A 57,646-nucleotide genomic window follows, 5' to 3' on the forward strand; every position below is an offset into this window, starting at 1 on the left:
GGGGCAGGGCAGAGCTCAGATGCACGATTCCCAGAGGGTGAAGGAACAGATTCTGCCCAAACCCGAGACACTGCTTCAGAAAGAACTGTTAAAAGAAAAAACATGTTGTGTGCCCAGGAAGTTTCTCTTCTGCAGAGACACATTTGCTAGTGAAAAAACCCCAAGGTGTTTTCTTTAAACATGTCTATACTTTCCTGGCTTCTTGTGGCATGTGAGTGTTTGGATTTAGACGGAGGCAGCTTAAGATAAAAGGTGAAGAGGTCCAGCCCAATGGCCAAAATTTGAGAAGGGCTCAAACAAAGGATGCAGGAACAGCAAGGTACACTTTACATTAGGAGTGCCTGCCCTTTCCTTCCAGCTCCTAAAGGCATGGAGGAATGGAGAAAATACAAGCTGGAGCTCTGAATTTCCACATCACCTAGGAGACAGCACTTGAGGCAGGAAATCCTCACAACAGCCCAGAAAAAAGAGGGGGGGGGGGGGGGGAGGATCTTTCAAGGATCCTTCAAAACAATCTGCCTTCCCTTACCTATTTGCTCCCCTGGCAGAAGAGCCAAAGGACTAGTTAAGACAGTCCTGACAGAAAATATCCAAGCAACAAATAGTATCTCAAGAAGATACTATATTGTTGTTCAATCCTGTAATGTGATTATTTCTGGTCTGGAGCAAAAGGTTTTGCAGAGAAAATTGCTCCAAGACAGCCAGATTAACAGCTTAAGAGAAAGACACCCCCTCTGTGTAAAAGAGTACAATTTGCTATGAGCTTTCATCCCCTCTTGTTTACCAAGACCTTGCTGTTTACCTTTCATTGGATATCTGTTTTCCCAACCAATTTAAGATTAGGGTTTGTTTTTTTTTTTAATATTTTAACTTTGCAACAAAACCAAGAATTTACTAAGTTTTAAGGCTTGTGGATTTTATGACCGGAAGTTTTCTATAACAGTGGGTAGATTGGAAATGAACATCAAAGATTCCAGATATCTTTCTGATCAAGAGCAGCTGCTCTTTCAGGATTAAAAAAAAAAAGAAAGAAGCCTTGTTGCCTATTACACAGAAAGATTGGGTTGTTTGCAAACCATTTCTTCCAATGCTTGAAAGCAAGCTAGTCAGAAAACAATGGAACATAGCCCTCCTTTTGCAATTAAGGTGAGGCCACTCATCAGCTCTAGAACCACACAATATTCAATTGAGCTGATCAAGTTCAGTTGGGGCCTGGTTTTTAATCAAAGATATTAAGCTCTGCTGATTTGATCTGGCTTCTCCCTCTGCCCCCCAAGCACTCCTGCAGCATGCATCATGCACAGAGGTGGTTGTTTCTGTTACACTTTCATCTGGGTACCCCAGGGCTGGGACGAAATAAAAGGACTGAGCATCCCTAGCATCTTGGGTTCATACCTACACCATCTGCTGCTCTTTCGTCTCCTTTTTTCCAAGTTCTTTATCTTCCCATTACCTTTAGTCTCTGAACACTGTATTAAGACATATAAATATTCCACAGAAATAAGCTTACGGCATGAGCAACCTGGCTTTGGGACATAAGTCTAGTGTCCTCGTGCTCTCTTGCTTACTTGAGAGAAAGAAATGTGACACTTGGATAGAGGGTAGCTGAACACAGGATTAGAAGAGAATGGCTCAGTCATCAGTCTACCCATCTCCACTCCTACTCCAAGTAGCTACAACACTGAGCCCTTCAAAAATTTTTTTAAGAGACAGTTTTATGAAGAAAGATTTTTTTTTTCCCCCTCCTGCTATCCTTAGTGAAAGGTTAATTCAGCAGTTACAAATTCAGCATTTAGGAAAACCTAGTTTCAACTCAGTGTTCCACCCCACATCTTCCGCACAACCATGAGCTGTTACAGCCCCAGAACCTCTACAGAACAAGGGCCTTAGTACCTCCTACTTCACCAAGGTGTTGCAAGTGTCAGATATATTTAAGAGCATGAAGCCTTCAGATACTATGGAAACCAGGGCAAGAGAAAAACCAAAAATAGACAGAAGACACAAGCTGTTGAAAACTCTTGCTGAGGAAGGCTGTGCTTGCTGCAGCTGATCCCAGAGTGGGATCCATTTAGAGCTCAAGCATAAAATATCCTCTCTCCACTCTTTCCATAGCTTGTCATTTTTCTCTGCCACAGGGAAAGGAATATTCTTTCTCCTCCTTAGGCCTTTAATTTCCCCTCTATTTAATAGGCCTCCTAATTACCACTTCTTTTGAATGATGCACATTCTAGCTTGCCCTTCCCATGACCTGGAGCAGACCGGTGTCTGACTGCTTCTGTATAGCAGGGTTATTGGGAACGTATCATGAGAGTAAACACTACAGAGCACTCGCCTTCCGAAAGGGAAATCCAACAGCAACCTACAAAGAAGGGTGCCTGAAACAAAGAGTTGAGGTGGCAGCCTGTGAAACACTACGCCTCTCCTTTTATAATGCAAACAGATTTATTGTGCATATTCACCCTCTACAGACAAACCAGTTGCTGAAGTATAATAATCTCTTTCTTCACTCAAAAAAAACCCCAAAAACCAAACCCCAAACCAAAACCACCAAACAACCCTCCCCAACACAGAAAGTACTTGAAATAGCCAGAATGACATGTGGAAGAAACACAGGATGCCAACATGAGGTATACAAACCATCCTATTCAACAGTCAACCAGGTGGAAGGCAGCGACGGATGCAGAGCAGCTGAAGCACTGCACAAGGTAGACTGAAGCCGTCCACCCCGGAAAGCCAGGCTGGGGTCACATCCCTCACCAGCACAGACCTCAAGCCTGCTTGAGACCAGAGGTGCTGAAGTCTCACCTCGCAGCGCTGGCTCTAGTTCCAGGTGCTCATTACAAGCTCCTTCTTGAAAACAGAAGAGTCTCTGGTCTGTTCAGCATGACCACCACCTCAGTGAGGGAACCCCAGCAACGGGAGGGGAAGGTTCCAGATGAGAATCCTTGGCTTTACACTTGTCAGTGCACTTAAGGGAAAGGAAACAGATTGAAGGCATCCAAGATTCTTCATCTTATAACTTCTTGACTGCAGCATCTATCTCAGGAACTATCTCCTTCAGCTGGTTCCACTGTTCTGCAGACAGGGCAATCCCTGGAAACAGCAGAAGGAGAGGTTTCAGAGGAGGCAAGGGGTAAGCATCAAGTGGCACACCAGACTGGCTCCCTCAGACTAGCTACAGAAGGGAAAGTTGGAATCCGAGGCAGAGGCACAGACCAGAAACAGAAGCAGCCTTCTAAGCACAGCAGTTGTGCCAGCACTTCAGCATGTATATCAAGTAGTACTCAGTGCTATCACAGAGGCACCATATGAAAATACAAGCTCAGATTGCCTTTCAGGAGTCCCACAGCCCCTCGTAGCCTATCCCCTAGCACCAATTCCCACCCAGACAAGCTGGGAAGACGTTCTAAGGGAACCTTACTCCACATAGCAGTTAGGACACCATCCTTTCAACTGCCCAAAGGAAATAATGCCAACTCTAGCTCTATTTAAAAAAAAAAAAAGTGCTGCTAACAAGAAATCACTAGTGTGGCTTAAACACTAGAGAAGAACTGGCTTCTTTTTAGATCCAGCAGAGATAAGGTCTTGATGTCCTGTCCCTCTCCTTTACAAAACAAACATGGTAGTGGAATTGCTGCGTGGGTTCCAGCCAGATGTTGTCAACTTGTTCCTTTTGGCTTTGTTAAGAGTCACATTAAAGAACTAGGGCCCAAGCTTTATTAAATTCTCTAGATAAAGATCAGGGGCCAAGAACTCTTGAGGAAAACAGCAGAAGCAGTATTTAAATGAAAAAACATTTCTTTATGATCTCTGTTATGATCTCCGTTTTAACTGACAGATCTTCTGCCTTACATCATGGATGTATTTTTTCCAGCCTGGAAGGAGTCCACAATGCTCCTTTCCCTCTCTGCCCCTGACAGCACAGAAAAGCTTGAAGGCTTTGCTTCCTATTTTCATTACAGGATACGCAGTTCCCTCTGAGTAATTTAGACTTGTAACTTCTCTGAAGGGAATTAATTTCTGGAAGAAAAACCATGCTTAGTGGTTATGAAGCAAACCAAGCTGAAACAAATTCATCTGCCCTGACACAAAAATCTATGGCAAGGACCAAAAGGTTCCTCAAGAAACGCCACATTAACTGAATCTCTGCTGGGCATGACACACAGGATAGGTGAAAAGAGTCCAGGGCCCGTGAAATAGGAGGCAAGCTGGCACGTCACTGTTGAAGTCCCAAAGCAAAAGGCCTAAGTTGAGAGTGTTGACTCATCCATTGAAGAGCTCTGGAGAAAAATGTGTCTTCCCTTCTCCAGCTGCTTTTGCTTGCATCACCTACTCCGGTAGTGCTGCTGTGATGGGCCACCCAAGTCATGTCACTATATCACATCGTCAGACGCCTTGCCGAAAGAACAAGCAACACCTAACACAGCAGCATCGAGTGTCTCGGTAGGGATCTAGAAGGGTCTTAACCTTCCCGTCCCCAACCTAGACAGGGAAGGATGGATTTACTTCTGGGAGGCTCTCCCTACCAAGCACAGCTCCGCCATTACAGATTAGGGGCAAACATGCAAAGTGCCACCTTTTTGCCCTAGACATCACCAGTACCAAAACACAAGTTCGTCAGCTAGCAGTAGGACACAAGGAAGCAACATCAGAGCCAATGTTTTCAGCCTCCCCTCCTCCACCTTGCAGCTCCGCCCCTGCCAACAGCCAGAGAAAGGCCTGGGGATCAGAGGTGGAACCAGAGTCCTGCACAGCAGCTTCCCGCACTGCTTCTCAGAGCAGTCCTGCCAAGCTCCAGCTCTCGCTGGAGGCTCGCGCTCACTCATTCTTTGTGCTTTTCTTCAGTTGTTACCACCCAGGCTGAGAAAGTGCTAAACTCTCCCCTGTGGTTTGCTCAGCTCCCCAGCCCCTCAGCGTGGCACGCACGGGTCTCCCTGCCACCGAGGGAGACGGGCTGAGCCGGAGCTGGAGAGCCGGCAGCCGAGGCAGAGGCGGCACAGGCACCGGCTGCCACCGAGGAAACGCGGTTATACCTTTCCTCCCCGGTTTCATGCTGCCCTCCTTGTCAGCGTAGAACTCCCTGATGTCCACGAGGGCCTTTCCCTTGAAGCAGGACACTCTGACGTAACGCATCTTCCCAATCTGCAGACACAGAGCCCGTGTTAAACCCAGCCCTGCAACGAGCTGCTCCCCAGCTCCTAGGGCCCGTCGGGTCGCTCGATGTGCCAGGGGGCTAGCGAAGGAGCAGCAGGCACCCCAGGCAGCCAGCTCGGCTACAAGAATGCTCTGTGACAAGTAGAGGAGGTAGAGGGGAGACCCGTGGAAAGAGGAAGGTGCGTTCCTAGAGCAGATCCCTGCCCTCCATACCTGGAACATGCCTTCCTCTTCACTGGCGTGTCCCAGAGGTTTTTCTGTCACCTTTGAAGGTTTGGCCTCTGTTTTCAGCCTTTTCTCTGACTTAGAAGACGTTTCTTTCCTTCTTTTCTAGAAGGAGACATCAGCAGTTTGAACAGCCCGGCCTGAGGAGCCGCAGGCCTTCTCCCAGGCCCAGCCCGAGCCCCTGCAGCTCCCCCCTCCCACGGGCCACGGGGGCAGCACCCGCTACCGGGCGCACTGCGGCTGCCTCTGCTGCCGGGAGCGGGGAGGGGGGGGCCCTGCCCCACGGGAAAGGCGTGCCACCAGCCCTCGGCACCCAGGCCCGACCGGGGAGCTCTGCCAGCGGCGCTCCCTTCCCCGGGGTGGGGGTGGTAGCGGTAGCGGTACCGGTAACTTCCCCTCCTCCTCCTCCTCAGGGCCGCTCTCCGAGCTGCTCGCCCCCGCCAACTCCTTGGCCTTAGGCATCCTACGGGAAGAGCCGCGCGTCGCTGCCGGCCGGCCCAGGAGCAGAGGGGAAGCGGGGGAAATGGCGGGGCGGGGGCCGGGCTCCGCTCTCGGCGCCGCTCGTACCGGCTGCAGCAGCAGCAGCCAGCCCGCCGCCTTCTCAAAGAGCCAGGCCCCGCCCCCCCCCGCGCCGCTCCCCCAATCCCGCGGCTCCCTGCGCTGCCCCCCCGTGCCAGCGCCCCCCACATCCAGCCAATCGCTGCGCCGCACGCTGGCGTGCCCCGCCTCCTCCGCCGGGGCCGCGCGGACCGCGCCGAGCCCTGAGGGCGCCGGGCCCTGAGGGCGCCGGGCCGGGCCCCGGGGGGCGGCCGGGATGGCGGCCCCGGCCTGGGCCGCGTTTATCAGAGCCCTGAAGCGCGCAGGGAGCCCGGAGGGCCCGCAGCCGCCGGCCGCCCGGCCCGGGGCGGGCAGCAGGAGGTGCTCCGGCCGCCTCGGAAGCAGCCCGGCGGCGGGCTGGGCTGCCCCGGCCGGGCCCCCGTCAGGGGACGCAGCAGCCAGGCGGTCCCGGGGCTTGGCGGGTTCCCCCGCGGCTCCCGGGCCGCCGCAGCAGCAGGCCCGGCCTCCTCCAGGCAGCCCAGCGCCCCGGGCGGGCAGGGCCTGCGCCCAGGCTCACTGTGCCCATCCTGAGAGCAGCTGAGGGGCAGCTGAAGCTCGAAAGGTCTCAAGGAGAACCCCTCGGTACCCGCCATGACGGGGCGGCGGAATGAGCTACGGGCTCCATCCTTCCCCACCCTACAGCTGCGACCGCTGTGGTTTGTAAGACTGGGACTGACTCATGCTCAGGGAACAGACCTCTTGCAACGTTTATAATTCGAATAAATAGTTTATAAGTGTTCAAAAAGTCATTTGGTAATGAGAGAGGCACAACAAAGTACCACCAGCATTCGCTGGTGTTGGCTTCTCAGGCAGCCAGCTTTTCACAGTATTGAAGCTGGCTTGCGTAGAAACTTGAATTGCTTCACATCAGCACAAACCCTTCAAATAAATGGGAATTTGCTCACCTCAAGGTGCTGGAATCTTGCTCAGGGTCTGTATTTTGTGTCACACTATTTTACTTTTGACTATATAGAAGGGATGACATAAGCTCTTAACACATGCATTTTCTCCCTGTTTGCGGGGGGGTCTATTCCTTCACAAATAATGCAAGGAGATTCTGGCTTTTTGAGCTTCCAGCAGCAAATAGTTCTCCAACAAATCTGTTCATTAAACCTGCTCACTCGGTTTATTTTTCCAAGGGAAAAAGGGACAAACAAATAAGGAAATGAAAAATGTTAAAATACTTAAATATTATTACATTTATAGTCAGAAAAATATGTAAATCAACTGCATTGAATTTTCTATTAGCTTTTAAATATTCACCTCGATATACATTTGTTCTTTAGGACACACAAGAGATAAATAATTGAGTTAACATTGCTAGATAAATCAACTCTTTTTCCTGAGCTGCAAATATTCCAGGTTATAACCTTGAAGTTGCTATCCAATAACTACAAATGGAAACGAAACAGATCAAAGTGAGCAAGCAGGAGCCCACTCTTGAGTACCCAGAGGCCCAATTTACCGAGACATACAGTAGCACCCCCATCATTTCAGGTCAGTAAGTCAAGACTGAATGGCTCTTAAATTTAAAACCCAGCTTGCCCACAAGCTGCAGGAGACACTCGGTATTTTGGCTTGTGCTATGAACAACATGACAGCGCGTGATTTAAAACAAAGAAACCAACCCCCTCTCCCCAAAACCAAGCCCCCACAACAATTTTGGGTATCGGTGGTTTTAAACGTCTAAATAGCTTGTGGTGACTCCTCCAGCCGCAGAGCGGGGTACCTAGTTCCATTTTGGCTTCAGGGTCTTTCCTCTTAGCACTGAGTACAAGGGTGGAGTTCACATTGCACAGTAGTACTTATTTTATAGCAATGCACCAACCTCTCTTATTTGGGAGATCAACTACAATAGTCCAAACTACTCGCATACAATCCCCATTAGTGCCTGTGGGGATGGGCGTGGACAGAAGGAATGAACAGCTTCAGTGCTTAAATCCTGTTGGAAAACCAGATTTTTGTGAGCTGCAGACTTTGACAACACCACGACAACAGGTAAAGTCAAACAGATAGCAAAGAAAATTGTTTTATGGCTAGAAGCATCAACTGCTAGCCACTTGTGTCTATGTGGACAATGCTTTCCATGCTTCTTCCTTCCAGGCCAGGCGAACGCCTGATAAAAAGGATAGGTAAACAGAGGGGCAACAAGAATCAGCTACACAGAGCTCTTCTGCAATGTTGTGGAGAACTTTTATTTTACCAGAACAGCTGTTGGATTTTTGCCTTTGTGTGTCGTCTTGGTGACAGAATTGATCAGATATGCTGCGGTACAGATCAGCACCATTTTTCTTGGTTTTTTTTCAAAACCTAGCAGAATAGCAGGGTCTATTTACAAGCTTCTCTGTCAACTTCCCAAAGGAAACAGCAATGCGGGAACTAACTTCACTCCCAGGCTGGGCGCTCTGTTCCAGCTATGAGAAAGTTGGAATTTGACTCTCTCAGATTTGAGTATCTAATGTTTCAGTGCACACATGCTTTGATCAAAAGCATAAACCCTTCTCTGCAGTAGAAACTACTTTCTATGGCAGCCAGCTAGAGATACACAAAATGCATCCAAACAGATGAGAGGACGAATTACCCTTGTGTGGGAGAGCGCGATGCCCTATCCCAACTGCCCTTCACGTTATGAGCTCTCCTCATTTCCCTCTATCCACCTTTCTTTTAGACAGCTGCCACTGGCTTCCGGCACGGCATCAGGAGGGTTAGCAGTTTATTGTTGAGACCACAAGGAGCTAAAGCATTTGCTTTAATTCTACAACCTTGACAGGGACGTGGAAGTTTTTGACTCTGAACTTTGAGCTTCTCATCTGGAAGACGGAAGGCTGACAGTCTCCACTGCAAGGGAGAATGCTCCAGGCCTGTTCTGTTCCCTCTTGCCCACTACTTACAAATTTTATATGCATCAAGTCAAGCTGCAGCAGGACTGCTAATAATTTTGGTTTTCCTATTTTTCTCAGTGAAGTAATGGAGTTTCGTTATTAAGTAATCTGCTGGATTGGAGGGAACACCCCCCTCCAAGCGTAACACACTAGAAACGTATCATGCAGCTGGAGGCCTCTGAACTACTTCCCGATATTCAGAACCTACAGAGAAGTTCTTCAGATAGCCACTGTACCAGGCATATTCTGAACCTACGCAGTCCAGAGCATGCACCTTCCCATGGCACAACATATACAGTCTCTAAGGACAGAGCATAAAAGCCAGTGGAAAACAATCAAGGTTCCTCTTCCAGCCACTCCAGCAATTTCTGAAGTCGTCATAAGTTCATTTGGCAGAGGAGTGTCACAAACACTTCATGCATGCGGAGAGACGTATTTTAAATAAGCACTCCAAAAGATCAGAAAAAGGCAAGTTTCCCTGTAGGGCTGATATTTCAGGAGTGCTTGGTACCATGCCCACCTGCTGATATTACAGTGAACCACTGACATCAGCACGCTCTGCTGGAAAAGAAAAGGCCCTTTAAAGAGCAAGTTGCTACACGTTTAAAGTAGCGGAAAGCACACATCACAGGGTAAGGGCGCTCCAAGAATGCGACTACAGCGAAACACACAAAGATGGATGGAAATCTGTGCTTTGGTCCCCATCCAAAGGACAAGGACAGTGACTGGCCACAACCACCCCTTTTCTAACAAGTGCGCGCACAGCAGCGGGCAGACAAGGATGCACAGCTTGAATTTTCCTTGCATACAAAAAAAGCGTACACCTTCACTCAAACCCACAAGAGCTTTTCAGCCTCTGTAAAAGATGCTGTTTTAAATACAAGTAGTCATTTAAAAAAAAAAAAAAGGTAGTCACTGTGGCCTGTGAAGAGACCTCGTGCATAGAACAAATTACAGAAAGGACTCAAACATTGCTGAGTGGCAGGACAGTAGTATTCAATCAGGACATCTTCCAGAACTACAACTAGCCTAGGACTTGTAGTCAGTATCTTGATATATTTTCCAGAACTTGAGGGTAAACAAAGTGCAACACTGCCCAGAAAGGGCATTCATCTCTCACCAGAAAGTGGTGACAAGTATCCTGCTTACCTTGGATGGTGTGGAATTCAGGAAAGATTTAAACTTAAGATGATGACAATGCTTGAGCAACTGGTTACCTGGCCCTCCTGGTCTTTGCATAGCACGGGCAACTACATAGCGCTCTCCATCCAGAAGCATCAGCAAACTAAAGATAAGGCTTGCTCAAGGATAAAAAGTAACAGAGAGCGTGTGTTCCAAGATACACTCTCTTAGGTACAGTTCTAGAAACAGCCATGTTTAAAATGACATTCATAAAACTCTTTTTTTTGTTTGTTTGTTTTTGTTTTGCTTTTTAATGGCTAAGTGACCTGCCTCCCTTCACACTGGGGGCAGCACGTGAAAGGACAGCAACAAGCACTTTGGGAACTTGCTCATGCGTGCAGGCCAGGAACAGTGTTTCCAGAAATAATAGAGCTGAAAAATGTCAAATGAGACCCTGAGATGCAGGTGAACATGGGTAAACACCCCAAAATCCAGAACCCGTCTGGAAATGAAAACTGAGGAATGAAGATTGAAGGGGTTACAGACCAGAGCTCAGCAGGGAGCTGGGCTGCTCTTGCTATTAATATAACCAGCTCGTTTAAGGACATGGAGCGGCACGGAACACAATCCTGCAGCAGCTGGAACTGTAGAACACCCCTTAAAAACCAAGCAAGAGTTTAGCACAGAGCAGTGGCAGCTGTGAACTGTTCAAGGACCATAAACTTCAAGAGAAATCAAGTACACAGCAAAATGCATCCTCCAATAGAGACGGGAGAGAACCTGTCCTGGTAAGAACCCTAACGCAAGGAACCCGTTTTAACAATCTTTCCTCATTCTGTCAATAACAGTCAAGACCGTTTACAGTGCACCTCCTAAAAGGGAATGAGTTATTGCACAGTCTAAACAAAATGCAAGAAGATGCTTGCTGCAGACACCGCTTGCTCAGCACACCTTCCTAAAGCCAGGCAGTGAACTTAAGGAAGAGGTGCCATAAGAAAACATGCTAATAGTATTCTCTTTAATTTGCATGTGCACTTTTTTTTCCTTTTAAACAACTGCTCTGAGTCCTTGTTTGCTGGGCAGAGATAACATGTCACTCTACTCCGTAGTTTCAGTTTCCAAGTTGGCTGTATGGCACATGTGTCCGTGAAGGTGCTGGACTTGGTTTTACTCTCAGAGAAGCTGCTCAGAATCAGCCGTTCAGTGTTTAAACAACCCGCAGGAACCACTGAAGTCTCTGAGCCTCTCCCTCACCAAAAAGCAAAGGAAAACAGACATGGTGCAAGTCAGGGGAAGAAAGTGAAGAAAAGCACTTAAAAGGTGCACAAGAGTTAAAATTTCGTTTTCTTTCTGCCTTCCTCCTCTCTCTAGAGTAGCAAAGAGGAGACAGAGAAAGAGAAACAGCAGGATTCAATGGAAGGCAGAAGGTTCCTGATGGGCTCACCGATGGCTCAGTACTGCTGTATGGGTGATGACTCGTTGCTTCACTGCTGCTTGGTTTTAAGGGACAATCTCTGTATCATCTTGTAAAGGAGACCAAAGTGCTGGAAGCAGAAGGGAAAATAAGTAACTATGAGTCCTTATAAATTCTAATAAAATGACTGTGTTCTACACAGAGAGAAAACTTACTAGAAGGCTTAAAACAATACTAATGTGCAAATGCAATACCTTATTTGGATCGTCCACTAGCACTCTCATCCTGAAGATGGAGTGGGACTTGGTGAATTAGGAGGAATTATTACAATGAATCCAGTTACTTGTAGTAGTACAGAAAGTGATGGCTTACAGAAGTGCTTGTGCAGGCCTGTGTCACCCCCATTGTGAAGATGCAAACATTTGTTCAAGATTTTACAGTTTTTTGATGCCATGCTGTTCCTTCCAAAGGGGAGGAGAAAGCTTCAGATTTCAACACATGCATAATACTGGTCACTACAGAAACACTGCTGCTAGCAGTTTCAGGAATGTAAAAATGAACCAGGGAAGCACAGAGATTCGCAGTAGTTCACAATCCTTTAACTGGATCTTCTCTTTCACCATTTCACCAGTAACTTAGAAATTTCCTTAATTCTTCTATTGATTCAGCTTTGATTAACTGCCTTTTTATTCGATAACAACTACTTCAGATATTTGACAGATATAACAAGATCCAGGCTTCAAATAACTTGTAATAAGAAACATAACGAAGATAGCTGACAGAAATCAAAGTATATGTTTTTCCTCCTGTTTACATTGTTACATCAGATTTTTAAATGCTTGTTGTTTCCCCAAACACACACACACAAATAACATTAAGAGATCAAAATTTAGATTGACCTAAAATGCTTCCCTTTCGTTCATGTTCTTCGGAGAACCCAGCCAGGATCAAAGTCTAGCTCACAGTGGCTTTGTTAACGCTTACACAAAAACACTAGCTGGCCAAGGCATGGAGTATCACGTTTCCAGGAGCATGGTCACAGGATGTATTTATGGTTTCATTGAGGGAAAAAAACCAACCAACCAAAAAAACAACCAAACCCTGAAGATGCATTTCTAAGCTGCATCCCAAGTTCAGATAGTGGAAGGATCTCCTAACACTCCTAACTTACTACAAGCTGCAAATCTTTAACATTACAGCAGATTTTAGTTACCTTGAGAAGTTTCAGTCTGAAGTTGTTACATAGCCAAAATAACTTAACAAGCGAGTTGTGCATGTTCTTGACCAAGAGAAGGAGCTCTCTAAACCAGTTTTGCACTAGAATGGCTAGAGATTGCCTTCAGCACAGCCAACTGAGATACTCAAAAACATACACAAAACCAGCCAGCCATTTTGGATTACTACTTTTAGAGTGGGGTGGCATTATTGTTCCAACTTTGGTGCTAGGACTGTGTGAGCACTGATTACTGTAGCTAACGTGATTTATGAGGAAAATAATACATCTGTCTCCTGCTTCTCTTCTCTTACCTGCACTGCAACGTAGGCAACACCAAGGTAGGCCGCGATACAGACAGCAAGAAGCAGGTCAAAGATCGCTGGCTTGACCCTGAAATAAAGAAAGAACACATGAAATTGCTACAGCAGCTACCACCACAGAGTGAGACGATAGCCCAACGTGCCCAAGGAAATTCCTTACCTGTACGCATTCATCACCTGTTTCAGCTGGTCATAGAAAACAAACTCAGGGTCCCTGTGAAAAGAAGAAATTCTTCAGGTTCTACTACGCTTCTTGACACTGCAGTAAGGACAGCCCAAACCTCCATTCCTAAGGAGTTCATCCAACCAGAGACAGGTAAGCATGAGCACATTGCATACCAGTTTTGAACCGATTCTAGTTGTCAAGTCTTTCTTTTCCTACACTCAGAAGCCTAAGGATACAGTTCAGAACACATGCTGTTCAGCTGTCTCAGAAGAGGCACATGGAAGACACCTCACCGGGTTCATTAAACTGCTTCAACCCAGGCAGGTTGGACAGGATGGAAGCTGCCTTTTTGCAATTAAAGAAAGCTTTCTAGGGGACCTTAGTCTTTTCCTGCATTCAGGGAGCAGCAGCACTCAAGAGTGGGAAGGGTGGAACCAAAACAGTGAGAAAATGAGCTCTTCAGACAGAGGGAGCTGCTGGGACTCGTTACTGTGCTGTGAGGAATGATAAAGAGCTTTCTCTGGGAGAACAGAGAGCATGAACCAAAACTGACAGGAGAGCAGAAGAGAGCAATCACTTCCAGCTACATGCCAAGACGGCAGAAAAGCTGCAGCTCAGAGACAAAATTCATTGGAGGGGGAAGCCAGTTTGCATGCTCTAGCTTGTTCTTTCATCTCTTTTCTTACCGTTTGTCTGCCTTCACATGATGCTGTTTGACATCCTTCAGGTAGCGACCCATATAATATTCTAAGGTGTTGAGGAAGGTGCTGTCTTTATCAATCAGCTGGGCAGCCCTGGGCTGACTGCTCAGCCAGTCCATCACTGATTCTATTTGCTCCTGCTGGATCTGCTGCAGAAAAATACCAAAGAAAGGGAGTCAACCACACATATGCCAAGACCAGACCTCTCTCCCAGACTCTTGATTCCTTCTTCCCACAGGTCACAAAAATGCACTGTGCTCACCATCTGATCCGTGAAGATCTGCAGATCTGCAGGTGCTCCCTGCAAGGGAAAAAAAATAACCCAGGCTATTGGTGAGAGCAAGCTTGGTCGGGCAGGACAAATCTGGCTAGCACTGCACAATGGGCAGCTCTTACCTTGTCTGTTAGGTTGTAGATGACCCTTGTCAAAGCCTCAGCAATGATCCTAGTATTCCTGGTTAGTGCCTTAGTGTCTATTCGTGCCCTAAAGCAAAAGAGGGGATTATGAATCCGTCAATGGGATCACCTTCCCCTCGAAACCACCCTTTTTCACTGCATCAAGCATGAGCCTGAATCCAGAGCCCAACTCCCAGGGGTTTTGCACCCATCCTCTGACCATCAGAACAGCACAAGCAGTCGCAAGGCCAATTTGCGTTTACAGGCTAGATTTCAGCTGCAGCCTTCCCTAAGGCCTCTAACCTCCTATCCATGATGCTGTTGCGCAGGCTGTCCCGGTGGCTCTCCAGATGGGAGATGGTGAATGCTGGCAAGCGTCGGATCGCAAAACGCTCATGCTCCCATGCCAGCATGTCCTCAGCCAAGTTTATCTTCTTGTGCACCATGGAAAACTTCACCTCTGGGAACTGGCTGGCAACAACCTGAGAGAAAGGACAAACCATCCAGGGTGTCATGCTGCCCACTGCATAGTCCCATCTTACACTGCCCAGACCACCTAGATGCATTTTTTTTGTGTGTGTGTTCCAGAAGGTAAATACATTTCCATCTGTAAGGTGCAGTTACTGCCATTAAAAAACTGTTTTAATGTCAAGAAAACCTGTTTTAATGTCACTACAGGGTAGCTTTTGCAAGCAGCAAGCCATAAGGAAGTGCAGTGGAAAATGCAGCAGATCTAGTCTGCTTCATTTGGGACTGTGGCATGAGGATTTATCTGCACTTCAAATCAAGTGACTGTACAAAATACATGAAATATTTCAATGGCACACCCTTTCTTCACGTCTTCCTTCCTTCCTCTCTTGGAGAGCTGCAGCTCCCCACAGTAAGTCCCAAGTTCCCATCTACCTAAAATGCTTTTCATTACCATCTCCAGTTCCCTCAGAAACGCGTGCTGCAAGGTCCCCTCCTTGGGAGGCTTTGAGACATGGAGATGAAGGCTATTGCCTCGGCCCAGAGTATCAAGACAGAGAACAAATGCTACGTTGTCCTGCAGCAGGCTGGAATCTGGAACAGAAAAATCCAAACCTTTATTGCTATGTTTTGTGCTGGGATTTCCATCCCCAAAAAGCAAGGCCCACACAAGGAGATTCTCACAGGAGGGCTGACATACGAGACACTTGACACAATCCTATTAACAGAGGCCTTGCCACAGAACATGCTGGAATGCCAGCCCCTTACTCACCAGTGTGGTCCAAATTGTCTTCCAGCCACCGCTTGGTTCCTTGATAATTAAACTTGCCACCTCCGGATGCAAAGAACAGCAAGTTATACCTGCCCATCAAAGAAGACAGAAAAGTGTTAGCCTGCTGCACTCCGTGGCTACAGAACTCCTTTACTCAGCCTTGGAGGTGTGGTGGCATCACAACAGCTAGCACCCGACATTCAAGGCAAACTGTCCATCAACAAACGCTTCCTACATGCCACATACTAAGGTAATGGCAGGACAGGAGTAAAGGGGGGGAGTTTCCAGTGCTTGAGTATGGAATCTACTTCCCACACCATTCCCTCCACTTGTCCCTGAGCTTGAGCAGAGCTACAGCAAGGAAACCAAAGGAAGGAGCTTGGCCATTAACAGCAGCTGTACTCGGAGGGAAGCAAAACAGAGCAAAGTAGAAGACTGCTTGTAACACTCTACAGGTCCGGAGCAAAAGGCCTTCTTATCTGATCTCAGCTACACACATTCAACCAAGAATAGGGCAGTTTCTTACGCAGCATGGGTACGTCTGTAGGTGTAGAGCCGGGAAAACAGCCTGGCTAGTTCCAGTAGCACTGAGATACCGCTGCCATTGGAGTCAGCACCGTGTGACAGCCACTGCGGGATGAAGCGGGACAGAGACAAGGTGACAACCCTACACTTACTCTCATGTACCAGAACAGCCTTCAAGATAGCACACCACCACGCTCCACTTATAACTGCCCCATGTCTTTAAGGCCAAGAAAAAAACATAGGGGCAGAGGCCACATGGGAAAAAAGACAGGAACACACAAACAGGAACAGAGAGTTGCAGGAAGAAAGAATACTCACCGGAGCCACTCCAAAAGAATCATAGTGGGCAACTATCACAACAGTGGGCAGGTCTTCTCCACCCAGCCCCGTAAGCCTTCCCTGCAGAGGAAAGAGGTCGGTGTCGCTTGGCATCACCCTTTGTGCGCCTGTACAAAGACAGCCTGACTTCTACACACCTACTGAGTCTGCAGTGGCCTCAGTCCTGAGGACTTCAGATACCTGGCTGAGACTCCCCTGACTTCCCCTGTCAGCACAAATATCTGATGAAGTCCCACTAAAAGGCGGCATCCCATCAGTGTTACCAGTTTGAATCCAAATACACAACTCACCTCCACGCTGGGTATGAGCCAGTCATTGATGGCTTTGCTTTGAGCCCCGCTGGTCACCATCTGGAAGCCATTGGCAGTTGCCGTGTGCAGCAGAACTAGAACAAAAAAAAAAAAATTACACCTGGGAAAGTTTCGTCCCTTTTTTTCCCTTGCTAACTGAGCTCTGGAGAGACCAGCTTTAAACCATTTAAGCCCTTTCACTTGTCCCTTTTGTCTATGCATTGACACAGAATCCTGGTGACCGTGCATTTCCATTCTGTCCTGAAATCCCAATATTTTGAGCTGGCTAGAACAAAACCTTTTCTCCAGCAGTCTTAAAGTTAATCACAAGCAGCAGGTCAGTAAGAGAGTAAAGCTATTTACAGAGCAATACATGGAAGCACTGAACTGACTGGTGGTCAGAAAAAAAGCTTCAGCTTCCACCAACACACTGTAGTCACTTAACATCTTCAATGTCGTTTTTAACTTGAGTTTTGCTTTCTATCTTACTTGCAACAGTGTAAAGCTGAAAACTGACTCCGTGAAACTGTATTTCCAAATATAGTCAAGTAATACTCTCTCTTATACTATGTTTTTCTTCCATTAAATCTCAAAGCACCTTAAAGACAGAATAAACACGAAGGCAACAGAACACCGGTTCGTGGTGCATATGACGCAGCAGACTGCTCCCAGAGGTGGGATCAGGACTGTCTTCCTCTAAGCCTTTCCCCCCCTTGTCAGAACTCACCTTCTGCAGCCGAGGCAGAACCCTGGGACGCAGAAGCAGCCCGCGTTTGTTCATAGATAGACAGCAGCTCTTCATCTTCCACTGCAAAGTAGACTGGCACAATAGTTTCCATAGCAAGCATTTCCGGCTCTATCTCCATGAATTGCTGAGGATTTAAGTGAGACACAAACTTAGCATCTCCTAAACATGCAAGAGGGCAGAAAAAAAGTAACAACCAAAGCAGAGACAGAAAGGCAAGTTTTAAAATTAGAATATGATTTGTTGTGCATTACAACAGGAGCTTTTAGTCCTACAGCAACCCAAGCCTGTCTGTCTCTCTCAAATACATCTCCCATCGGAAGAGAAAGGGAACGTTGGGTTTTTTTACCCTTACAACATCCTGTGGGACAGAAGAGATAGATCGCGGCAAGATGATCACCACAGCACCAGCTGACTGGCGGAGAGCCTTCTGGTACTGCTCATAGGAGAAATCCGCCAGCCGCATCATGACACAGCGGCGGCTCAGGACGTCTGCTTCTACAGTGCGGGCTTCTGTGTTAAGCACTGCACTCCTGGTGCCTGTGAGGAGAGAACAGCAAGAGGTTTTGTAAGCGATTTCATCGCATCCCCTTTGCTTGAGCCTAGCTCCTTCTCAGAACAGTCTTGGTGACAGTCTGCTGAACTTCAGAGCAGCCACAACCTGCAGAAAGCTACGTTCATCCCTTCCCCCTTGTCCAAGAAGGAACAGAGATCTGTTTTGTGCCTGCATCCATCAGACCAACATCTGTGCAGCCATGTCCTGCCAGGCTCCCCTTACTCCAGCACTACCCAGCCTCAACCACCTTCCAGTCTACCTCCCACCACGACCATGCTGGCTACCCGTTTGCTCGCCTGCACCTTACACCTGGCAATACACGCGGAGAAAGCCTGGCCTCCTGCTACGCAGCCTACTGCAGCCTCCAGCTGTAGGCTCGTGTCTGCAAGCAGAGGATGCAAGCTGTGCAGAACCACTTTGTGAAAGGACGCAGGGGGTACCATGCCCATCCAAGGGCTCTTCTAGCTCGCCCACTGGGATGTTTCTGCGGCTGAGAAAATTATAAATGAGCAGGCTGCTTCCTCTTACTGCTCGCTCTCTCCTACTCTTAGTTTCAGCGTATCAAATTCCCCACATGAAAATGCAATCCTTTGGGAGAACAGCAGTCTGGAGGCTTGCCAGCAGCTCCAGCATTTTCCAAGAGAAGACCACAAGGACATCTTGTATAAATAGAGACATTCAAATCTACCTTACAATTTGTAATGCTCCAAATCCAATTTCTTCTTCTATAACAACTCTGGTACCTATATCAAAGACTTCATCACCCTGAGTGCCCAAGCAGCCAGGGAAGGAGGAAGGTGCTCCAGAAGGCATCTCAGCCTATGCCAAACAGGAGTGTCGCTAAAGGTTAAATTTAAACCTTGCTTAACTTAACTCTAACATTAGTTTGCTCTCGTCAAAGATCAAATCACCTAAACAAGAAAAACCTATACTTCCACGGCATAGTATCAGTGAGGGCTGTACACCAAGAAACAGAGTTAAGGCACGATCTAAATTCTCCACATAGAGCTCTCACACTGTATAACAAACAAATATTAACAGCAGCCCCTGATCAGAGAAAACCCATCCATGATGGGGATAACTCTTCCACCATTCCCAAAACAACGATGCGTAAACATAGCAAAGCATGGATCCAGAGTTCTGCTCCCAGCACAACCCTTGACACCTAAGCAGAGCAGACCCAACAGTATAAATAGAGACATTCAAATCTACCTTACAATTTGTAATGCTCCAAATCCAATTTCTTCTTCTATAATAACTCTGGTACCTATATCAAAGACTTCATCACCCTGAGTCAGCACCCTGACAGCACAGCACAAGAAGTTGCTTTTTTGTAGTTTCTCTACAGACAACTGTTTAATAATCATTCATTTACAATCTAAATAACTCTATTCTAACAGCATTAGAGGAAGTCCAAGTTTGTTCTTCAATTGCTCTATGACCTATGTTGACAATAACTCTTCTCCCCCCTGCAAGAAAAGGCTCAGCAGCAATCTCTATTTGGTCTTTTGGGGGAAAGAATATGAGAATCTGGAACAAATAGCTTTTATCCTGAAGGACATCTGGCCTCAGCACACACATAGAAGAGGAACATCAGCTACCCAAAGGGGCTGGCAAGGAAGAAAGGAAATACACAATCCACCGAGCTAAAAGGCTCCAGAAAAAGAAACAGCATTAAAAGTTAATTGCAAGCATCTTAAAAAACAATGTATGGCTTTTCAAGAGTTCACAAAATATTCCAAAATACGTTGTGAGTACTTGGCTAGAGAGAACATTCTGGCAACCAAAGTCAAAGCCAGCTGAAACACGTGCCTGCTGCCCCATTAAGCCTGCCAACAAAGATTTACCACCACAGGAGAAGAGAGATAGCTTGATACTCCCATGAGAGAGCCTGCCTCGGATCTAGTGAGGTTCTCAACCAGAGAGGTCTCAAGACGTGGACACCTTTTGAGAAACTGTGATGCAAGACCCCAGAAATAATTTCAGAAAATCAGAAGCCCCAGTAGCATCTGTAGTGTTTACAAAGCATGCAGGCATAGCTGGCATTTCATAACTTCTACTGATGTTTGATCTTATGAAGATCTGAAAGATCTAGAGACCAAGCCTCATGGACAGTACAGTATAAGTGTGGGGCTGTAGTGCTGGACTGTTAACAGAAGTCTGAAACTCAGGCCACAAAACAGACAGCAGGAAGAGTCACTCATGGACAGAACACATGCCCTGATCTGGAATAAAATATCTATAGAAGACTCAGAAACAACACTTGATTCCGGGTTAGTGAGTACAGGGGGGTGGAGGCTAAGGGTTACAACACTTCAATGCTTCACAGAACAGGTTGCGTTTCTGACTCAAAGAAAGGTGTTGCACAATCGGCGGCCTAGAAGCAACAGAACAGAGGAACTGGAGGTCAATCGTAATGTGAAAGAAGAACTGCAAAAGAAAGGACTCTCAAATGAGGAGACGCTGGAGCTATAGACACTGCTAATTGAGACTGAAGAGCGAAGAACCAACCTGTCAATAGAGAAGTCAAAGGCAAGAGAACAAAACTGAGCTCACATCCAAGTTCCCCAGGATGCGAGAGGGCTGCAGCTGGACTGCTCAAAACACAGGGGGTTTGGCCCGCAGACAGGAGCCTGCGAGGACACAGCAGGGTCCCTGGGCACCTCCAGGTCACCATGCGGGAGCTCTCGGCACCCTCCTGCTCCTGCTGAGACTGGGCAGTAAAGCTCGGCCAGACGGGACCCACCTACAGCCTCCCTGGGGCCGGGGCCCGGCCGCAGCCTCACAGGGCCCTCCGAGCTCTCCTGCAGCCTCCCCAGGGCCTGGGCCCGGTTGCAGCCTCGCAGGGCCCTCCGAGCTCTCCTGCAGCCTCCGAGCTCTCCTGCAGCCTCCCCGGGCCGGGTCGCCCTCCCCGGGCCGCCTGCAGCTTCGCGGCCTACCCTGGGCCCCTCCCCGGGGTCGGGGCTCTTCCCAGGGCCCCATCGGCCCCGAAGGGAGCCGCTCTCGGGACTCGCCCTCCCGGAGGACCGAGGCCTGGCGCAGGCCGGTGGCCCAACCGCGCCCGGCCGGGCCGTGCCGTCTCTCACCGTAGGGCTGCCCGCCCAGCTCGTACTGCTGCATGCGGTAGACCGTGAACTCATGGGCGGCCTCGGCGGCGGGCGGCGGGCCCAGGAGCAGCAGCACGGCGGGCACGAAGAGCAGGAAGCTGAGCGGCAGGCACGAAGCCTTCAGCACCGACTCCAGCACCTCGCCCGCCTCCTCCAGCATCGCCGCGGCCCCGGCCCCGCCGCTACGGCCTGGCTCCACCGGCACGCACGGCACGCACGGCGCGGCACGCGCGGCACGCACCGCCCGCGGGCTGCCGGGAGCTGTAGTTCGGCCGCCGCCGCAAGGCACGCTGGGAGTTGTAGTCGCGGCAGCCCCGGGCGGCGGCGCTACCCCTCTGCCTGGCCGGCAGGGGGCGCTCCGCCCCGCAGCGGCCGTGTAAGCGGCTGCGGCCCGGCCGGGCCTGCGGCTCCCGCACCGGCGGCCCGCCCGGTGCCGGCCCCTGCCCCGCGGCGCTGGCGGCCTTCCCCAGCGCTCCCTGCCGCCGCTCTCCGCGCCGGGCGGGCAGGCAGGGCTCTCCGCACCGACCGCAAGGCGCTGACCGCCACGGCAGTAGGAACTGGGAACCGAACCCGCGGAGTCATGGCACGCCTCGCCGGAGAGCGCCGGCGAGAGCGCCCGGGGCCGGGGCCGGCGCAGCCCCTGCGGCCTCCGGCTGCGCCGCCCCGGGAAAGGGACCGGGGCCGGGGGCTCCGGCTGTCCCGGGCCTACCGGGGATGTCGGCATGCTCCCGCACGCCCGGGCACAGAGGGGCTGGCGGCGAGGCCCTGGGCCCAGCAGCGAGCGGGGTCCCAGCCCAGGGGCGCGCTGAGCTGGCAGCCCTGTCCCGTACCGGCTGCCCTGTCCCGTACCGGCCGCCCTGTCCCGTACCGGCAGCCCTGTCCCGTACCGGCCGCCCTGTCCCATACGGGCCGCCCTGTCCCGTACCGGCAGCCCTGTCCCGTACCGGCCGCCCTGTCCTGTACCGGCCGCCCTGTCCCGTACCGGCTGCCCTGTCCCGTACCGGCAGCCCTGTCCCGTACCGGCAGCCCTGTCCTGCCCCGGCCGCCCCATCCCGTACCAGCAGCCCTGTCCCGTACCGGCAGCCCTGTCCCGTACCGGCTGCCCTGTCCCGTACCGGCAGCCCTGTCCCGTACCGGCTGCCCTGTCCCGTACCTGCAGCCCTGTCCTGTACCGGCTGCCCTGTCCCATACCGGCCGCCCTGTCCTGTACCGGCCGCCCTGTCCCGTACCAGCAGCCCTGTCCCATACGGGCCGCTCTGTCCCGTACCGGCTGCCCTGTCCCGTACCGGCCGCCCTGTCCCGTACCGGCAGCCCTGTCCTGCCCCGGCCGCCCCATCCCGTACCAGCAGCCCTGTCCCGTACCAGCAGCCCTGTCCCGTACCGGCTGCCCTGTCCCGTACCGGCTGCTTGTCCTGTACCAGCTGCCCTGCCCCGTACCGGCAGCCCTGTCCCGTACGGGCTGCCCTGTCCCGTACCGGCCGCCTCGGTGCCTCCCTTGGCGGTATCAGACCTCCCGCTCTGCCCTGAGCAGGCCCCTTGCCAATGGGACCAGCCAGCGGGTACCTGACCTGCAGGCAGATAAAATCATAGCAAATCAAGCAGGGTCTTTCTTATCACCTAGATTTATTGCCATGGGCTGGAAGCTCAGCCCCTCCTGCTGAGGGGCGCGGCCAGTGGGTTTTAAGTCGCCAGGAGCTTCTCCTCCGCAGGGCTTGGGTGGCTTTGGCCTCCTTGTATGGTGAGAGGAGGCGTTTGGGTGCTGCTGTGATTTTTCACGTGGTTAGGGAATAGAAGAGCAGGAGTCTGAGGTGCAAGCTGGCAGTGCCTTCTGGGCCCCACTGCATCTCGATCATACCCAGGCAGGAATTGGGGCTATTTTGGAGCCAGCCACTTTCCCTAGCACAGAACAATCCTCTTGGTACCAGGGATGAAGCCTGGCCCCAGTGAATTCCTGCACCCTGCAGGCCTGGCAGGTGGGCGGTGGCGTGCCCCCAGCCCTGCGCAAGCAGGCGTTCTGCGCATGCTGTTGGTTCCTTGGGTGCTGCTTGACCCGTCACGGCCCCAGCCCTGCTGCAAAGCTCTCCAAGCCCTGCAAAAGCCTCTGCTGGCCCCAGCCAGCCGTGCCCCGGGAGCAGTCCCCCCCACCAACCTCACGCAGCACAGCTCTGCCTGCCCGCGGAAATGTTTCTGCTGCCAGCTGGGCTGCGTCCATGCACAACTTTGCAGCCTCTTAAGCTTCCTGCCCGTGACGTTGCAGCAGCTTGGGATCTCTCCTGCCACTTCAGAGACACCAGCCAGCAAACTGACAGGGCCGGAGGCCACAGCCACCGGACTGCCAGCTCAGGGGAGAGATGGCATGGCATTCAGAGGGGCCAGGGCAGCAGTGCTCAGCCCTGGGGCAGCAGGGAAAATCCCTATGCGACTCCTGTGAGCCCAGGCTCCTGGGGGCCTCCTCTGCTGTTGACGCTGCCCAGTTCATGGGAGGTCGGAGACCCTCAGAACATTGCCCTGGCAGAGCACAGGTGACCCTCTTCTAAGCGCTACTATATTTGGAGAACAAACATCCTAGGATCAGAGCCCTCCATTCCTTTCGCCAGCTGTGCTGAACTTCAGAAGGGCTTGGGGCAGGCTCCACCCCACTCTTGCCGGGTGATGACTCTGTTCCAGGCTGTTGAAATTATTCTCGCAAATCTGTTCTTTTGCAAACACTGTTTTCAAAAAGGTTTCTGGAAGGATGCAGCCTTTTTGGCCCAAAAAGGAAGAAGAAACAATTCCTGCTGCTTCTATTCAGGTGTGAGCCAAACCCCAGCAGAGACAACAGAATGCAAAGCCAGCTAGAAGCTGCTGCTCAACCTTCCAGTGCCCACCACAGTGGGCACCTTCCCCTGTGTGAGGACCTTAGGACTTGGCAGATTTGCCGGAGCATGACCCACCTCTCTGGGAGGCCACAGTGCTGCGAACCCTCTGCCGTACAGGCATATGTTACCCGAGAGGTTCAGCCAGATGGGAGCAGGCAGCTCTGCCGTGCAGGACGGCACCAGACTCCCCGGTCACCGTGGGTACCTCCTGCTGCCCGTGGAGGTGCCAGGGCTGTCGCTGGAGGTGCAGCCCCATGCCCAGAGGCATAGCAGGGCTCTTTCTTACTTCTTGCTGCCAGGCCGTAAGCACTGTCACAGCGTTTGCCCAGGCACAATGCCCAGCCTCTGCGCTCCGGTGAGGGACTGGGCTGTTGCTGCAGCCCCCTGCCATCCCCTGGCTGGTTTGTGCTGCGCTACAGGTGAGCACTTGGTTCCTGGCCAGGGGCCTCTGAGCTGCCCCACAGCTGCATACACTTCCACTTGCAAACCCAGTTGTTCTTGACTCTGCGGCAAGACATCAAGCCTGCATGCTGTCCAGCAGCCATGCCCATCACAGCAGTTCCAGAAGGCTGTAAACTGCAGGAGAAGACTCAGGTATCGCCTCCAGCCCTGCGTGGCATGCAGGGGCAGCACTGCCAGCCCAGGCTGATCCCAAGGGGTTGGGGGTGGTCCGGTTGGGGATACCCACCCTATTCCTCATTGTGCCCCGGGGCAAAATGCCCTCATCAGGGCAGGTATGGCATCTATATACATGCACTCACAGAGCAGGGTCCACTTATAACCGAGGCACAGCCGTTGTTTCAGCAGAGCATCTGTCCCAAAATGTGCCCGTATCTTTCACTCCCATCCTAGGAGCAATGCCTGTCCCTGTGCTGCACCCACACGGAAGCAACATCCCAGTCTGAAGGGGCTGGAAAGCCTGGCCACGGTCAACAGCAGGGGTGGGGCTGCACCCGGTCAGCCTGAGCTGCGTGTAGGCTACAGTTCTGCCAGGCCAGGACCACAGCATGAGGTCCCGGTGGGCTGTCTGGCATCTCTTGCTCTCCCCGTGGCCTCTCAGAAGCTGGGGAGATTGCTCATCATGCTGGAGTTGCTGGAGAGAGGTGCTCTGGGCCGGGCATTCAGGGCTACAGAGCTGTGGAAGCTCTCCCGGTAGCGCAGGGAGCTCTCCGTGGATGAGCCAGAGTTGATGTCTGTGATGACCAAGCAGTTTCCAGGCTTGCAAAGCCCAACCCTGACACAGCAGCAGCACAGCAGGCTTCCCACAGCACGGCGCACCTCCACGCTCCGGAGGGAGTAAATGACGGGGTTAACACCTGAGTTAAGCATGGCCAGAGCCAAGGTCCAGTCCATGCTGTGGAGGTGTGTGCAGGCCTGGGTCTCACAGAAGACATCAAAGAGCAACAGGACGAAGAGGGGGCTCCAGCAGATAATGAAGGCGCCCAGGATCATCAGCACAGTCTTGAGCAAGCGCAGGGACCGTTTGCGGCTGTGCCGGGAACTGGTTTGCTTAGAACTGGCCTGGACCAGCTGGAAGATGGAGATGTAGAGGCCGATGATCCCCAGGAGGATGATGCTGAACATGACTACGGAGAAAAGGATGTAGTTCTTGGAGTAGAGAGGCAGGAGGACAGAGCAGGCATTGAAGTCGCAGAGGCAGTTCCAGCCCAGCAGTGGAAGCAGTCCGATGACGAAGGCCAGCAGCCAGCAGGAAACGATCAGGCTGCGTAAGCGCAGGGTCTTGCTGGCTTCATTCTCAGCAATCGGCCTTACCATGGCACTGTAGCGCTCAATGGCAGTCACAAGCAAGCTGAAGGTGGAGGCAGCCAGCGCGATGAAGAGGATGCCTTCCCGCAGGAACCAGAGCTGAGGTGAAAGCTGGAAGGTCTTCTTGCCCGAGAGGCAGAGATTAGAAAGGTAGGCAATCCCTGCAAGCAGGTCACTCACGGTGATGCTGGCAATGCAGGAGTACACCCAGCGGCGGGCTCGCAGACACCGCAGGATGGCCAGCAGCACGAGCAGGTTCTCCACAATGATGATGCAGCTGATGATGGCAAAGGTTGTGCGGATGAGACCCATGCCCTCATCCCCAGACTGCCGGTTGGTCAGCTTGCCCGTGAAGTTGTAGTGCTGCAGGATGATGTTCACATTCCTCATGGCAGCCAGCTGCAGGCAGGAACCTTTCCTGTCGAGCAGGTCAAGTCTGAGCTCAGGGTATTGAGTAGAGCCCAGTGTAAGGGGAAGGGAGCGATTCACCAGCCAGCTCAGCTCTGGACCATCCATCTTCTGAGCCTAGGTCAGCAGCCACGGGATGCACGATGGAACAAGGGTTAAGGTAGGGTTTGGAGCAGAGCAGACCCTCTGTTTCAGGGCTGGAGACAGCTCTGAGGCTCTGCCACGCAGGACTGGCTCTGAGCCCAGCAGCCCTACCCAGCGTGGAGATGAGAGTTAGAGCCCTGTCTGCCAGCCCGGTGCCACTGAAAGAGCAAGGGGAGAGGAAGGTGAGATGTTTTGTAAGTCCACCCATGAGCATGGGCTTCCTGTTGTTTAACAAAATTTCCTGTTGTGAGCTAGAGTATTGACATCGTTTCTAACAGCTATCATCATTTCTCAGTAAGTGCCTGGCTTTGTTGTGGTTGTGAAGGTGGGACATGAATGAAATAATGTGCCAGACCCCTCTTGGAGTCAGGGCAGGCTGGGTCGAATGGGATAACACCTCCCACCTTGATGGGTAGGGTCTGTTGGGCTGAACAAAGCCAAGTGCTAGTAGGAGCACCCAGACGGCCTGAGACACTAAGTGCTTTGCCTTTCGTGGTGTTAAATTCACCCCCGAGCCTGGCAGAGAGCAACTGCCTCTTCGTCGACTGCCCTGTGCACCACTCATGCCCAGATACAGCCTCCTCCAGGAGCAAGCTCCATGCTCGCACCCCTTTGGGCTCCTCCGTGGGCCCAGCTCCCGCCAGTCTCTCGGGACACATCCACCCAAGTCCTGCCCTGCCAGCGCAGCGAGTCCGGGCACCTGTGTGTCTGAAGCTCCGCTCCACCCCGTTCAAAGGAAACCAGCTGGTCAAAGCCCTGCGTGTGCCCTGCCACTGCACCCTGCGCCTTCAGCTCTCCAAGCACCTGCTAGAGATGGGTCAGGATCTTCGCCTTGTCCGGGTCACAGACAGGGAAACAGAAGCACAAAGCTGCTGCCTCTTGCCTGGGATTGCAGAAGGCGCAAGGGGCTGCACTGAGACCACAACCTGGCAGTGCGGACGTGATCGTAATGTTAATGTCTATCATTGACCTATTCCCTGCACCTGCAAAACTTGACTGGAGACAAAGTCTTGCAACGTGCTATTCCCAACCACTGCTGTTGAATTTGCCTTATGACTCACCTGTCATGACTGGCCCGAGGCTCTCGCTGCTGGAGGGAGGTTCAGCAGCTAGCAGTGCTCTCCAGCTGCTTGTCTGAGGCCCAGCGCAGAGTAGGTAGTGGGGAGGGCTCCTTGTGTGAAATAAGTGAGACTTCTACCTACCAGAGTGGAAAAAGGGAAGTTACAACATCAACCACATTTCTGTGCAGGATGGACCCCACCCAACCAGCTGCAAAGAGGCACAGAGAAAAGAAAGACAGAGCACCTTTTAACTCAGGATCACAGCAGAAGCTGTGCCCTGCTTTCTGCTTTTACCTGTGTTCTCACTCCAGGCTGGCACAAAGCCATGGTTGAGAGCAAAGAGCGGTGATTTCTTCCATCAGCACAGCAAGCAGGGAGTTAGTTGTCCTGGGAGTCCATCCATTACTTCGTGAATGGAGGGATCCCAGCCTGGATCACAGCATAGACAACTGGAAAAGGCAAAGGAGGTTCCTGCTGCAGGAAGTCGTGTGCAAGCAGGACTCATGGTTCTCATGAAAAGCTGAGGGCTCCATCCTCCACGTTCACCCTTTTGACTGGTGTTTTGGGCTTTTCTATCAGCAGCATGGAAAGAAAGTCATGCTGATAAAGTCAGCAGATGACCCCAAGATTGAAGGAGCGGAAATCAGCAGGAAGGCTGGGCGGTGAGCGCAGCGCAATCCAGAGGAGAGGAGTGCAAGGTTGCGCATTCAGCACAAAGCGCGCGCTCCCAAACGGCCTGGGCGGATGCTCCCGGCAGAGCGCTGGAACCAAAAGGGTCAGCGTGATCCTTGCACATCGTCTCTGCTTTATTCTCGCTTCAGGCTGAGCCTCCAGCTAATGTGTCTGCTCAGGACAGAACTGGTGGGACATCCTTAAAGATCAGAGGATGGAGAAATTTGCCTTGTCAGGGGCCCTAAGTAGCTGCTTAAATAGCTGGCAGCACGCGAGCAGTCTCAGGAAAGAGATACCTGGCAGGAACGAGCTCTTTGTCGGGAGATCTGCGGAGAATGTGGGGCAAGGGGGAGGCAAATGCTTTTGATAACGGGAGGGCTTGAGGCAGATGAGCAGCTGGGACAGCTCAGCTCACTCACCCATGGGGTGCCAGGTCCTCTGGACCAGCAAGACACCACAGGCTCTTCCTAACGCCCCTTCCACAAGCACATCAGGCGCTGCCTAAAAGGCAGGGCTGGTTATTTTGTCAAGAGCTCTTCCAGTGAGACAAAACCTTGTTCCCTGCTCAGTCCTAGCACCCGGCTTGTTTGGCCTTTCCACAGCGGAGGAGACTGGAGGCACGCTGCGGTTCCACAGCACGTCGTGAGGGACACCAGCTCCGGGAAGCCGCCCGAGCTGCGTCCCAGCCCTTGCTGCTGCCCTTCCAGCGCTTTCTCACTTCTGCCCCCCGACAGCCTGCCGAGCCCCTTGCCTCACGGCAAGCCACCACGCACCCCGAACACCGCTCCCATCCCACGGCAAGTCGGGGCACAGTCCCACAGCCCGGGGGATTTGGGGAGATTTGGGTCCCCTCCACTCCGTGCAATCAGCTCAGCGGAGTGGGGCCTCGCTGGCTGGCACAAATCCGGCCCCGCATCCCCCTGGGAGCTGCTGCCGCCAGACCCAAGGCAGGGAGTCCCCAGCTCCATGGCTGGGGGCAAACAAGGCTCCCCGTCGGCCGGGCACCCGCACGAGGGAGAGTTCCTGTTGTTCTGCAGCGGCTCCCCATTGCTATCTGCACAGACGCAGGCTGAGCTTTATCTTGGTACTTCTCCTTTGCTGCTGTTTCAGTTCAGATGTTCTTTCTCTGAAATGAAGGGGGGTGGGGGAGCGACACCCCATCCTGCAATGTTTCTCAGCTCTTTCCTTCAGATCAAGACCACAATCTACTTGAAACTGCCTGATAGCTGCTGAGTGCTGGGCTTGGAAGGAGCAGGGGAGGTGTGGGGGCCAGCTCCAGCCCCCTGACCCCTCTGCCAGAACTGTGACCGTCGCACATCTTCACGGACGCCGAGCTGGGGCACCTCAGCAGCAGAAGCCCTGGAGCCCTGCACAGCCTGCTCCTGCCAAGGCCGACGGGAAGGCAAAAGCACCTCGGCCCCGGCGGGAAGAGTTTGTCTGCAGGCAGGGACGCCCAGAGAGCAGCAGGGCAGGAGCAGCCTGGAGCCCGGCTCCCCAGGTTGTGCCCGGTCACTCCTGCCCTGAGACTGCCTGCTCCCAGGAGGGCGTCCAGCTCCGGATTGTGCGGAGACAATAACAGCCGTGGGGGAAAGACAGCAAGCTACAAATGCAAGATAAAATATCGATAATTTCTGTTGAGGTTTTCCTGCTGTGCTGCTGCACAGTCCTGATTAAAACATGTATTTTCAGACATTCTAATTCAAAAAAAAAAAAAAAAAAAAATCCCTGGGTGAAGCTCTGTGGAGAACTCTGCCTGGTGGGCCAAGCCAGGCAAGCCTGAGGCTGGCTCAGGGCCAGCTGGCATCCCCACCTCTGTCCCACGCGGCTCCCTCCCCACCTCCCTACCCACCCATCCTGTCCCCGCCGCGTGGCCCCAGCACAGCCCAGCATCAGCCGCGGCATCCATTCGCCCGCAGGTGTTTTTCTGCCCAGGAAGGGTGGAGTGGTGCTGGTTTAAAAATGACTGATCGCTCCCGGCAGTTGGTTGGTTGCATTTCCTAGCTTTGGTCTCTTCTACTGTGCAGCAGCAGGCGGTCGTCTTTCCAGCGGCACGTCCCAGTCCCCAGCGTGGCAGCATGCTTCTGGCCCCAGAGGAGCTGGGAAGAGCCAGCAAGGCCCCTCTGACTTGGGCTGACACCAAACCCTGGACCTGGCCCTTCACAGCGCTCGGAGAATTGTCCCAGGCACAGCTGTTGCGCCTGGGCATCCGTTCATTGAAATTGGGTGGTGGCGATGGTGGGGCTCTGTAGGAAAAGGGCCTCTGCAGTGCATCTCTGGATTTGAAGGAAAACAAGAACATGAAAGAGAAAGTTTCGGGATCATCTCCTTTAGACCACACTAATGACCTTAAATGGCAAAGTTTTGTTGTTTTTTTTTTCCTTTAAGTGGCTTTTCTTTAGAAATTTGCATTTCCTCAGTGCAAAAACATTAAACAGAAAGCAAACATCTACATAAGATAACCCTCCCCACCCCCCAAACCAAAGATAATTACTTGGAAATCATCCCACTAAAACACATCATCTGTGGGCCAGCCCAGACCCTGTCTCCCACGGTGTCACACCTTTCCCTCCTTTGCGACAGGGTTGAGATTTTGACCTTTTGGCTGATCTGCAGTGAAAGGCACCGAGCGTTTCCAGTGCTCGGTGCCTGTAGGATGGGAGCTCATCCCTCAGCATCCCTCCAGAGCGAGCATGCCACAAATGCAAACTCCTGAGTCTTGCTGCTTCTTTAGAGTGTGGCATTTCATGCAGCTCCTGACAGCCACTGGCAATTGCCAGAGAAGCAATCCCTCCCCTCCCTGGGGCTGGATTTTGGCCTGGGTAGCTCAGAGGGGTTGGAGAAGCTGGACCAGTGCCTGGTCTCCAAACGCCGTGCCCAGCGTCGTCTCCTGCTGTGCCTGGGGCAAGCTCAGCTTTGCTCTAGCATCTTCTGCCCCGTAACCACGGCTCCAGTGAGCAGGCACGTCCCCAGGAGGGAGGGAGCTGCACAGTGCTCCCACCACCCCCACTCAGCGTGGCATGGCCAGCCGCGGTCGGCATGGCGTGACCGAGGCCATGAGGCTGCTCCGGAGACCTGGCCGGAGCCTCTGACCCAGGGTCCCCTGTGCAGGACCCACAAAATCCCTCGTGTGAGCTCATCAATCCTGCTTTGCACCCTCTGGGACAGGGCCTAGCCCACCGCCAGACCGGTCGCCGAGGGCTCAGAGCTGAGAGCCATTTCGTCCGGGCAAGGAGGGGCTGGCAGGGGTGTGGTGCCAAGCTCCACGCAGAGGAAATCGGGCTGGTTTGAAATCTAATCTGAGCGCTGTAGAGGAAGGACAAGCAACGCACCTCCCTGCAGTTAGCGCTGCCTGGCTGGGGCAGGGACAACGTGTCTGCTGGCAGCAGGGCCGGTGCTGCTGCGCGGTGTCTGGAGAGCGTAAATTTATTCCAAGCCTTGCTGCTTGCCATCCTGTGCATCATTTCCTCCACCTGCCGTTTCTCCTCCCTGCTTATTATACATAAGAATAATAAGCGGTTTGGGGCGGAGAACGGCTGTCTGGTTGCTGCTGTCTGCAGCGTAGCCTGGCCCCGGCGCTGCTGGCCCACCGGCTCTTACAGAGCAATGAGTGAACTCAAAGGGCCCCGGGCATCTGCGCTCGGAGCTTTCACTGGGATCAAGGAGAAAGCCAGACCTTTGCACAAGGTTACTGCAGGATGCAGACTCACGGAGAGGGCTGCTGCTCACAGAGAGAAACGAGGGAGCGGCGTGCAGTGGGAGCCCTGTATTTGGGAGTGAGGTTTTAATCGAACAAAAGCCCCGGTGCCCAAGGGCTAGCATGAAGGACAGCCTGTGCTCCCAGAGCTCCCTGCCCGAGTTAGTACAGCCCTACCACGAGCCCGGTGGCTCTTCTGATGTGCTAGAGCCTGCTCTGGGCAGAAAGGGAGGGATATAGCGATCTGTCGGTTTGGTTATACCTACACACGTACTCTGATTTTATTTCCAGGAACTGTTTCAGGGGTTTTCCGTTCTCATACCGCAGCTTTCCCTCAGATGCCCTCCTCCCAGCAATGCAGACTGATGGTAGATCAGCCCCACTGCCTCCCAGGTGCCCTCCTGGGACACTTGCCCCATCAGCTTGCCCATGTGCCCCCAGCACGGGCACCCTGCTGTCAGCTTGCCCAGAGTCCCCAGCTTTGAGCCCTGGCTGCCAACAAGGGCTGGCCCAAGCAGATAGGGGATGAAGGGCTGGGAAAGACGAGCGTTGGGCCTCTCTGACCCCTGAGCAGGGCGCCGGAGGGCATCTTATCTGAGATGGCAAAATCAACACAGCAGCGGCTCGCAGGGCATGCTGCGGACAGAGCGACGACAGCACCCAAGCACGGTGGTTGTGCCCGGCCTGGCAGCGCTGCCCACGCAGGGCACGACTGCCACGAAGCAGCACGCTTACTGCGTGCCAAAGCGGGTTTAGGACAGGTCTTCCTCCTGACCCACTCTCCTCTGCTGGAAGCCTTGGAGCTGTATGTGCTTTTTTAACCTGAAATCACAGGCAGCAGGAAGCAAAGCTGGTATCATGTTTTGGGCGGGCACAGCCGAGTTGAAATCACTTGTCACAGACCGACGTTAGGACTGGTAACCAGAGACTGCTCCAGAGATGGTGATTTAGGATTAAAGCAAGCCTCATGCGACATGCCGGCCCCGGAGGAGCGTTGGCAGAAAGTGGCCCAGGGAATGGGCACACAAACAGGGTTCTCTGGGTAGAAAAAAATCTCCCATAGCAGGACCAAGGATTTGGGGGGAAAGGGGGTGGGTGGCATTGAAGTCTCGGAGTGCTAATTGTTCTATCGCCTTTGTCTGTTGTGTTTTTTCGTCGGTTCCTGGCTGCAGTCACAAGCCCAAATTAGCTTATTTAAACCAGATGCCTGCAGAGAATCTGTAGTGACCGCAGCCAGAGCTTCTGGGAGGATTCCTGCCTAGCTGAACAGGGTTGAAAGTACTCCAGGGATTAAAAGGAGGTATTACCCCCTACCTCCCCAGCTCTCCCCATCCTTTCAGTAGCAAATTGTTCATCTGCATGGTAGAGGAAGGTGTTTTGGAGTTGCTGCTTTGCTAGCAGCTGCCCACAGCTTCACTGGGCGGGAGAGGAGAGGAGAGCGCTGCTCCAGCTTTGGCAACCAGCACGCTGCCCAGAGACCTGGCTGCCCTACCTTGCAAGTGCTCACACGAGGCAGCGGCACTGCCACGCTCCTGGGCTCTGTCCCTCGTCACATAACCATGGCCTCTGGGGATAAGCAGTGGCCGTGGCCGGGCAATCGCCTGCTGGTTTGCCCCTAAGCCGGACTTTGGTGCCGGTGGGGCAAAGCAAGGAAAAGGGCTGGGCTTCAGGGCTCAGAGAACATTTCTGGAGAGCATCTGAGGGAAGGTTTAATCCTGACCAACAGTCAAAAGAGGAGGGATGAGGCTGGGTGCAGGAGGAGTGCAGAATCTGGCTGTGCTCTCATGACAGCTTCTGTCCTTATGGCAGCAGAGAAGCCGCACGGCTCCAGTTCGGCACCAACACGGCTCCAGTTCAGCTGTCCCCAGCCCCTCGGGTGCTCTTGTGCTGGAGCAGAGTCAAGAGTTGTTGAAAGTCTGTGAGCACGGAAAAGATGTCCTTCCAGTGTGCAACGTGCAATCCCTCCCTGAGCGGAGCAGACGCGTCACACAGCATTAACCCTAACAGATTTACGCTTTGCTGCGGGCACACAACTGCCCGCAAGCCCCAGGGAGCGAGAAACAACGCAGCAAACTGGGACAAGCCGGCAGTGGGGAAAATTAAGGTAGATAAGGGCTAGGAAGCGCAGACAGGAAGGACAACTTTGAACACCACAGGACTGTATGGCACAGCTCCCTCGAGGCTGCAGCCTGAGACCGGCAGCTCTTCACGCAAAGGACAAGCTCAGCTCCCGTCACAGGACACGCTGAGGCAATTGGAGGCCCAAAGATCGGGAGGAAAGTGTGGACAGCCACCAGCTAAGGCAGTGTGAGAGCCAGGAATGGGAAGAAGAGAGGTGTCCTGAGCCTCAGGTCCGTGCCCTTGACGCAAAGATTTGGTCACCTCTTTGAAACAGGTTCACCTGGGGCAGCCCAATGGTGATTTCTGGTCAGGACCACAAGGCCAGGAAGGGACGAGTACAGCAGGAGTGGTGCTCAGTTTAGCATTTAACCAAATCTCACTTTGCTAGGGACAAGCTGAAGACAGCAATAGCAGCCTGGTTTGCAGGCAACTTCAGGGCAGGGAAGGAAGAGAGCAGAGAATCCAGAGTAGGGTAGATGACGGTTTCCCCTGGTCCTGTTTGAACAGATGTGCCAGCGGCCAGACCAGCTTCAGAGGGGAAACCATAGAGGGGAAAGAACATCTGCAGTCATTATGCTTGCCAACAAAGCATGAAGTGACCTGACCACCCCCAGGAGCAAGTGGCGTAAGCTACTGAAGGTACAGTACGAGACAGCCTGATTTCCAGAGCTCAAAGACACCATGCTTCGAAGCAGATGGACATGATTTGTCCCGCAGCCAAACTGTGGGAGAAATGCTAAATCACACCTCGAAAATACCCTAGGACACCTCTCCTCAGCACCCCTGAGGCTCTGGGGCTGTGGCGTATGACGCTCTCTCTGCCCTGGCCTTTCTGTCCTGCTCTATCACATCAATCACAGCCTCGGGGCACGTGGGCCATGTGAACAGGCCGGGCAGCGGAGATGCAGATAGACCTGCAGGGATGCTGCACGACTCCGATTAGCGCAATCAGGCCATCACACATGGTTTCCTGGCTGCTGGGTACAGCTGGCCCCAAGGGTATAAAACCAGCCCTGGGACACACGGAGACTCAGACTTCCACGCATCTTGGAAGGAGCGTCCAGCTGTGGGAAGAGATGTGCCAGCCCCAGCCACTGCTGGCCCTGCTGCTGCTGCTTTCCTGCCCGTGGGCCAGCGCCAGTAAGCTGGGGTGCCGCGAGCTGCCGCGAGGGAGGCTGCTGGTCTGGGCTCCGGCCTCAGCGGCCGCCGGCTCATCCTGCGGTGGGGTGTCTTGCAGGTGCTCTACAGGCTCAGATTGTGGGGGGCCATGAGGCTCAGCCCCACTCCCACCCTTACATGGCATACCTGCAGGTTGGGAATTTTGCCTGCGGAGGCTTCCTGGTGGCCCCTGACTGGGTGATGACAGCTGCACACTGCATGGGGTGAGTACTTCGTACAGGGGCTTTATCCCTTTCTTCCTCCCCTAACCTGTGAGGTCCATCACTGGAGTAATATTGGAGTAGGTTCCTCTTCCTCCTGTGCCGAGCCGCGCTCCCCACCTGCCTGCAAAAGGGGAGGGATGTGGGTGAGACCCAACCTGTTTTCCTTCTTCTCCCCTCTGCTGCCATGGCCAGGAATGTCACAGTCATCCTGGGGGCTCACAACGTCTACCAACGAGAAAGGACCCAGCAGAAACGGGAAGTTCTCCAATACCACCAGCACCCTGAATACAACCACGACACCTTCTCTAACGACATCATGCTGCTCAAGGCAAGGCAGGCCTGCAGTGGGTTGGCGGGCAGAGTGGGGCTGTGGGTCTACCAGAGCACGTTCTTGCTGTTAGCTCCTTCTGCAAACCATCAGCTGCTTCTGCCCATGAGTGCTGGAGGCAGGCAGGAACGGGAGGGACCTGGGATGGAACCGTGGGCAGGGCTTGGAGCTGCATGCCCTATTCACAGCAGCTCACCAGAGCTTGCAGTGCTGTGTGTCCTGCTAGACCTCCCCTGCCTCTCCGCACAAAGTGTCCTTCAGCTGTTCTGCTTATAGCCTGCTCCAAAAACCTTGCTTTCTCCCAGCTGACAGAAAAGGCCACTCTCAATGCCTACGTCAAGACCATTCCACTGCCCAAGACCAGCAGCGGCCTCTCCGCGGGCACCAGGTGCAGCATAGCCGGGTGGGGCCTGACCGATGAAGGCTGGTTGACCGGCAAGCTCTTTGAAACCAAAGTCTCCACCTACAGCCACAGGAAATGCATCCAATTCTATCCACATCTCAACAAGGGCATGGTCTGTGCCGGCAGCTTCCACAAGCTCAGGGACTCCAGCAAGGTATGGGCTGCCGACGGGCTGGGGGCTTGGCCGCAGGGCAGGCGGGTTTTCTGGGAGCAGGGGTTTCTGCTGGCACAGACTTAGCTGGTTCCCAGGAGAGGTGACAAGCATTGGATTTATAGCTTCCACGTGGACTAGCTCTTTGCGTGCCCTGACACCACCATCCATGCGCAGTCCCGGGGTAGAGCCCCAACTCACCTGCTCCGGACAGCTCCTCCAGCACGGTGGGCATGCGGGGCAGGAGCAGAGACACGGCGCTGCTGGCAGTGCCTGGGCAGGGAGGGACGAAGGTGAAGCCTGTTCCCACAGGGAAGAGGCCTCTAAAACTAGTCTCATCTGTCCTCAGGGAGATTCTGGTGGGCCCCTGGTATGCAATAAGGTGGCACAAGGCATCGTTTCCTTCGGGCGCAGCAACGCGCCCGGGGTCTACACCCGCATCTTCAACTACCTGCCCTGGATCAAAAAAATTCTGGAGAAGTAGCAGCAGCGGCACTCGCTCCAGCATTGGTGCAGCCCTGGAGACTGCACTGGTTTCCTTCCTGCCCCTGCTGAAGGTTTGGCTCCCTCCTCTCTCCTTGGGAACCCAAGTGACCTGATCAGTGCTCACAAGGGTCCCCTTCTTTCTGCTCTGAGGCTGCTGGCTGTCCCATTCCCTGCCCATGGCGGGCAGCCAGTTCAGGGCCATCTTAAATCACCCTGGCAGAAGCAGGCATCGTCCCAGATGGCACCAGAAAAAGGCTGTGCTACAACAGACCCCATTTCCTTCAGCGAGAACCCCCTCCCTGCTTGAATCTTGTTGCACTTAAAGCACCCACAGTAAACGCAGAGCTGCATGTCCCCGGTGTACGTCTTCTTTCTTGTACCTTGCCCCAGGGAGAAGCGAGGGAGGGTCTAGCTGGTCGAAGCGAGAGGTCAGCCTGTTGGGACAGAGGCAGCTGTGGCTCTGCAGCCACTGAATTGCTGGCAGACTTGGAGGACAAGAGCTGCAGTTGCCCTTCCTGGGGTGATGGGGATGAGCGCGTTGCAGGAATAGAAACTGCCCAGGTAGAAACGGGCTGGGAAAAGTGATGTGCACGCGCTCCGTTCACCAACTTCAGCAATGTCACCACCCTGGGAGCAGCTGGCAGCCAGGATGTGGTGTGTCAGCAGGTAGCAGGGGTCAAAAGCTGCCATTCCCTGCGAAGTAATGACTGTCCCCTCTGCAGGGACCTCGTGCCTGGGTGATGTTGCACCTAGGACATAGGGCAGCCAAGACAGCAGGCTGGGTCACAGGGGAAAGCAGGCTAATCTTTTCAGCTGTCTTAGCTGTAGAAGGCTCCGGCAGGCGAAGGGAGCTGGACTTTTTGTGGATTGGGCTGTTTCTGTTCCCCCTTAGGCGTAGGGCAGGTGGCGGCCGAGATCCCAGGGATGGGGCTTTGGGATCCCAGAGACGTACTCACAGTCCCAGCTGTTGCACACCAGTGCTTTCGGTCTGTGCCTCTGCCGTTCCCCAGCAGCCACAGTCCTCCATCTCCTCCTGAACAGCAACATGATGTCGTGGGTAGAGACATGGGTGCAGTCTCTGAAAGGATTGTACTGAAAGGGTTGGTAACGGAGCTGGGTTCACAAAAGCACCTGACTCCATGTCCCTTCCTCCTTTCCTCCCATGCCAACTACAGTGGGAGAGCCCAACTCTGTCCCTGGAGAAGGCAAGGGTGAGTCCTAGCTGGGAGCTGTCTGCCTTGGAGCTTGCTGGCACGTTTCTGTCCCTCTCAGGAAGGCAAGCCCAGCCCAAGCAGTACAGCACGAGCAGAGACTATCCTAGCAGTAGCACAAAACCAAAAGGGCTTATGACTCTCCCCTCAGCTGGGTGATGCTCAGAGGTAACTTCTCCTCCCCACAAAGGATGCTCTAGCACCGTTTTCAGACAGCCCCTGCACCAGGGTCTGAATACCTGGCACCAGCCCCTCCTTTCATGGCCCAGACTGGGCGTAAAGCAACCTGCCTAAACTCTGAGCCCTGGTCTCCTTCGTCCCAGCCAGTTTCTGATGGTGTCTCTCGTAAAGACAGGAGAGTGCTAGACGCTTTCCTGGAGGAGATGACAAGGGGCAGAGACAGTGCATTGGTAAATAACTGAGCTGCAGAACTCCCTGGTGCAGGATGATGGATGTCTGTGCGAGTTCAAGAGGAGACCAGACTGGTTTGCTGTGGGGAAACCCAGCCGGGGAATTTTAAACATACAGAAACTGTGTGCAATTCAAGAGAACGGGATGCCCTGTTCTCAGTCTTTCCTAGGCTCCCAGTAGCCAGTTCTTCCGAGGGAGGAGATGGCCTGCAGTCCGGCCCTGGACGTCTGCTCTTACGTTCTCCCTTTTCTTGCCTGGAACAAGGGGAAATGACATCGCCTTTGCCTTCAGCACCCATGCCACCGTGGGGAGACTGAGAAGGGTCCATGGTTTGGGCTTCTGCTAACAGCTGCTATCAGCTAGGAAATCTGCGAGTGAAAAGGCTGCAACTGCTTATCTGTGTAGTACAAATCTTTGTCACGTCAGGGTTTTCCTTGAAGCTCCAGCTGCTGCAGTCTTTGCACGAGAATGGCAGCTTTAACTTAAAAATGGGGTTTGCCCTGTGGCCCTGGGGGTAGACAGGAAAGCAAATTTACTGGCAGGCAGTGAGGGCGGTAAGGATGTATCAGCCCCGTTTCGTCACAGCCAGGGAAGGAACTGCTGCTGGGGGGATTGCATAGACATGCTCATCTTCCACCTTTCGCTGGAGCCAGTGGGGAGGCAAGGGGGCATCCTGGGGGGAGCGAGTTCAGTGATTTGTCACCAGCCCTTCCTCCAGTACGGTCCCTCTCACCGCGGGCTGGCGGAGGAAGAGGAGCAGCTGCCGCGGGGCCTGGTCCAGGGAAGACGGATCCCTGCCGTGCACCGCAGAAAGGCGCCTGGCACTTGTTTGGCATTAAAAAAAAAAATAAATCACTGCCTGCCAGGGTGGGGGCAGCGCTGGCTGTGAGGCACTTGGACATGACCCTTCCCAGAGGAACAAGGCCACCTTCAGGGCCTTGTCGTCGGGTTATCTCTAGCTAGTGAAGGAGCAGAATCCCAAACCTGCATCCCTCATCTCCATCCACCCTCAACACACCAGAGGTAAAAGTGAGCCCCTGCCCCAGGGTGACGGAAGCGTCCTCCTGTCTTCCCTCACACCGGCTGGTGAGAGACAGCCAACTCCCCAGTTCAACAGTGAACAATTACATCTGGAAAGAAACACTCGAACTGGTGTCTTTTGCTGTACAGAGCAAAGCCCTCAGTCAGCAGCTGGTGCAGAACAGAGACCTCACGGCACCGGCAGCAGTCACACTGCTGTGGGCCACGCTCACAAAGCTGACGTAACAACTTCTTGCCCTCACGTAGCCATGCCCAGTGTGGTGTTACAAAGCACTCATGCCAATTTTGCTCTACACCTACTGAGAAAGAGCAGGAGGGTCCTCAACTGCCGCTGCACAGTCTGGAACCGGTACATCGAGTGAAAGAAATCTTGATAAAATGATAAAAATCAAGAGGGTTTGCAAGTGCGCAACAACAAATATGAGCTGCAAGGGAAGAGCCCACCGGCAGGCAAAGTGATGCAGGTGGGTATGCTCCCTATAGCTTCCAGCTCAAAGGCAATGGGTTAAAATCGGCTCTGGGTTTAGAAGGATGTCAGATACCCCAGATCAGGCCCAAGATGAAGGTGGGTTGATGCCCAAGGCTAAGGCTGACTGAATTCCCCTCCCAGATTGCTGAGACGTGCAATTTGCAGATAGATTAATCAGATGAGTCTGACTTCTGTGGTTTCCTGGAGTCTAGTCTCAGGCTATAAAACCTTGCTGGGAGCAGGAAGAGACCCCAGCTGCAGCCTCACCTCCAAGGGATCCACTGACGCAGAGAACGCTATGATGAAGCACCTGCAGAAACTCCTGCTCTCTCTCCTGCTGGTGACGTGCCCCCCAGCCAAAGCCAGTAAGTAGAGCAGCCCGGAGGTGGGGAGAGGGCTGGGCAAGGAAGAGCCCCAGACAGCACGTCCTGCGCCCTCCAATCCCCTCATCCTCAGTCCCATCCATTGCAGATTATTCCTGGAATCGGATGGAGGGAGGACGTGAAGCCAAGTTCCACTCCACACCCTACGTGGCCTATCTGCAAGGGAAGAACAACCAATTCTGCGGAGGCTTCCTAGTGGCCCCGAACTGGGTGATGACAGCGGCTCAGTGCTTCGCGTAAGTTTTTGCTATGTTCGTACAGCACCTGGCGCAACGAGATTGTCGCACTGCCATGATCCGGGTAACATCTCCTAGCTGGAGGCCCAACAGTTCCAATCACTTCCTTCACGGCTGCGGCCAAGCTCTCTCCCTAGCAGGGGGAGCAGGCTGCGCTGCTGGGACGGGGCAAGGCTGAGGGGGCTCGCACCGCCACAGCTCCCCCTCGAGCCATCCTTCCCCGTGCCCCTCCCCAGCCCATGTTTAGATACTTACCTTTATTTGTTTATTCCCCCCGCCATGACTCATTTTATTCTTCCCAGATGTCAGCAATGAGAAGTCAGACCGGCTTCTTCCCTTGCTGTCGCTGACCTGCTGGCATAGCAGGGATCGCTGGTGTCAGGCTTTGCCTTTTCTGCCACCAAAGACCTCCAAGACTGTATCAGAATTAATAATCTCTTACGAGCAAGGTGCTTGCCCGGCTCTCTTCCACCCCTCCAGCTGGAGAAACTGGGGCGTGGGGAGGCAGGAGGGCTCTCCTAGGTGCACATGACTCTGGCTGTAGCTACCACACTCCTCGGGGCTGACGGCTCTGCCCCGGTGCCAGTAGCCCAGGCTCAGGGCCAGTCCCCGCACGTGAGCAGCAGAAACAAGGATCAGCAGAAGCCAGGAGCCTGGATGCCCAAGCCCCACCTGCTAGATTGAGAGGGGCTCCCACCCATCCCCAGGGCCCCTCCTGATTTTCCTACGGCAGCCCCTTCTGCAGACGGTGCAGAGGCCAGGAAAGGTACATGGGCCCAGAGCAGGGTCCTGATTTAGGAATCCCTCCTTGGTGCCACGGGCTTCCAAAACCTGGACCAACAGCCCACTACCTTAGTGCACAGCAGCAGCATTGGACCACATCTGCTCAGCTCAAGATCCAGAGGTAAAGTAACCCTGGCAGAGCTCCGGTCTGTCAGCCGGGAACTTGCTCTGCTCTTGGCTGGGTAGATTCACTGGCAGAGCTCCTCGCTCCCACCATTCTTCTTTAAAGCCCAGCCAGTCTCTCCTTTTCGTGCCCCTGGGAGATGCGCCTCAGTGTTACCAGGGAAGACGGGAGAGAGCTAATGACCTGCACTGTGCTTGATTTTACCAGACACAAACCTCTGACTGTCATCCTTGGAGCCCACTCAATCCAGAGGAGAGAGGAAAGCTGGCAAACGTTCGAAGTCCAAGAGTATCACTGCCACCCAGACTTCATGAACCCTAAGAAGGGAAATGACATCCTCTTGCTGAAGGTAACTCCCTGCCTGGAGCCACCTGTATGGTCCCGTCTGCCTGACGTGCAGGGCTGAGCTGTAACCCTGGAGCGGGAGGGGACAGCCTTTGTCACAGAGCTTTTGCAGACCAAGCGCTTATTTCTGTGTTTTCTGTCCCCTTGCCCAGCTGAAAGGCAATGCCACCAGCAACAGCTATGTTAGGACCATTTCCTTTGAAAAATCAAAAGTCCCTGGTGGGACTGCGTGCAGCATAGCCGGCTGGGGCTACAAAACACCCCCTGCCACGTTACGCGAAGCCACCGTCACCATCATCAAACAAAGGGACTGCCTCAACCACTACCCTGGACTTGCTGACAACTTGATTTGTGGCCACAGTGGATCTGCTGGGGTACCTGAAAAGGTCAGTCTCTGACTTAGGGAGTGGAAGGCTGCAGGGGAGGTTTCAGCCAGGTGCTGAGCACAAACCTGATCTGGGCTAAAAAACTTCACTGAAAAGGTACTGTCTAAAATTGCTTCTTGTTGTCCCCATTCTTGCCCCCATCCCCGTCCCCCGCCCTGCCATCCCCATCACTCCGTGCCTCCTCACCAGCGTCCCTCTCTCTTGCTGTCCTGGCACAAGAGGGTGTTGATCTCCAAGGATCAGACCCTCAGAGGGCCAGCAGCATTCCTGCTGACCGCAGGCATCACGCTGTGCTCAGCCCTCGGCCAAGCCGAAGGGACGAGGGGATCCTCGTCTTCCCACAGCAGAGGACGTAGGAGTCTGCAGCAGCACAACAAGACAACAGCTCGGCCAAAGAGGGGTTTGCCCTAAATCTCATAGCTGGGCCGAGTGCATTTTGTAGTGCTCTGCAGCCAGCAGAAGGGCAGAAATGAAGCTTTGAGCTTCAGCATTTGCTTAGCTGTAGTGGTGCTGGGTCCCGTGCTGGGTCCCAGACAAAACTGCCAATGGTTCCTTTTGAACCCAGAGCTACCCACATCCACTGCGAGCCCAAGCTTCTCCTGGGGAAGCTCTGTCCTGGTATTTGCAGCCTCCTTGTTCTTTGCAAATGCACCTTTTTCATGGGGACCCCGCATAAATCAACACTGATCTCTCTCCTCCCCCATTTTACAGGGCGATGCCGGGGATCCACTCGTCTGCAACAACAAAGCCTACGGCATCTTCTCCTACAGGCATAACAACTGGCCGGGTTTCTACACACACATCGCTCCTTACATTCCCTGGGTCAACAGTGTCATGAAGTCAGCATGACCCTACTCTCCCCCCAGCTGCTGCCCTGGAAAACTCACGCTTCAGGGCCCCACGCTCACCTGCTTTTTCTTCCTTTCTCCCCGGGAAACATCTTCCACCAATCCTCATGGACATGGCAAGGACTTCTCTCTGGCAAAGCCAAACTACGGCAGTGGGGGGCTCGGCGCAGAGATTGCGCCTCGACCGTGTTTGTTCCCCGCGCAAGCTAGGGAGCGCCCGCTGGCACCGTGCGCGCTCCCACACTTTGTTGCTCCGATTTACCCCTTTGTCAAGCTGCTTGTGGCTGCAGCTCTAGAAAGGAGGCAGCAGGACAGCCCCGAGTGAGGTGACGGTAGCTGCTGGGATGCCTGCCGCCCTTCGGGGAGAGCAGTACAATTGGATCGGGGGGATCCAAAGAGCAGCCTCCTCCCTGCCCCTTACATTTGTGACACCGGATGCCTGGGTCCCCTCTGCCCGAGCCCTGGGGCTAGAGGGTTGCCCCAGCTCCAAGGAGGACACATTCAGCTCCTGCTTCACTGCTGCTGCTGCTGCTGTCCTACCTCTGAAACCTGCTGCCTCCTTTCTCCCCTCTTGCTGTAGCTCCGGTATTGTAAGAATACATAAAAACAATAAATTGCATCTGCATTTGAGAGCCTTTTTCCTTCCATGATTTGTATTTCTCTCAGCCGCTGGCTCCAGTCCTGAAGAGCTCAGAAGAAAGTCACTGCCCAAACAGCTGAATCCCAGGCTTGAAGTTTCTACCCTAACCAGTGGCCTCCACTTTCTGTCCCACCTAAACCTCCAGAATAGGCGTCAAGCCTGGTTTTCAGGGCAGGGGAAGCCTCTTGGCCTCCTCTCCCCAGTGTGGAGTGCTCAGGTGAAAGTGAAAAAGATGGTAATTGGTTGTCTCCTGGCAGGAGATCGTCTTAATAATAATAATTCTTAATAATAATAATTCTTCCCCCCATATGCTGCAGTGTGAGCAGGCAGGAAAGAAGAACTACGCAGGGGAGGGGACACTGAGCACAGGGGGTCCCTGGGGCCATGGGAGCGCTTGCAGTGCCTGCGGGCTACTTTTGCCCACCGGTGTTGCACGGGGCCGGAATTAGCCCATCTCGTCGTGGGGCCGCCGGCCCACAGAGCGCGGCCAAGTCGGGGATGCAGGCGAGGCTCCAGCCCCTGCGGTGCCCGAGGGCTCCGCGAGACAAGCTGTGACACGGGGCCGTGCCAAGCCTGCCGCTGCCTGCAGCTCGCTCAGGTGCCAGGCGCCCGGGGAGCAGCAGCTCGCGCCGATGACCCAGGCGTTGGGCTGCTCCGGCCATGCAGCTGCCTGGAGGAGCGCTGCCACAGAAGGAGGTAAAGGGCAGCGTCGCAGGCAGCAGTCGTGGCCTGCAGGAGGTTTGTTTTGCTCAGAAAAAGAATCCCCGGCGTGCTCCAGAGCCAGGGCAGCCCCGAGCAGGGCCAAGCGCTCCGCCATCCCGTTCTGCAGCAAAGGGGGCACACGCGGAGGCTGCTGTCCCTCTCAGGCAGGCGTCAGCTCACCAACCTCCGAGAGCACTCTGCCAAACTCCACAGCTCCTCCCTGACGCTCACCCACCTGCCTGGAGCACCCTACGAGCTCCTTCGCCAGCACCTCCCGGCACAGCCGGCGAGCTTCTCTCCTCCTTGCTGTTGGCTTCCAGGCAGCGGTCACGTTCGCCGAGGGAGGCCAGGCAGATGAGAGCAATCACACCCTCAAAGCAGCAGATCCGTTTCCTCTGATCTGACTTTGTCCGCTCGCATCCATGACCCTGCCAGGATGGAGGGGCAGCCAGAGGCAGGGGCACGATGGTTTCCCCTTCGGGCAGGCAGTGCCTGGGACCATGGCTTTGACAGGGATCACAGGCTCAGAGCCCCCCAGGACTGTGCTGCCACATCTCAACAGGTTACCAGATGTCAAGTGAGTTATTAAATGTGATCCCAAACGCACTCTTAGCCTGCCAAGAGCAAGCGAGCAGAAGCCTCACCAAGCCACATCTTGGGCAGAGGACAGGAAGAGCACCAGAGCCAGCTGGAATTCAACGACCTGAAATTCAAGATGCAAGCAGCATTTCGAACAAGAGAAGGCACAGGGGTGCAAAGGCTCTGCTTCCTGATACCCACAGCACCTGCCCAGCCCAAGCAGAAGCAGAGGATGCTATGGTAGGTGCTGCCTTACTTCACACTGGGGAACGGAGAAGCAGCCAAGAGAGACAGCCCAAGGACAAGAACCTTGACAGCGAAAAAAGAGGCAGGGTACAGGACAGTTGTTTGGGAGAAGGGGAATCACATGCACTTGCCGTGCTCAAAGGGCTGACTGCTTTCAGGAGCTTCACCTTAATGTCCCATTCTGCACTGAGAAGTGGTATTCCTTGTTGCCAACTGTAGGCATTTGGCTCTGCAGCACATCCTGAACAGTGGGAACATAAGAGCCCTCAGCTCTCCATTCCAGACTGGACAGAAAACCACAGGGAGCCACTGTACAAGGAAGCAGCCTGTCCCTTCGACCCGCAGGGCTGTGCCACATCTCTACATCATATGTTTGGCTCATCCTCAAGCCGCATTCCCTTCATCCTCAAGCTGCATTCCCCTCATCCTCAAGCCGCATTCCCCTCATCCTCCACAGTGTACATGCTAGCTCGCTTCCAGTTCTTTTCTGGAGTCAGACAACTAGGTTCCCCCAGCACAGAGGCAAGCGCGTTCCCAGATAGACGGTGTGGAGGCAGATAGCACTGAACTTGCCTTTCTCTGCCTGTAGCCAGTGCTGGAGTTGTCCAGCAAGCTCCATGCCTCCAGCTGCTCCCCTTCGTGTGCATCTTTACACCATCTCCCAAAGCAGGCATACACTCATGCCACAGAATGTCGCAGTATAAATACAGCATCCTATAGGGCTACAACACCACCGTTTCACTCTTTCCTGCAAATTTCAACAGAAGAAAAAAAAATATTACCAAAGTCAAAGCCCTTTGTGTTTTCTGGCCATGGATAACACAGGGTGCAGAAGAGACCTAGACCTATTGCTGTGCCACATGGACACAACCAGTCCATTCCAGAAGGCAATGTCCCCAAGAAGCTTGGACACAAGGCAGCTGCACCAACTAGCTTAGAAGCAAAGGCTTTGGTCCTGGTTCAAGCCACAGCCAACGTGGACAGCCAGGACGCTGACCCTCACTGTAGGAAAGATGACACCACCACCTCACACAGCAAGGTCTCGTGCCTAGGCTGTAAGGCACTACTGCAATACACAATTTTATCTCAGTTCTCTGCCAGTCCATAAAAGGGTAAAGTCAATCTGTAGCAATAAAGGAAACGGAACTGCAGTACTACTCCTGTGCCCATGCTTTAACCATATCACCACCCTTCTCTTCCCACAAGCCCCTGTAGCTTGTGATAACATCCAACCACTGTCTTACTGAGGCACAAACCCCACAGTCAACCCCAGCTTCGGTGTGCCAGGAAAGAAATCACACCCAAAGATTCAAGAGGTTTTTCTGCCTGGTTGTACAAGAGTGAAAGATCTAGGCATTAGCTCATTGGTGACCCATAAAATCAGAGATGCTTCAGTATTACAGCAGTGGCCAAATGCCCTGGTGACAATGATCCTCCTGTGCAAGGTGCTGTACGTGCATGCAGCAGAATCAGTCCTCGCTCTGAAGATGCTAAAGAAATGCGGCTAAAGGTGACAGAGGCATGGACTTGCTCAAGGCTGCTCAACGGTGAAGCTGGGAGAACCACCTCAGCATCCAGAGCAGCATTTTTGGCACCAGTCAGCCAGTGGCTCTCCTCACATGCAGTCAGGCACACGTGCTCCCCCCGGTATTTCCAGCTGGCACTTTGGGGACTTCCTCCATCCCATCTGCTACCCCCGTGGCCCCTCTCGATGCTCCTCCATCCCACCTCTGCCAGGCTGTCATTCAACAGAAAACCGGCATCTTTCCCCCAGTGCAACTCACCAAGCAGCAGCAATTTCAGCTCCTGCCAGGCTCATCTCTTCTCCCTCGGTATTTCGTTGATTGTGCTGTTGATCAGAATGACAGCTTTATCCTCCTCGACTAGGAAACATGGGCAAACGCGGGAGCAGCAGAAGCACTGAGCCGTGGAGGCTGGAGGGCGGCAGGATTTGGGGAGAAGGTGGCTGCAGCAGCTTAGCTCTTCAGAGCAGAACACAAATTTCAGGCAGGCTCTGGCTCCGTCCCTCCCTGCTCCACCCTCCAGCCCTCTGCATCCCTCTGTGACTGGACTCTGACGGGTGCCCGTCAGGGAAATCCTGCCGAGCCCTCTAACACCCAAGTGTTCATCAAGAACACATTGAGTCACTCAGGTCTGCCCTGGTTTCGGCTGCGATAGAGTTAATTTTTTTCCTAGTAGCTGGTATAGTGCTGTGGTTTGGATTTAGTATGAGAAGAATGTTGATAACACACTGATGGTTTAGTTGTTGCTAGGTAGTGCTTACACTAATCAAGGACTTTTCAGCTTCTCGTGCTCTGCCAGGAGCACAAGAAGCTGGGGGGGGGCCCAGCCAGGCCAGCTGACCCAAACTGGCCCAAGGGCTGGTCCATACCATACGGCATCGTGCCCAGTATAGAAACTGGGGGGGTTGGCCAGGGAGCAGCGATGCTGCTGGGGAACTGGCTGGGCATGGGTCGGCGGGTGGTGAGCAATTGCACTGTGCATCACTTGCTTTGTATATTCTTTTATTATTGTTATTTTCCCTTCCTTTCTGTCTTAATCTCAACCCACGAATCTTACTTTTTGTTTTCCCCTGATTCTCTCCCCCGTCCCCCTGGGGAGGGGGCAGTGAGCGCAGGGCTGTGTGGTGTTCAGCTGCCCGCCGGCTTAAACCACAACAAGGTCTTTTTAGTGAAGTTGGTAGCGAAGAGAAGAACCACGCTTTCCCACTACGGCCTGACAGTCAGCAAACATTTTCTTCCTACATTTTGTGGTTTAAGACCAAAAAACAAAAAAATAAAGACCCACCTCTTCTAGAATAGAGCTTGAAAATATTACATCTGAAGGAAACTAATCTGGAGATTTGGCAAGTTTCCTAGCAAGGGAATGAGAACAAACATTTCCATCAGGTGCTTAGGATTTCATTGACAAAAATAAAGGAGCCAAGGAAAAACCCACTCTGCCAGGTCCCACTATGTTTTCAAGTTAACCACAGTTCCTCCAGAAAAACAATTTCAGTCTGTTCCTCGCCGCAGCTCTGCCCCGTGTGACAGAAGTGCCAATCGCATCCAAGTTACCAAAATGGCTAAGCCTGCCAGGCTGCACTTCCCCATGCCCTGCACAACCTCTCGTGCACAAACCACGCTGGGAAAAACCTCATGTTCTGAGAAACACCGCACCTTTCCCTTGCCCGGGGGGGGGGGGGGGGGGGGGAATAGAGACGAACAGTGAACCCCCACCCCCAGCTCAGAAAGAATAACCCTAAGGAAAAAACAGCTTCTTGCTTCCTCATCTGAGCCCTCTCACGCTACCACCTCTGCCCTCAGGAGGGGAGGGAAATGTAATCTGGCATCTACAGTCACGCTCTTAAAAACAGAGCCACCCAGCCCAAGGCAGCTCCTCCGCATCACGGCGAGGCAGCGCTTCCAGCTTCCCCGCGCACGCCAAGGGCCCTGCCGCGAGAGGAGCTGCTCGCCCGTGAGAGCCGGGCAGGATGGGACCCTGCTGCCCACCGCGCGGAGCAAGAACCAGATCCAGCAGTGCCGGCGCTCCCTCCCGCGCCGCAGGGACTCAGGTTAACCTGCTGCTCACGGGCATACCTGGAGCTACATCAGCCTGACTGAATTAACCTTCTGTGGTGAGGGCATCGACACGGCAGCAAACCGGCTGTCCTGGTTTCGGCTGGGATAGAGTTAATTTTCTTCCTAGGAGCGGGCATAGCGCTGTGGTTTGGATTTAGGATGAGAAGAATGCTGATAACACACTGATGGTTTAGTTGTTGCTCAGCACTGCTTATGCCAGTCAAGGACTTTTCAGCTTCCCATGCTCTGCCAGGGGCACAAGAAGCTGGGAGGGGGCACAGCCAGAAGAGTTGATCCCAACTGGCCCAAGGGCTATTCCACACCATACGGCATCATGGGCAGTATGGAAACTGGGGGGGGTTGGCCAGGGAGCAGCGATCGCTGCTCGGGAACTGGCTGGGCATCGGTCGGCGGGTGGTGAGTAATTGCATTGTGCATCACTTGCTTTGTATATTATTATTGTTATTACCATTATTATATTGTTATTATTATCATTACTATTTTACTTTATTTCAATTATTAAACTGTTCTTATCTCACCCCAGGAGTTTTCTCACTCCTACTCCTCCAATTCTCTCCCCCATCCCAGCGGGGCAGGGGCAGTGAGCGATGGCTGCGTGGTGCCGAGTTGCCGGCTGGGGCTAAGCCACGACAGCGGCTGATCTGAAAGAGCCCCAAAAGAGCACGCTCCTGTCCACCAGCTGCAAGTACAGGGCGTACGATCTAGGCTTAATGCCCATCAGCTGGCTCCTGCGTTCGTCCGATGGAGGTGAAACCCAGGCGAGTACAAGTGAATGTGGACAACCTTCTCCTCTCCCAAATTCTGAAAGCCAGAAACAAAGCCAGAAACTTTTTGAGTGAAAACTTGAGATGACAGAAGCACAGACTGTTCCTACCAGTAGAAAGGGACAGTAAGCATCTTCTATTCTCTGCAGAACTGCAGGGGAAAAAGCCAGAAGTTTTTTTGAGGGGGCTTTTCCCCAGGCACAGCACACACGCACCGTGCAACCACAGTGAAGTGAGGACGAGGGAGCCCGTGCAATGCACCCCGGTGAAGTGAGGACGAGGGAGCCCGTGCAATGCACCCCGGTGAAGTGAGGACGAGGGAGCCCGTGCAATGCACCCCGGTGAAGTGAGGACGAGGGAGCCCGTGCAATGCACCCCGGTGAAGTGAGGACGAGGGAGCCTGTGCAATGCACCCCGGCCACCCGGCCACCTTTCACGGCCAGGTAGCCACTGCTGGTGGGGGGAGGCGAGGGGAGGAGCGTGACGGACAGTGCAGTGAGCGGATTCAATCGTACGCAAAGGGCATTCCAAGACCTGTAACTTCGAGGCTTGTCTTCGAACAAGTATGAAAACACTAACCGCTCACTTTTTCTCCCCACGCAGATTTCCAAGCGTACCAGTTTTGACTGGGAGTGCAGGCGAGACATTGGCAAAATTTCATAGCCTATCCAAGCCTAATGCAGGGCAGGGAGGAGAGGAGGAGTTTTATAGTCATCATCTATTTATACAGATTTCCTGTGCTGTGAGCAGGCCTGGTCTCTCTCCTCTCTTCGCTGCAGTAACCACTCCCACCAAACCGCTGGAGGTTCAGGACCCGAGAGCTGTGAGGCGCAGGAACCCCGTGAGCGTCGTGCTGCAACGACACGGCCAGACTGAGGGGAAAATCCGAGCCTGCACCTGCAGAGCAAACATCCCGCTCTGCTCGATGCCACGTTTACTTTGGCCTTAACTATGGCTGCACGCGTCGGGGCTTACAGCTGGGAACGAGAGAGACAGCTCTCCGGACAAAGAACAGCAGAACTTGAGCATTCAGAGACAAGAGGAATCTCACAGGAACCTGCCCAGCCGAGGTGTGGAGCTGGATTCACACCCGAGCAGCGGGCATGCGCCAGAAACACAAAGCAGTCAGACAGCTGAAGACATTTAAGCAACTGTTTGACAGAAATGGGATAAAATCTAGGTACCTCTATTATTAGAGGTAAAACCAGGTAGTTTTGTAGCACATAGCGGTTTTGAACTTGACAATATTTGCATTCTTCTAACTGCATAGAAAGGAAGAAGAAAAAAAAAGAAAAAAAAAAAAGAGATCTGTTTAAAGCATGAGAATCCAACATATTTCTTGACATTAAAACAGACAAATGAAATTCTAAAATCAAAGACTAGGGGACCAAGTTTACAAAACTACCAATAAGAATGTCTGTGTCTCTGAATCCAAACTTGGGTTTTGATCTAGAAGTTTTGATCAAGCCCAATTTCACCAACCAGCTCCTGTTCTTAAACCATTTTAAGCCTGTAGGTACACTTCAGTCTGCAGGTTACAACAGAAGTTTCCTGCCTACAGAAACACAATCTCTGAAGTTTTCGAAAAGCAGCAGTCAGGTTGAAGTTTCTGCATAAAAGAAAACACCTAATGGGTTTTATTTTTCAAGATGTAATTCTGGGGAGCGTTTGCCTTTCCTTACGTTCACCTTCGCTTCAGGGTGACTTGTTAGAGCCCACGCGGTATCCGCTGCAGCACTGGATGCGAAACACTAGACCAAAGATTTCCAGATTCCAAGTGCGTTCCAAGCCTAGTAATTCAAAACGCCTTAAAGCCCCCCCAGGTCAGTGGCGTGCCGATGGAGAGCTGTAGCGGAACAAGGAGATGGGGGATTTTTGCTGTGGATGATGCCGCAAGGAGAGCGCGTTGGTGCCGTGGGTTTTGCATGCACGCAGTGCCCTCTTCGGGTTAGCAACAGCACGCATTCCTCAAGGCTCTGTCTCGGCTTCTGACTTGATCCAAAAAACTCCCCTCTGAAAGACCTTTTTCAACAAAGCATAAGATCGCAGTTTGGAAGTAAATTCGTGGCTAAGCTGAGAGGCTCCTCTTTCCCCCAGGGCTGTTTACAACGTTTCATTCTTTACAGCGAAGCCAAGCGTGTCCTGGGCTGCATCCCCACAGCGTGGGCAGCGGGCGAGGGAGGGGATGCTGCCCCTCTGCTCCGCTCTGCTGAGACCCCCCCTGCAGCCCTGCGCCCAGCGCTGGGGCCCTCGGCACAGGGACACGGAGCTGCTGGAGCGGGGCCAGGGGAGGCCACAGAAATGATCCGAGGGCCGGAGGCGCTCTGCTGCGGGGCCAGGCTGGGGGGGGCTGGGGGTGCTCAGCCTGGAGAGGAGGGGGCTGCGGGGAGGCCTGAGTGCGGCCTGGCAGTGCTGAGAGGGGCTGCAGGAAGGGGGGGGGGCAAGCTTTTAGCAAGGCCTGTCGTGACAGGACAAGGAATAATGGATTTAAACTGAAGAAGAATAGATTTAGACTGGATATAAGGAAGAAATTTTTTACACTGAGGGTGGTGAGGCACCAGCACAGGTTGCCCAGAGTGGTGGGAGAGGCCCCATCCCTGGCACCATCCCAGGCCAGGCTGGACGGGGCTCTGAGCACCCTGGGCTGGTTAAAGCTGTCCCTGGCACTGCAGGGGCTGGGCTGGGTGGGCTCTGAAGGGCCCTGCCCACCCAAAGCATTCTGTGATTCTATTCTACCATTCTATTCTATTCTATTCAATCTGCTCTGAATCAAGTGTTGCGAAGCTGACATCATAGAATCATCGAGCGGAGACTTCTTTTCTAATCAGGCTGCCAAATCCTTTCCAGAAGAATTCCAAGGATGTTCTCATCCTACGTCGCCTCTGCTTTGCAGAGAGCCTCGCTGAAGCTGTCGGCCGGTTGCAGCGTTAGAGGCTGAAGCCACGGGGAGGGAGTGTAGAACCCGCAGAGCAGGAAAGACCTGCCTTTTGGCTGCCTCATACAAGCACCATTTATTTCCATGGCCAGGAGCTACAGATACACACCTGAGATGAAGGGAGACGCAATTCTGGGAGCAGCGCATAGGAGCGGCCGGTGACAGGGGTAATAGCACCCGACTGGGCGTGCACCGCAGCCCGCAGGCCGCATCCGTAAGCCCTGCTGAGCCACGGCCTCCTCCCTCACCGGAGCTACGTTACCAGAAGCTTTCACGCGGCCCCAGGTGCCGAGTCTGGTCATACAGCCCGGTCTGGGAGCCACAAAAACTCTTCAGAAGCCATGAGTTCATCAATCCGAAGTGATGCAGATGTTACAAAAGTGGCTTGTAGAGGGGGTAAATTCCTGACTGGACTGCGCCCCGGAAGATAAAACAGCTCAAAGACAACTATACGAAACTGGTATGCCTGAGGAGAGTACGCACACAAGTTCATTTTAGAAATTGCTAATGGTACTAGCTTTTGCTGGGAAGCTACTGAGGTATCATGGACAGGAGACCACACGTACAATTTTTTTTTTCAACTAGCTTTACAAACCAGAGAAAAGTAAGGAAGAAGAATTTGTGCAAGGTGGTTTCCTGAAACCTTCATTTCCATCCTGACTATTTCCCCTCAGTTCTTATCGCTTTTGTTTGGGGGGGGACACATACTCTATAAAAGCTTTTTTTTTTTTTTAAATAAAAAAAGTTTTTCTCCACCTGCATTTTTGGAATGCACTACCTTCAGAAACAGGTAATTACAGTATTTATTCAAATGCCTTCATTGCTTCTGCAACATAGGGACTCATGGTTTCCACGTTCTGTCCTTGAGCTATCTGGAACTTACCACCGTGACTGCTAGATACGATAAAAGTAGGCAGTGAAATGGGAGGCAGGACCCAGTAGCGTTCAGAGGACAGATGCACTGCACGGGGAAACAAAAACATAAATCAGAGGCCGAGAGTGCTGGATGGGTGCCCCTCGCCGAGCCTGGGGTCCGGGAAGTCACTGCTCTCGCCAGTAACGTTGCATCAGCACACAGCTGCCGCTCCCACAAGCCGAGCTGGTACCGTGCCTGCGGAGTTCTGCATGAGCAACCTGGGGTCAGGCTAGACACAGGAGAGAAAGCTGAAGTGAAAGGAAGGAGGCACTATATTCCTGCTTTATAAATTTAATATGACATTTTATTCTTCTCATGCTGGACAGATGCTTCCCTAGCTTTCCCAAGAGAGCAAATGTAATGCTCAAAGAGCAGAGCTTTCTCCTGCTATGAGGATGATGGCTGTCCAAGGACAAGGCAAATAGCAAATCCTCTCCTCTTTGCCCTCTTCTTCTGCATGGGATTTTTTTTAATATGAAAAAGATGGAAATTGATTTCCTTAATGTCTGGGTCCACTTACGCACACAATCCCAAGGACCTGTTCTGGTGTTGGCAGTGACGTCTAATGGCCAGTTTGAAGTGATTTGCAGCGCTAACAAAACCCCAGTCCCGGGGCCAGCACGCCTTACCAGAAAACTCACCTGGCCCACAGCCCTGTTCTGCCTGCCTTCTTTTCCCAAGAGTCGCTTGGCGAAAGGAATTGTCCAGGCAGCGGCAGGCTGCTCCATGCACAGTCCCTCCTGGGTTCCCGAGACGTCTCCTCGCAGGATGGGGTACTTGCCCTGCGCAGCGCAAAGGCGCTGAGCTGGAGGCTAGGAGCTCACCGTCTTGTTGGGAACGGTTTGCTCAGTCTATTTGAGGGGCCCTTGGGAAAGACAGCAACTGTGAGCAAGCTGCGTGGGTCGTTCTATCGGCTGCTGCTCCCAGCTGCCTCTTTCCCTGGGCCGCTCCAAGACAGGCAGCGACCCGGCCTCGCGCGTATGCGCCGAGCAAGCTGCGGCGCCTCAGAGGCAGCACCCGCACCGCACGCCTGCGGCGAGCACGGGCGATTTGCACCCGTGGTGTGGCTGGAGGCTGCAAAAAGCCAAAACGCAAGGCCCTCTCGCAGTCAGTTGGGAATACTGGGCGTTAGTTTTAAGACTTTACCTTCTTCCTTGAAGAGTCTGAATCTGTCACTATGCGTTAAACGGAGTATGTTATACTCTCTTTGCAAAGAATGGCACAACACATGGCCCATGAGGAGCTGAAGGAAATAAACAACAAACCAAACACACTGCTTTCGGCTACTATTTCATGCTTTCCAGCTGGTGAGAACACAGAGCTACTGAGAAAAGCAATGCACGTTCACCCTTAATTAGAAAACAGCAATGACACAAATACCTGCCATTATTATGGCCATCCAGATTGGAGCGACCTTCCTGGTTCAAGATGAAAGACGGCATCTCAGGCTGCCCTGTTCCTGCAACTTCATCTGAGCAGTAAATGACACAGAAGGGAGCAGAACATCCTTGGTTGTCACTTCCTGAAAACACAGGAAACCTTAAACAGAGGAAGTTAGACATCTCTACCCACTGTCAGCTGATTTAATCTGACATTCCTGGGGACTGATCCTAGGGAACTAGAATTAAATTCTAGGAACTCCATGCCAGGAAATGCCTTTCCGAAAGCTTTCACAATCATCCATCCCTGGACTACTACGGGGATAAATTTAAGCAGTGTTTCGTATTTCAGTCCATGCTGCTAACGAACAAGACTGGAAGCAGGGCTGCTCCCACCATTTCTGCTCTTGGCAGCGTTGTGGTTTAAGCCGGCGGGCAGCTGAACACCACACAGCCCTGCGCTCACTCCCCCACCCCGCAGTGGGATGGGGGAGGGAATCGGGGAAAAAAAAAAGTAAGATTCGTGGGTTGAGATAAAGACAGTTTAATAGGACAGAAAAGGGAAAATAATAATAATAAAAGAATATACAAAGCAAGTGATGCACAGTGCAATTGCTCACCACCCGCCGACCCATGCCCAGCCAGTTCCCCAGCAGCAATCACAGCCCCCCAGCCAACTCCCCCCAGTTTCTATACTGGGCACGACGCCGTATGGTATGGACCAGCCCTTGGGCCAGTTTGGGTCAGCTGGCCTGGCTGGGCCCCCTCCCAGCTTCTCCCTGCAGGGCACGAGAAGCTGAAAAATCCTCGACTAGTGTAAGCACTGCTTAGCAACAACTAAACCGTCGGTGTGTTATCAGCGTTATTCTCATACTAAATCCAAACCACAGCCCGATGTCAGCTACTAGGAAAAAAATTAACTCTATCCCAGCCGAAACCAGGGAAATCCTGCAAGAAACATGCCTGAAATGGGCTGACGCTTCAGCAAGAGGCAGCAGCGAATACTGACAACTTCTCTTAGCAATTCTACGCCAAAACCCTGTAAAATTTTAAAGTCAAGGTGCCACCATTGCATCCCTACATCTTAAAACCCTATTCAGCCACTGTTCACACCTCAGTTGGGAATTACTAGTACAGTATGTTATATATAGTTATTGCATAGTATGCCTTATATTTACCAAAACACACTTTGTTTCACTGCCTCAGAGTCCTGATTTTCTGAGCAGGGACAACATTGCTAGGTCGGAGGGCAGAGTGCTTCGATCAGACGCAGATCCCACAGGGTACAGAAGTTGTTCAGCCACCCAGAAGGAGGGGGAGAGGAGGGAGAAGAGTGAAGAAACACATGCGTGACCACCACGGCTTTTAGGAACAAAATTTATTCCAATTTCAAACAGAGAATTTATTTCAGGAGAAAGATATGAAAATCAATTCCCATCAGATATTTCTGTAATAAGGGTTGTTGCCCAGCAGTCAGAGTGGGATCATTCCAAGAAACAATCACACTCCTGGACTGGAATGAGACAGTTTGGAGCCTGAATAGATCCTGACACTGGGCATCTTATTCAGAAACTCCTTTACCCTACCCTCTTCCCTCCCCCCACCCCAACACGCACAACAATACATGCATTGCAAATGACAAGGTTTAAAAACAGCATTTTATATAGTATCTTTTTAAATAGGATAATGTTTAAATTGTCTTAAATCAGGATCCTATAATATACAAGTATAACCAAATAATTTCCACCACATTGGCACTTGTAAAGAGTCTCTGGCACTACTAAAGAAGGGGCATTGGCACAAACCATACTCTTATAAAACTGGGTGCTGCATAACACACTTTATCTCTGCTGGACTCTAACAACCTGGGCTCTGTACAGTACAATACAATGGTCAGCACACTCCGGAAGTACTTTTTTTTTTTTTTTTTTTCTCTTTAAAACCAATAAAACACATGAAGAAAACCCATAGTTGAACGCAAGGCCAACATTGCTAGGAAGCAACAACAAGAGACAAAGAATCCATCTCCAGGAGAAGGGGCGACAGGCAGAAAGGGCAGGAGCTATCTGACACGCTGAAGCAGTAAGGGGCTGCTGCTCACCAGGTAGCCAATCCACACAGAATGGTGCAAAGAAATGGGATGGTCCTCTCCTCACTGACTTCAAGTTTCAAACTGGTTCAAAGTATGTTGGTTTCTTCAGCAGAACAAAGATAAAAAGTGCACAAGGAGCAGAGGTTAGCCAAGAGACCACTTCCTCAGACTCAAGATTCTAGATTCTCTACGAGAACCCAATTCCACCTCTTTTCCGATGGTCAATCTGTTGTCTCAACCCGCAGAAAGTTCTGACTGGCCTCACTTTCAGAAATGATGATACAGGCAAGTTTGGTTTAAGGTTTGGCACTTTTGCTAGGGCAGGCATTTGCCAAAGGACCAGCCAACAGAGACATGAACCAGTTCTGCAGGAATACTTCACTGGCCAAGCTGGAGGCACACAAGCTACTGCTTGCTAAGAAAAGCATGTGCTAACACTGGTATCTTCTCACATATGATACAGTCCACAGACAACTCCAGATTATGTGCACAAGTCTGACCCATTCCTCCCCTCATTCAGAACGAGGTTTCGGGAACTCATGAGACAGCCACCGTGTCATGTTCTCCCCTTCCCTTTGCAATAACCATCACACCAAGTCAGTTATCAGGCCAACAGCTACACCAAGCAGTTGCTCAGTAAGGTACAGCACATGCCTAAATCCTTGAGCCCATAGCCTCCCACAGTTCCCCACAATGATGCAGATTCACTCTGTGAGAGACAGAAGCCAAGATCCCTCCTCCTGTGCCAGGGCAGCAGCTCTTAAAGAAGGGGAGGATACAAAACAAAAAAAAGTTTCTGATTCAAGTGGAAGTACCACCATCATTCACCTTGGAAAAAAAAAACTTCTGGGAAGTTATTTCCAAGAACCTGTATATCTCAGTGCCAGGTTCGTTGCTGGCAATAGTTGTAGTGTGAACCATTTACAAGAGGATCACAGAAGCAGAAGAGGCTGGTGCTGCCATCTGCTTCAGATGAACAGCACTTAGAATACACAAAGATGATTATAAATTCCTCTTTATAGGACAGTTTCTACAAAATGGATCATTTTGGCATAAAGACAAAAAAGCAGTAAAATTGATGCAA

General features: G+C 52.7%; 6 protein-coding genes across 8 annotated transcripts in view; 2 read left to right on the forward strand and 4 right to left on the reverse strand.

Annotated features, from left to right (window-relative positions):
* Nucleotides 1-2,729: 2,729 nt before the first annotated feature.
* Nucleotides 2,730-5,841, reverse strand: LOC104033766 (activated RNA polymerase II transcriptional coactivator p15-like). The gene is made up of 4 exons (XM_075723732.1): nt 5,764-5,841; nt 5,368-5,484; nt 5,034-5,142; nt 2,730-3,093 (listed from the first exon to the last, which is right to left on the reverse strand). The coding sequence occupies exons 1-4, from the start codon at nt 5,839-5,841 to the stop codon at nt 3,014-3,016; spliced, it is 384 nt and encodes a 127-aa protein (XP_075579847.1). The 3' UTR covers nt 2,730-3,013.
* A 1,350-nt stretch (nt 5,842-7,191) lies between these two features.
* On the reverse strand, nt 7,192-21,155 carry NCLN (nicalin). Of its 3 annotated transcripts, XM_075723696.1 has the most exons (16): nt 20,975-21,155; nt 17,682-17,872; nt 17,315-17,459; nt 16,588-16,682; nt 16,277-16,357; nt 15,960-16,063; nt 15,434-15,522; nt 15,116-15,255; nt 14,497-14,675; nt 14,194-14,281; nt 14,060-14,098; nt 13,783-13,946; nt 13,091-13,144; nt 12,922-13,000; nt 11,425-11,524; nt 7,192-7,918 (listed from the first exon to the last, which is right to left on the reverse strand). In XM_075723696.1, exons 1-15 carry the CDS (start codon nt 21,153-21,155, stop codon nt 11,465-11,467), a joined length of 1,689 nt encoding a protein of 562 aa, XP_075579811.1. In that variant the 3' UTR covers nt 7,192-7,918; nt 11,425-11,464. The 3 variants fall into 3 exon arrangements, with proteins under 3 accessions (XP_075579811.1, XP_075579812.1, XP_075579810.1); XM_075723697.1 differs by having other exon boundaries at nt 7,192-11,524; nt 13,783-13,943; XM_075723695.1 differs by having other exon boundaries at nt 7,192-11,524.
* A 2,903-nt stretch (nt 21,156-24,058) lies between these two features.
* Nucleotides 24,059-26,306, reverse strand: S1PR4 (sphingosine-1-phosphate receptor 4). The gene has a single exon (XM_009486004.2). It carries the CDS (start codon nt 26,134-26,136, stop codon nt 24,910-24,912), a length of 1,227 nt encoding a protein of 408 aa, XP_009484279.1. The 5' UTR covers nt 26,137-26,306; the 3' UTR covers nt 24,059-24,909.
* Nucleotides 26,307-34,796: 8,490 nt separating this feature from the next.
* On the forward strand, nt 34,797-36,789 carry LOC104033376 (mast cell protease 1A). Its single transcript, XM_009486002.2, has 5 exons — nt 34,797-34,860; nt 34,958-35,102; nt 35,295-35,430; nt 35,736-35,987; nt 36,334-36,789. Exons 1-5 carry the CDS (start codon nt 34,797-34,799, stop codon nt 36,466-36,468), a joined length of 732 nt encoding a protein of 243 aa, XP_009484277.2. The 3' UTR covers nt 36,469-36,789.
* A 3,094-nt stretch (nt 36,790-39,883) lies between these two features.
* On the forward strand, nt 39,884-42,708 carry LOC104033377 (granzyme E). Its single transcript, XM_009486003.2, has 5 exons — nt 39,884-39,967; nt 40,074-40,221; nt 41,336-41,477; nt 41,626-41,859; nt 42,571-42,708. The coding sequence occupies exons 1-5, from the start codon at nt 39,901-39,903 to the stop codon at nt 42,706-42,708; spliced, it is 729 nt and encodes a 242-aa protein (XP_009484278.2). The 5' UTR covers nt 39,884-39,900.
* A 13,151-nt stretch (nt 42,709-55,859) lies between these two features.
* Nucleotides 55,860-57,646, reverse strand: part of GNA11 (G protein subunit alpha 11) — a 16,157-nt gene continuing 14,370 nt past the window's right edge. The window contains exon 7 of the mRNA XM_075723718.1: nt 55,860-57,646. This exon is cut by the window's right edge and continues 2,491 nt beyond it. The gene's annotated coding sequence lies outside the window, so the exon portion shown is untranslated.

Source organism: Pelecanus crispus, chromosome 20 (assembly GCF_030463565.1).
Source record: "Pelecanus crispus isolate bPelCri1 chromosome 20, bPelCri1.pri, whole genome shotgun sequence".
Lineage (NCBI taxonomy): Eukaryota > Metazoa > Chordata > Aves > Pelecaniformes > Pelecanidae > Pelecanus > Pelecanus crispus.

Bases quoted from the DNA above. Each gene is read 5' to 3' on its own strand.
- LOC104033766 (XM_075723732.1), bottom strand. From the start codon at position 5,841: ATGCCTAAGGCCAAGGAGTTGGCGGGGGCGAGCAGCTCGGAGAGCGGC. The intron at 5,485-5,763 runs GTACCGCTACCG...GTCTCCTTCTAG, and splicing joins AGGAGGAGGGGAAGTTACCG to AAAAGAAGGAAAGAAACGTC. The intron at 5,143-5,367 runs GTATGGAGGGCA...CTGTGTCTGCAG, and splicing joins AAGAGGAAGGCATGTTCCAG to ATTGGGAAGATGCGTTACGT.
- NCLN (XM_075723696.1), bottom strand. From the start codon at position 21,155: ATGCTGGAGGAGGCGGGCGAGGTGCTGGAGTCGGTGCTGAAGGCTTCG. The intron at 15,523-15,959 runs GTAAGAAACTGC...TTTGATGGGCAG, and splicing joins TACAGACGTACCCATGCTGC to GTATAACTTGCTGTTCTTTG. The intron at 14,099-14,193 runs GTAAGAGCTGCC...TTTCCCTTGCAG, and splicing joins TCTACAACCTAACAGACAAG to GGAGCACCTGCAGATCTGCA.
- S1PR4 (XM_009486004.2), bottom strand. From the start codon at position 26,136: ATGGATGGTCCAGAGCTGAGCTGGCTGGTGAATCGCTCCCTTCCCCTT.
- LOC104033376 (XM_009486002.2), top strand. From the start codon at position 34,797: ATGTGCCAGCCCCAGCCACTGCTGGCCCTGCTGCTGCTGCTTTCCTGC. The intron at 35,103-35,294 runs GTGAGTACTTCG...TGCCATGGCCAG, and splicing joins ACAGCTGCACACTGCATGGG to GAATGTCACAGTCATCCTGG. The intron at 35,431-35,735 runs GCAAGGCAGGCC...GCTTTCTCCCAG, and splicing joins ACGACATCATGCTGCTCAAG to CTGACAGAAAAGGCCACTCT.
- LOC104033377 (XM_009486003.2), top strand. From the start codon at position 39,901: ATGATGAAGCACCTGCAGAAACTCCTGCTCTCTCTCCTGCTGGTGACG. The intron at 39,968-40,073 runs GTAAGTAGAGCA...CATCCATTGCAG, and splicing joins GTGCCCCCCAGCCAAAGCCA to ATTATTCCTGGAATCGGATG. The intron at 40,222-41,335 runs GTAAGTTTTTGC...TGATTTTACCAG, and splicing joins ACAGCGGCTCAGTGCTTCGC to ACACAAACCTCTGACTGTCA.